Below are 68,952 nucleotides of genomic sequence, written 5' to 3' on the forward strand. Positions count from 1 at the left end.
ATGCCTGTCGGACTAGGGCGAAGGGCTTGGCCTGAAGGGCTAGGGCTGGAAGGCTGAGGCCTATAGGGCTTAGGATCCTCCTTCCCATCTCGACTCTCATCTACTGCACCTGCAAAAACAAACAACAGGTCAGTCACGCTCTACATTAAAAAGGAACACGCACGATAACAACCTGCCAGGCTGCATCAGCAGCACATCCCTCGCAGCAGCTGCCTCTGCAGCCTCAGCACTACTACTCACAGCCCCCGGCACACACTCTGTCTTCCTGCTCTAATGGACAAAGGCCACCGGATTCCCAGATGGCATCTGGGAACGGGGTAACCAAGCGCCTCCAAAACCTCCCTGCTTAGAAAACCCCAGCTCCAGGACGGAGCTCCCTGCAGGCACTGGAGACGATCGACACCTCGCAGAGCAGCCGGGACAGAGGGAAAAACCCAGACGGAGGTTAAAAAAAAAAAATGTCTTTCTTACCTTATTTTTAAATGTTTAAACAATTCTAAATGCTATCTACAACCTAGAAAAGAAAAAAAAATCATTGCACACAAAGTTAGACAAAACAACCTGCAACACCCATCCATCCCCACAGTATCACAACCACCAGCACTCTACCTTCCTGCTCTAGGGGGCAAACACCACCAGATTTGCAGAGAGCACCCAGGAACGGGCTGACCAAGTGCCTCCGAAAATCGCCCTGCCTAGAAAACGCAGATCCAGGACCCAGATCCGTGCAGACACGTTCAGTACCAAAAGCAGCCAAAGAGCAACTGCCCACCAAAGCTCAGCATAACTCCTGCTATTAGATCCACCTGCTTCCAGCATTTGCTACTAAGACTGTGCTGGCATGGTGGGGAACACCCCAAAATCACAACCAAAGATCAGTCAAACAAACAAAATGTTTAACCGCAACCTAAACCCTAACCTAACCCTAGCCCTAAACCCTAATTCTCCAATGGCTTTTGCTCCAAGGCAAAAAGGATAATGATGCTGCTCGGTTCTTCTTGTCTGGGAAGAGGGATCACTCCTCTGCCGACCTGTGGTCCTGCTCGTCACTCTCCAAAAATCCAGAGCACGTTGACTCCTGAAGCACCGAGACTGACGCGCCTGCAAAAAGAACACCACAGTCACAAACCAGCGGCAAGTTAAAGCTCCTGTTTACACCCCATCTTCCTTACAAGGAAAACTTCTTCATCTGCAGCTGGCACAAGACCAAGGAGAAAACTAAAACGTTTCCCGCATGCTCACGCTCACCCAACTGACACAGTCCTACAGAACGGCTGCCCTTACTTAAAACGCCAGCAGGATTTTAAAACCGTCACCGCCGTCCCAATGAGCAGCCTCACGGCACCTCAGCACCCAAAGCTGCTGCTCAGCTCTCGCCGGCAGCGCGAGGGGACCCACGGGGCGACACTTACCCGAGCATGCCCGATTCCCTGGTCTTGATGATGTAGAGGAACAGGAGCAATGCGTGGAGCAGGTTGTTTCTGCCCTGAATGCATGGGAAGAGAGAAGACTTTGGGAGCGACTGCAGGGACAAGCACTCACGCCACTATCTTAGAGAGAATGTCTTATGCAAACCAACAGACACATCCTGCCCCTAACTTAGCCACAGCTGTACAGCTTTTCCTTCAAATCTTTTGGCAAGGTACGTATGCAGCGGGTGTGCACCATAATAGAAAAGGTTTAATAACCTGAGATGAGGAAAGACTATAATAGAAACCTCAAAAAAATGGTACAACAGCCTGGGGGATTCCCTCAATATTTACCTCTCACTTAGACAAACATCAGAAAAAAATTATTTTTGAGGGTTTTTTTTTGATGGAGTACCATCCTCAAATACTCAGGAATTCTTCCAGCATTTTTCTGAAATGGGTGATCAAGTCACAACCCAGGGCTCAAGAGAGAAATAAAACGTGCAGGAAACATCTGGCAGTTTGGCATTGAGATGAGATGGTTCCTTCCACAAACTCCTAGAAGGAAGCCTCCGGCTTGCTGGCATTCAGGAATAACAGCTCACATCAGAGCTTACAGAAATTAGGGTCTTAGAAGAAGTCGTGAGAAAATGCACAGGAAGCTGCTTTCTGCACTGAGCCAGCCTACATTTAAATGTAGATGTGTCTAGTTACAATAAATAAATAAATAAATAGAACAAAAAACAAACCCAAATCAGTTCTGCTGAACATTTCCTGTCAGCAGAACACACCTAACATGCTCCTACCTCCTGCACGTTGTAGATGTGGCCATGGTAGATGACCTGGTAGTGCGGTGGGTTGATGCTGCTCTGGTAGATGCAGAAGAGCTTCTCATCCGTCAGGTCTGGGAATGAAGGTCAGAAAAGAAAAGAGGGATTTTAAGGGTGCCCATGGGATGCAAGGGGCAAACAGCAGCTAAAGCAGCAGCCCAAGAATGCCAGTACCTGGTTCATGGGGTGTCTGGATGAAGTGCTGGGCAGTGAAGGTTTTGCCATCGGGATATTGGATGTTCCATGGCAGCCTGGAGTCCAGGTAGGTGCAGAAGATGTGCATAAGGATCTGTGCAAACAAACCCCCAATTTCACTTGAATGCCATCAGAAAGACCGAGGAACCAAAGGCTACAACGCAGCAGGAACTCTCTTGTCATAATCTTCAGGTATGAGAACAAACACAGGACACAGTCAACCACATGACTGATTTCATGCTAGTTTAATTGATTTAATGCCTTTTTTTTCCTTTTTTTTTTTTCAATGCTGGTTTTCCTTCAAATACAGGCAAAGAGGGACAGTGTAAAGATTGTTTTCCACTCCCTGGCTTATCCTGCAGTCTCTCCTTTAACTATTTCAGATGAATTACCTCAGGCTGCTGCCCTCACAGTTACCTGTGGGACATCTCAGAGGAGACTGAAGAAGAGGCCGCCCCCAGACTAACACATGCAAGGGCATTTTTGTGATCTGTCCCACGTCCAGGCCCCTTTGCATTATTCAAAACTACACTGAGATCCTGGGGATAAGCGAGGCAAAGAGGATTTGGACTTCTTGCAGCCACCCACAAATGCCTCATGCCAGAAGACGAGCAGCTTTAGGGAGTTTTACCAAGGCATCTTTGAAAACTTACAGCGGAGTCGGTGGGCAAGTCAGCTCCCCACTGCCGGCCTCTGAAATCCCCTCCTCTGCCCCAGCGGAAGCTTCCCTGGGACAGCTCTGGAAACAACAACACCTATTCAGGTACTGGCGGTGGAAGGTGCAAGAAAGATCTATTTTGCACTAGCTTTGGGAACCCCACACCTCCGTGTGCATTGCCAGGGCACCACATTCACTGGGAGAGAGAACTGGACTCATTAAATGCTTGCATATATTATATATACTCAAGGCAGTTGAGTTAACAAGGGAAGTTTTATTCCTAATTAACAAAAGGATTGAATAGGACACTTCTTGCCCCGCTGTGAGTGAAATGAGAAATAAAACCTTCTAAAACCAGTCCCGGGCCCACACCACCACATTGCTGCAAGCAGAGAAAGCTGCCAAAACACCCAGCACTGCGCCTTGCAAAGCAGCTCTCTGCCCTGCTGGGACTGCAGCCCGAGCGTCTCCACTGACGGGGCATCTGGCACCACCAGTGCTTGACCCAGCTCAGCGAAACGCTCCCGAGTCTCCAAGGGGAGCACGTACCTTTGATCCGTTGAACCAGGTACTCCTGGTTGGCCGTGACGCCCAGGTATCGCGTGATGGTGAGCAGGCTCTGCTGAATGGCTGTGGCTTCAGCCAGCGCTGCCTGTTTCATGCTGTTTGGGCTGACCCTTGCGCGGAAGAAGAGCCAGCGCGTCACCTGCACCCACGACTCGAACGGGATCAGCCGCCCTGCCAAGGGGTCAACAAACGCACTGTTACAAAGAGGAACTGCCTCCTCTGCTCTAATTGCTTGCTAAGCTCAGAGCTCAAGCTCACACCTTAGGCAGTGCCCCACACGCTCCCTGCCCGGCCCCATGGAGCACTCGCTGCCTCCCTCCCAGCACAGAGCAGAAACCCTGTGCAGGGCTGGGCAGGCACAAAACCCTCCCTTGAAGGCTGCCTGGCGTAAGGAAGGAGAAACAGAGAGGGGCTGGAAAGGGAAGAATCAAAAGGAATTTTTAACAGAGAGCAGCAGGGGAGCAGGGAGGTGCACAAGAGGCCAGCAACGGGGCAGTTCTTCACAGGCATCACAAGGGATGCGGGTCTCGGCAGAGACTACAAACCGGAGCACAAAAAAGCAGCCTGTGTTGAAATGCAGCGAATCGAACCCTGCTCTGGGGGAAGGGGACATCCGTGTGAGCTGCCCATGGAAGGGGCCCCTTCAGACTTGGCCTGGGAAACTGCAGCTGCAATTTCAGCTCAGCGAAATGGAAAAACAAACAAACAAAATACCCCCCAAACCTAAAAACACCCAGAACAAACCCAAAAAAACAAAGCCACCACCAACAAAAAACAAAATTATCCCCAACAAAAACACCATTTCTTCCTACCCCCAACCAAGACCATTTCTTCTAATGCTCAGAGCTCTCTCAAATCCACCTCAGATTGCCCTGCTCAACCCCATCAGCATGACAAAAATCTACTACCAAGACCTTAAAGATGCTACATAACAGACAGGAAGAGCTCAGAGACAGCTCTCCTCATAACACAGAATCATTTTTGGACACTTGAATTTCCACATATCTTAGGAATAACCTTTCCAGGAAAACACAATCCAACCCCATGGCTCCTCCTATCATCCTACCTCCGCTCGGCATTGCGGGGTACCCCATTCTTCTCAGCTGAGCGCTCACAGACTCCATCTCTTGGACAAGGGGCTCTAGAATTGTCTGCAAAATCCACTAGCAAAAAGAAATGGAAACATTAAAAAGGTTAGAAGCAACAAGGTACTCAGGAAGCTACTAAAGGACACCATCTCAGATCTCAAGAATCTTTACTGTTCAACCCCCCCACTCCTTTTAAAACAAGCAAACAAACAAACAAACAAACATGCAATTGTATTTCCTTTGCTACAATGACTCCTGCTCCCAAGACTAAAATGTTCTTTTTTTTGTTTGTTTTCATTTCTTTCTTTATTACGCTCCTTGAGACTGTCAGGAAAAGCCACTGTGCTGGCATTTTCCATGCTTTACTTGAGCCCAGGAGAAGGAGGTTGAAAGTCAGGAGGGAAAAAAGCAGTTTGGAAATCTGGATTTTAGAAAGAAAAAAAAGGAGTCTTATCACATGCAGTGTGCATTAAGATATATTTGTCTCCATTCAAAGGTGGGTGAACTTTACAACTGGAAGGTTTGCAGAATACATAACACCCAGGTCAGCCAGGGCATAAGTTGAGGTGGGAAATTTGTTTTACTCCTCCTTTGGTACTAGCACGCTCTTTGAATCTCCGTGGCCAAGCCCACCCTCATCCCCACCAGTCCCAAAGATCCAAGTCTCTTAGAGATGAGGCCCTTCTCCACCCGGCCGCACCTCTTCGAGCAGCACGAACAGGCCGTCTATGGGCACAGGACTTACCCTTCGGAGCCGATCGGTCCAGAAATCCAGGGCATCCAGCTGCCACCCATGCGCCAGCACCCTTGACCAAACCTACACAAACAACATAGTCATTATCCACCTACAGAGAGAAACCTGAGAGAAAAACAAAGGAGCTTTTAGGGCCTACGATGTTTTCGGAGCTCAACCACAGCCCACAGGGCAAACTGCAGATGTTCCAGAGCCCTCACACATCTCCTGGCTGCAGCATGGGGAGCCCTCAGCACCTGGCCATACTGCACTCCTACTCTCTCCTCACAGGACACCACATGTCACCCGAGGCCACAGTCACTGCCTGGAGCTCCCGGATCTCGCAGAACAAAACTGGGGCAGAGGTGCAGGACACATGAAAGAGGTACTTGAAGAAGAAGCTTTCTTAGATTAAGGGATGAGATCAAGACATGGATCCAATTTAATTAAAGCTCCCTTAACCCTACCCCTTTGAATGAGACTTTGTCCAGACACAAGTGTAAAGGAGTGTGATGGAGATCATGGCCAACCCTTTGGAGGAGCTCTATGCTTCTGGGCTCCTCTGGTGCTGAACTTACCTCTTCGCCAGCCTGTGGCACGTCCAGACGACCTTCCTCCCTGCGGCCCAGGGGACACCATGACACCTGGTACTGGAACTTCCGCAGCACCTTGGCCTGCTCCACCAGCAAACGAGTCAGGTTGCAAAACGCTGGGCAGCCGAATGGGGAGCTGCTGTAAACTGAATTTGCTGAAATGACATTCAAGGCACGCACAATTAGTACAAGCAGGAGGACAAGAATCACGCAATAGGGCAGGCAATAACTGCACAGATTCAACTCTGACTGGAAAGATGAGCTCACGAATTATGGTAAGGGAGGAGAATTTTCTGAAGTCCCTGAGGCACCGAGATGTGGAGAATTTACAAAATTCTGCCTCCTGTCTCAATTACTGCCTAGAAGACTAAAGTGGTCAGCAGCCACCTTGACCACATCTAGGGGGAATACCATAGCAGGGACGTCATTTTATTTACTAGCACTTCAGGAGCTCTCTCCCTTTCCCAAAATCCCTTCCAGCTATTCTCACCCACAACTCTCTCCAATAACGACTAATAAAACCTACATCCTCTCCTCACCCATCCTTTCAGGCCAAGCAAAGGGATTTCTTTACCCATCTGACGGCTGCGCTCTTTCTCCTCTTCCCTTTGCAGGTATCTTTGCAGGGACTTCTGGTCTGTGATCTCCTCCTCTTGGCTCCGGAGGAAACGAGGCCGAACTGGTGAAGGGCAGTGACGGCTCCTGAGCTCACTTCTCACTGCTTCAATACTCATATCATGTGAAGAAGCCGCAGGAGAAGGGCTGAAGCTGGGAAGCTTGGGCAAACAGAAGCAGACACTTGTGTCATATGAGGAAGATAAGACTTACACTTTGATTTTACAAACTGCAGGAGTCAATTGACTCAACAGATGAATTTATGGCTCTGGAGTTTGCTGCTATTAAGCCTAGTCTGAATCAGGGGAATTGGTTTTCTACTCCTCAGCATTTACATTTGCATTCCCCATTCAGGCTTTTTGTCTGAAACCCACCAACTCCTCCAAAACAAATAAATTAACTCTAGGGAAAGGACGAATCCTGGAAGGGCGAATGTGCAAAGGGAGCAGACAGCTGCCGGGCACCTCCAGCAGCTCAGGGCGCAGCACGAGCACACGAGGAGCCAAGCCAAGGCGCTCCCTCGCAGCCAGCGCCGTCCTTACCTGGATGCAGCTGCTGCTGGGCCGGGAGCTCAGAGAACTGCTGGAAGAGGCTCTGCTGGCGGGCAGAGCCGGCAGCTGAGGGTCACAGTCTGGGGCAGGAGCCGAGGCCAAGCTGGGACGGGAGCTCAGAGAACTGCTGGAAGAGGCTCTGCTGGCGGGCAGAGCCGGCAGCTGAGGGTCACAGTCTGGGGCAGGAGCCGAGGCCAAGCTGGGACGGGCCCCGCGGGGGCGGCCTGGGCTGTAGCTCAACACGTTCTGGCCCTGCATCGCAGCCCCACACCAAGGGACTCTCCTCGCTGACGGCTCCTGCACTGGAGCTATCGGCACCGCTGCAAGAAGCACAAAAACACAGTGAGCCCTGCACATGCAGCAGCCTCCAACTCCCCTGCTTCCTCTGAATCCACACTGCAAAACACAGACACGCAGCTTGCCCTGAAGGAAATTCAACGGTGCTAGAAAGCCCTCTTCCCAGCTCCACGGGGAGGCCACAAATTCCTTCTCCAGTTTCACAGAGAGTCTCTCCAGCTGCCCTTTAACAGGCTGCTGTCCCCTCCTTTGTTAGGGCTTCTTCCCTCTTCAGTTCTCCCCTCAATCCTTCACCAATTTTGCACTACTACTTTAAATTTTAACATGCTGCAGGGAATTTGTCTGACTGCTGTGTTCAGACAAAGAAGCTGAGAATTGTACTTGACCAAGACACCAACTGCAAAGAACACAGATAAACACGCGTTTATACTACCTACCTGAGTTCTGCATCCCCAGAAGGACCTGCTGCCTCTGAGTCATAACCAGGTGAGTTGGTGCCCTCGTGTATTTGAAATACAGCCAGAGATCAAACACGGCATTCAGGCTGAACAGAGACACAAGTGCAAGTTCTAGAATAAAGAAAAAAAGGTTTTATCATGCTAGATGGCATGACCATGAGTAATAACTTATTGTTAATATTAAAAACCAGGTTAAAAATGCATAAAAAACCTGCTCCTGTAAGTGCTAGTCTGAGGACAGAGATAAGGCTTCTTCATGGGTTCTTTTTATTCAAGAACCAGTTGAGACAAATCTCCTTTCTACATTAAAATTCATTTATGTGGCTAAAATTCATTTATGGGGCTTTAATGCTTATTTGCAAAAGTGCAAGGTATTTTCCAGGGAGAACACAAATCTCTACAAGGAAGTTTCACGCTCTTTAGCAAGGCTCTTCCATCAAACCTTCTGTCCCTCATATCTGCATTTGCCTCACTCCTCCTCCTTTCCATCCTCCAAGGGGATTTGATACAGCTCCTTTGGAGTCTACTCCATTGAAAGGAACTTTCATTACCTGGAAATGTCACACAGCCCCACAACAGGGCCGCCAAGAGACTCTTCCCTGTCACTGCAGTGAGGAAGTTCCCACAGCTCCAACAGGGGTAAAAGAAAATGAAATCAAGTTGTGCCTTTTTTTTTTTTTTTAAGCTGTCTTTAAAACAACTTATTCAGGAAGAAAACAGAAGTGCGAAATATTCTCTCCTCCCAAAACACATCCACAGGCAGCGACAACTCACCAATGAAGCAGAGTGGCCAGAAGGGGATATTGTAATACGTGCTGAGAAGTTTTCCAGTCCTGGTAAGGAAATACAATAAAACAGGAAAAGTTACCAAGGGGCAGTAATGGGGTTCTGGGAAGCACCGAGGCCTGCACAAGGCAGGATGTTTTCTGTAACGCAGTCACATTCGCAGCCAACATACATGTCCACGCAGATCATGCCGGCAGTGCAGATATTGAGGAGCCCCCAGGCCCAGAGCACCTTCCGCTCTCCAGCCTCTCTCCTCATCCTCATGCTCCTGTCAAGGAGGGCACCTGCCGAAAGCCCTGGGGCTGCCATGGTCTGCGGCAAGAGGGAGACAAACACCCCACAGTTTAGACAGCCACATCCTGGCTCAGCACCACGCTGAGGAGAACAGCAAGAACCAAGAGCAACCTGGACAGAAGGACTTCACCTGAGGAGCTCCCGGTCCCGATTCCCGAGCGGGGAGCAGGGCTTTTGGCCAGCAACACTCTCCTGCAAAGCCTGTGAGCGCCGTCACCCTCTCCAGGGAGAGCACGTCCGTTTTCCCCAACGGGCTGCAGGGCACAGGGCCCCCTTCCCATTCCGAGGGCACTTTTGAAAACCAACATTCCGCAGGGGGCCCAGGCAGCGCTGCCTTCCCCTTTCCTGCTCAACATCCCCCCGCTCCGGGAGGCCCCGCGAGCGACACGTCCCGCCTGCACCGCTGCCTCCTGCCCCCTCTGCACCTCCACGTCCCGCCTCGGCGCCCCACAAATTACACACGACGCCCCCGACGACGGGGACTTTTCCTGAGCCTCCCGGCCCCACGAGGCCCTCCCGAGCCTCCTGCCAAGCCCCGACGGCTTAAAAACGCCTCGAGTTCCCCAATGCCGAAGAGGAACATAAACCTGTAAAAGTGACTTCAGCGAAATAATGGGGCTTTGAGGGGGAAAAAAGGGGAAAAAACAGCTAAGGATGAGGGGGAAATGGAATAAGGAGGCTGAAAAATAGAGGGGGAAGGAAAGAGAAAAGCTGAAAGAGGGAGAAAATGAAGGAAAACGCTAAAACAAGGAAAAAATATAAAAGAGGAAAAAAACGTGAAAAAAGACAAAAGGGAGAGCCAAAGAGAAAACTAAAAGAGAGAGAGAAAGGAAAGAAAAAAAGTTGAAAGGGGGCAAAGAATGAAGGAAAAAATAAGCTAAAAGAGGGAAAAATAATGAAAACAGTTAAAAGGGGTAAAAACAAAGGAAAAAATCTAAAAGCTGAAAAATAAGAAAAAAAGGATAAAATGCATAAAAACAAACGAAAAAGATTAAAGGGGGACAATGAAAGAAGAAAGCTTAAAAAGGAGAAAACAAAAAGATAAAAATGCAAAAAAGAAAAAACGGGGGAAAAGAGAAAAACAAATGAGGGAATGGGATTGGACGGGATAGGATAGGCTGGGACAAGATGGGACGGAACAGGCTGGGCTGGGCTGGACCGGGACAGGACAGGACAGGACAGGACGGGGTCCCCCCGCAGCCGCCGCCCTCACGCAGCCCGTCCCGTCCCGTCCCGTCCCGTCCCGCGGGCAGCGGCGCCCGGGCTCGCGCTGCCCTCGCTGCCCGCGGCACCCGCGCCACGGCCACGGCCACGGCCCTGCCTCCCGCGCCCGCCGCGCGCACGGAAAAGGCCCAGGGCGGCGGGGGACGAGGGGCCGCAGGCAGCGTCCCCAGGAGGGCCGGGACCCGGCCCCAGGACAGGCTCAGGCCAGGTTCACGCTGCGGACGACTCCCAGGAGGGTGTCTGCTCCCGGCAGCGCCAGCGACACGGCTCTGGGATCCCTCCGCAGGGGCTATCGGCTCTCTGGCCAGCCAGGCACCGCTGCCAATTCCAGCGCAGCGAGACCGGCCCTCCCCGCAAGACCTCCCGCTTCCCCGTCTCGGCCTTGGGAGCAGCCCCCAGCGTTTCCGCACGGGCACAGCTGCTGCCAGGGGGCACTTCCAGCTCTTAACTCTTTCCTTCACAGAATCACAGAATCCTTAAGGTTGGAAGGGACCTCCAGGGATCATCTAGTCCATCCCCTGCACACGCAGGGTCACCCAGAGCACGTGGCACAGGGCTGCGTCCAGGCGGCCCTTGGAGATCTCCAGAGACGGAGACTCCACAGCCTCTCCGGGCAGCCTGTTCCCGTGCTCCGTCACCCTCACTGCTAATACGTTTTTCCTTAAGTTCCTGCGGAACTTTCGCTGTTTCAGGTTGCGGCCGTTTCCTCTCGCTCTGTCGGTGCCACCGCTGGGCAGAGGCCGCCCCCTCCCCCCGCCGCCCCCCGCGCCCCAGGAGCGGGGCCGCCACGTGGGGGGGGGTGCGCGCATGCGCAGTGCGCTCTGCCGCGCTCGCTGCTGCCCCCGCGTGTCGGGGCGGAGGCGCTGCAGGAGCGGGGCGCGTGCGCGTGCGCAGTGCGGTCGGCGGCCCCTTGTGGCGCGCGGCGCATGCGCGGCGGGCGGCAGGTGCGCGGCGGCGGCGGGAGCGCGCGGGAAGGGCGCGGGGGGGCGGCGCTCGCGGCCCGTGGGGCGGCCGCGGCCGCGTCCTGCCGGCGGGGGCAGCGCCGCGCGGAGGCGGCGGCGGGGCCGGGGGGCCGGGGCGCGGGGCCGGCCTGCCCGTGTGCGGGGTGTCCCGGGAGGGCTGCGCGCGGGGCCGGGGCGGGGGGAGGCCGGGGAGCAGCGAGAGGGGGGGCGGCGGGGGAGGACGTGGCCCCGGCGCTCGGCGTCCTTGGGCCGGGCGGCTCCTGCCGCTGCAGAGCGCTGGGGGCTGGTGACAGGAACCCGAGCCCTCGTTGGGGTGGGTTTGCAGGGCAGCTCCGCGGAGGGGGCCGCGCTGCAGAGAAGCGGCCGGGGCGTCGCGATGCCGTCGCTGCTGCTGCTGGTGTCGGGATCTGGGAGCTGCTGCCTTTGTAGAGGTGTTGATTGAGCAGACATTGGAAACGGAGCAGTGTATTAGCTGGTAAAGTGTCTTTCGTGGACGTGTTCATGTTCATTTGTGATTCCCAAGTGCAGAGGACGGAAGCGTGTCCGAAGAGGATGTCCTGTGTGCAGCGGGCGGGAGCGTTTCTGCCGTTGCCGTTGCCCTGGGCTCAGTGCGGGCTCAGGGCCGACCTGTGGGCAGCCCCAGTGGAGCGGAGTGAGCTCGGCCGTGGGGCCACAAAAGTGGCCACCAAAGTAAGTTTGCTCCAGCAGAGAACGGGGCTGACACAGATCCGAGCAGCAGCTCCGTGGTCAACAGGGCTGTTTTTTCCTGGTACAAACTGGGAAAATCTGTAACTTCTTTGGTGGTGTAAGACTTTGGGAGGGGAAAAATTCTTTGGAAGGGAAATGATTTTGGCAGAGGGAAAAAAATAAGGGTGGATGGGTGACTTTTTCAGAAGCTAAAAAGATTTGGAGGGAAAAAAATCAGAAGGAAACATTTGGGGGTAAACATTCCTCTTTTTAGAAGGAATATTTTTTGAGGGAATTTTTGAGCTGGGAATAGGAAAATGTTTTGGGGGAAATTTTCTTGGGAGATGTTGAGAGATAATTATTTTATGGGGGGAAGTTATTGGGAAAGAATAACTTTCTAGTTGGATAAGTTGGGGGAAGATAAATAATATAGGCTCTATAAATAATATTTTGAAGCAAACATATTCTTTTAGAGATAGTGGGGTTTTTTTGGCTTTGTTTCGTATTTGCAACATCTAAAGCAGGCTCCACTTAAATGAATGTAGCAAAATAACTTTGGAGAAATATATAACTCTTCTTAAAAGTTATTGGTGTGTACTAGGCAAATATCTGAAGTTGGGATTTTTTTTTTCCCTTTGCTATCACTGTTGTCAAAGAGAAGCCAGTTACTGCTGTTCTTCCTGTGGCCCAAATAAAAATAAAAGTTTTCTCATGGTTCTTTCTTGCAGTAGTAAGGTAGCGTTATGTTCTTGCTGAAATGAGTGGAATTGTTGGAATGAGTGTCCAGGCAGTGACATTAAGGAGGAGACCCAAATGTGTGACCTGCTAAAATGAGGGCTGGGGGGCAGCATTGCTCTGGGGAGTAAGTAGATAGTATTTTCAACCTGTGGAGTTAGTGGAAGAAGTTCCCTGTCCTTGTCCTTGAATTACTAAATCCCGTCTCTCAGAAATTCTAATGAAGAAAAAGGTAATGAAGACCTTTTAAGTTTGGCTATCCTTCAGTGTTCTTTAAGTATTTCCTTTAGTGGGTCCAGATGTTAACTTTGAAAGAAAAAGTAGAAAAAATAGCAATCGTTCCTCTTGCAAAGCTGGCTCAAGCTGCAACGTTTAAATAGCCATGTTGAGGGTGTTAGTAATCTTAGTGCCTTGAGTCACTTTGTTTCTCCTTTACAGAGCTCCTATATCCACCAGTAGATTCTGCTGGGAGGATCCGTCGGGGAGATTTCCTACAGAAGGATGAGGGCAGACGGCTTTGGGAACGGGAGGAATGCGCCGTTGTGGCCTGCTCAGTGCCAGGACGCAGCAGGGTCCTTCGCTAGCGGCGTTTTCATTTTCGCATGTCCCAGTCTGAGCTGCTCCTGCTGATGCCAAAAGCAGTGGTGCAGGTGGAGCGCCGCCAGCTCAGCAGGGCTGGTGAAGCAAAGAGCAGGAGAGAGCAGGTGAGAGCCGGGCCCGGCTCGGTGGGGGTCAGGCCCCAGCCCACGGGGAGGTGGTTCTTCCAGGGCTGCAGTGGGCATGGGAGGCAGGGGCTCCCCTGAGAGTGGGCCAAAGACTGGGATGTGTGAATTTTGGAGAATCTCTTGGTGAAAGTCATCTCTGTTTTCCTGTTAAGGTAGGGTGTAAAATGGGTGCATGCTTTGGGAAGAGCTCCTGTTAGTGTATTTGGTGATGGGGCTTAATTTCCCTGCCTAGCCGAGGCGTCCGGCCTCAGGGAATTCTGTGTGCGTGGGCGAGCTGAGCTCAGCACTTAGTGCCCAGCGTGGCCTGCAGCGGTGCCGGCAGGCTGGAGTTAACGCTCCGCTTCCCGCTGGGAGAGGCTGGTTTCAGAGCAGGGTGTGTGAGCAGGGTGGGCAGAGCAGGGGGTCCGAGCGGTGCCCGCTTGTGGTTCTGGGATTCTTGGTGCCCACTTGTGGTTATGGAGCTGCCCCTGCTGCTGCTTGGTGGGGATGGGCTCTGTTTTTTTCTCCTTGAGTTGGGGGTCATAAGCTCCATGTTTCCAGTGGAACAGCTGGGTTGGTGGCAGAGAAGTGAGGATGTCTCTGCAGACCTGCCTGTTCAAAGCATCACGGCCTCTGGCTTTTCAGAATTTGTCTATGTGCTTTCATTTAGTGCTCCTCCTTTTTGCTAGAGGCTCTCATTGGACCATCAAGTTCCCTGCCAATAGGGTCTCCGTGGTTGTTTACTCCTGTTCTCAGCAGTGTATCCCTCTTTTATTGGGCAGAATAGAGAATCCTGCATGTTCTCCTCTTATTTTCCTGCAATGAACACTGCCTACTCTACCAGCAGAACTCCCTCTACCATCTTGCTTTCTTCCTCTTGCTCTTGTTCTTCTTGCTTGAGCCTGATGTGGGTTAAATGGAAAGTATCAGAGGATGTGAGTGGCAAAAACTTGTGGTTCTTCTCACACAAGCTCCTGAAGGTTCTTATCTACAGGGCAGCTAATAAAATCAAGCATTTCATTTAAAAAATACACTTATATGAAAGAAAAGTAAGTATCTCTAAAATAAATGCTCATAGAGTAGCTGGAATGTAAGAAATACCTCTTTCTTAACACAGCAACTCTGCTTAGAATTAGAAGTTTCAACCAGAAAAGGAAGCTTCATGCAGTGCAACGATGACCCCAGCATAAAAAGCAGGGTTTGGTGGCCTTAGGGCTAGATTTGCTGTAATGCAGGACTCTTCCCTTTTCTTAATGGGCAGTCTTGACCTCAGATCAGCCTGGGAAGCTGAGCCCACACTCGCTTGCCCTGATGTGCGAGTTAACATCCCAAAAATGTAACCTGCAGAGCCCAGCTAGAGGAGAAACACAAGGGCGGGGAAAAAGGAAACGAGGAGGGAAGCAAAAATGGACATTTTTAGTGTGTGCTCTCTTGCACTTCTCAGAAGCTACTTTCAGGCATCATTCCTGTAATTTCCCAGCTTCACTCCTATTGCACAGGGTTGGTTTGTTTGTTTGTTTATTTATTTAAAGTCATCCTATTCTCTAAGATCCCTATAGACTAATCTTGTCGATCTATGGCAGCAGCCAGCTAAGCTAGAGATCAAGCCAAGGCAAGATGAGAACTTCCTGTATTATTACTACACATTTTTCTTGTTTGCTTTAGTTATGTAACTGATAAACCAAGAAGGGGGTAAATTTCACACGACGTACTTAATATACCAGTTAGAAGAAAGATTTTTTAATGCTGAAATTATTCTACAATTAAAACAGACAAGCTGAAATGATGTTTTACTTTTTATTAAAACATATTCGAACAATGCAATTCAAATAATATATATATGCTTTATATACATCCATATGCATAAAACAAATATATCTCGAAGTATATTCTTTATATATGGATGTATATAAATATTTATGTGTATATATTTTATATGTATAACAATATGTGTATACAAACATATATGTTTTACATATATGTTTATATATGTTTACATATATATAATATATGTTTAGAGTACTCTTTACTGAACTATATACATCTAACAGAACAGAATACAATTAAAAATTATTTTTAATAAAGTAGAAATGAAGTATTCTGAAGACCACATTATGAAGCACAGTGGAAGTTTCTAATTATTTTCTTCATTTCCTAATAATAAAAAAACAAATTATCAATAAGCACAAATAAAAGTTTTAGAATCTGATAGTTTATTTCTACACACAAAGTTAAAGAATCTGTAAATGCATCCAACTGTTGGTGATATTCAGCAAAAACATGTGCTAAAAGCATCACAATGCTTCTATATTCTCTGCAGTTTCAAAGACATCCCTATGTGTCCAAAAGAGTAGAGGATACAGAGCCTGGAGCAACAGTTGTTTCAACAGGTAGGAAGAGATCCTCCCTGAGAAACCACAACTAAAAGCTGAGAAAGTTACTTTGTGAATTCTCAGTAATTAATTTACCTTTGCTACTTGCCCAGGGCACTCAGAAGAAGAGAGAATCGTACTTAAAGCCAAAGGAAAAGGGAGAAAACAAAGAGATCCAGGCACATTTCATTTGAGCATTCCAATTTTAAGTTGCAGAAACCCACAAGTCCTGGATAACGTGACTATTTTCGGAGAGAAAGAAAGAGAGAGAGAGAGAGAAAAAAAAAAAAAGAGCAAGAAAAGCTTTCCACAGCCTCCAAGGTTAATTGCTTTGAAGGAGTTGTGCGGGTGGAACCATTGGCTTCAAGTCCAATCTTTTTTTTCTCCTGCTGAAACTCCAAATAATGATGCCAAATTTAACAATGATTTTGCAATATGGATAAATGTCTTCCATACAAAAATGACTAAGTCTTATGACAACTAAGCACTAAATCAATTAATATGAAATAAGCATGATATCCAGAGTGCCTGCGGACTGTGTAACAGTGATAGAATACTATATATAAGCATTAGAAAATATATATAAAATTGACCATAAAGAGTTTAGTTTTGTCATAATTGTTCCAGTGCTGGTAAATGCACTGGCTGAAGAGAGCATATATTTTTTCCAGGTAAAAGATGTGGAAGTTCCTTGCTAGCTTAGTGACACCATCCAGCAGATGCCGAAAACAAAATGGAGACAACACAAGTTTAAAATAGCATAAGACCTTCTGGAAAAGCTCTTTAAGTCTTCAGGAGCTAAACAATCACATCACAGCACAACTGACTGCCAACACTGTTCAGGAGCTGTGCGTGGAGTGAGGCTGTCGGACCCACCGACAGCAACCAGGCAAGTGGAAATAGTGCCCACAACTGCCCATCAACCTCTGCTTCCCTCACAGCAGCGAGGGGAGAGAGACACTGAAACACTGAAGAACACTGAAAACAGACATACCACAAGCTTGCTGTAATCCCTCACAACTGTGGCATCTGGCTCTTCAGGAATTCCCATGGCTTTCTCCCTGTTCATCCGTTGCTGCTGTTCTGCCTGAGAACATCCCGCTGGACTCTCACAACGCATGTAAGTTTCTGGAATGAAAACACTTTCTCAGATGATGATTTCTGTTTGTCTGACACATGGCTATCCATCAGCTATCCCACAAGGGGCATCCAATCTTTCTCTGCAGTTGCCTGTTATTTGTTCACTGAGAAATACTTGGCTTCTACTTTCTCCTCCGTAAAAAATAGGAACCAAGATAAAAAAGCAGTTATGAGTGAAAAGCCCAGGGTTGAGAGGAGAAAAAAAGCAATAGTCATACATTGCCATTACAGCAGGGCGTACTTAAGGAAGTTGAATGTTAAGAAAACGCATCTCCCATTTGAAGCAAGCATTAGGGTGTAAGTCATCTCTGCTACATTATGACTAAATGTACACAGGTTACAGCTTCTTATTCTAAGCTGCTCATTATTGGAAAGATGCACGTGCAATAAAAGAAAGCAAATGGGCATTGGTTTGCAATGAGATCATAGAATCATAGAATCCTTAAGGTTGGAAGGGACCTCCAGGGATCATCTAGTCCAACCCTCCTGCACACACAGGGTCACTAGAGCACGTTGCACAGGGCTGCGTCCAGGCGGCCCCTGGAGATCTCCAGAGAAGGAGACTCCACAACCTCTCTGGGCAGCCTGTTCCCGTGCTCCGTCACCCTCACTGTTAAGAAAATTTTCCTTAAGTTCCTGTGTAATGTTTGATGCTTTAGTTTGTGGCTGTTTCCTCTAGTTCTGTCAGTGGCCACTACTGAAAAGAGGCCGCCACCATCCTCCTCACTGCCTCCCTTGAGGTAGTTTCACACACATACAAATGCAGTGTTAAGAACTCCTATTTTCACTGTGCCAGGTCAAAGCACAATAAATGATCCTCTTGTCTTTTATGCCTAATGCTTTGAGGAGCAAAGGCTTTATCAGCATTTTTAGAACACTCACCTTTTTTAGTCCTCTCTCAGTATAGATTAGCGTAGATCCGCTCATACCCTCTTTGGCAGAGGCAGGATTTCCCAATAGCTGCTCCCATCTTCAACCTTGTAATATTTGAAAAAACAAAAAGCAACAGTAGTGACTCCAACCCTAAGCTGAGATACTGGAACTAATCTTTCTTTTCTTGGCATATGCTGTGAAGCTGGTCTGCGATGTAAGTGAAGGGAAAGATTTTCGTAAGCTTACAGTGCATCTCTCTCATTTCAACTTCAGTCTTCTTGGCTTTGTCGAGTGTGATTTCAGAATAATTTTCCTGAGTTGGCCACTCAATGCTTTGACAATATTTTGGCAGAATTGCACTGAGGGCTGAGAAGAACAGGATTTTTAGGGGTTGGAAAGGTAAGGCATTCTTCAGAAAGGTGACGGCAGATGTAAAAAGCCACTGGCGTGAGGTCTCATAGCCGTAAGCCAGGCCATAGAAGATGATGAAAAATAATGATAGCCCCATGAAAACAATAATGAAAGGAAGAGGGAGAGAAGAGGGAAGAACCTCTCTCCCATTTTAATTTTCACCAAAGGGTTGTGGAAGTGTGCTACTGTCTGTCTTGTCTTTGTGCACTCCCAAAATGACATTTTCTTGAGGTAAGCTAGGGAAGAGTGTTGAAGCAGTTGGAGAGAACAATGCCAAGTTTGGCCAGTGCACAAGGTATTTCTGTTATTTTCATGTTGAACTGGATGAACTGCTGATGTGTTTGGTGTCTAATGTAGCTTCTGGACTCAGCAGTGATAGTTGCATTTAAGAAGTGATTCCTCCCTCCCTTTTCTGGATATGTGGAGAATTGGACTGAATTGCCCTCATCCAAGTGGTATCTTTCTCCAGCAGCTCCCTGGGCGACTGTAGACTACACTTGTATATTTTAGAGACTCTAGATGTATATTTCAGAGGAGACTGACGTGGCTGTCCTTACAGATAGGTCTCTTCTCTCCCTCTCCCCTGAAAACGAAATGACCCAAAAGGATGAAATAATGTGATGCATCGAAATGCAGTCCCTTTCTGGAAAATGATGTGGGGAAAGCATTGTTTTTGAGGAATCTCTTTAAATAGCCACAGAAAGCCAACATATCATGGGAGAAGTTATGGTGGGCACCTGGTGTAAAGTTTTGTCCATTCTCTCTCATGAAGTATTTGCTTTAATTGACTGGAAAAAAGGCTGACTGGATAGATTTTAAAGGGGAAATTATCTTGTAAATATATATATTTTTTTTCCCTCCCAGAACAGTGATGTGCTTCCTTGTTGTAATTACTGGCACTGGGCTTTATAGTTTGTCAAAAAGGTATGAGATGTCTTCGACTATCTGTTTTTTGGTGTCTGAATACATAATTCCTTATTTAAAGGGTGAGGGGGGGTTCTGTAAATACCGGCGGGCTGGATTGAGGACCCTGGGGGGGGCCGTAGTTTGAGGATCCCTGTTCTATACCATTCTCAGCTCATGCATGGAAGAGTCAGGTGCTGGGTCTTCAGTTTCTTGGATTATTTTGCCAGGGTTGAAAAGCCACTGCGATCCTGTCATCTTTGAAAGATCCTGGGGAACGGGGGAGGTGCTAGAGGACTGGAAGAAGGCCAATGTCACACCAGTCTTCAAAAAAGGCAAGAAAATGAGGGTAGAGCGGTGGATGTCGTCCATCTCGACTTTGCCAAGGCTTTTGACACCGTCCCTCACAACATCCTCCTGGACAAGCTCCGGCAGTGTGGGATAGATGAGTGCACAGTGAGCTGGATTAGGAACTGGCTGGATGGCAGAGCTCGGATGGTGGTGATCAGCAGTGCAGAGTCTAGCTGGAGGCCTGTAGCTAGCGGGGTCCCCCAGGGGTCAGTCCTCAGCCCAGTTCTGATCAATTTATTCCTCAATGACCTGGATGAAGGCACAGAGTGCTCCCTCAGCAAGTTTGCTGATGATACCAAACTGGGAGGAGTAGCTGATACCCCCGAGGGCTGCGCTGCCACAAAGAGGGACCTGGACAGACTGGACAACTGGGCCATAAGAAACCTCGTGAAATTCAACAAGGCCAAATGTAAGGTCCCGCACCTGTGGAGGAATAACCCCAGACACCAGTACAAGCTGGGGACCAACCTTCTGGAAAGCAGCTCTGCAGAGATGGACCTGGTCGTCATGGTAGACGAAAAGTTGACCATGAGGCAGCAGTGTGCCCTCATGGCCAAGAAGGCCAATGGGATCCTGGGGTGCATTAAGAAGAGCATCTCCAGCAGGTCGAGGGAGGTGATCCTGCCTCTCTACTCAGCCCTGGTGAGGCCACATCCACAGTATTGTGTCCGGTTCTGGGCCCCACTTTACAAGAGGATGTGCAGCTGCTGGAAAGAGTCCAGCGCAGGGCTACAATGATGATCAGGGGCCTGGAAAATCTGCCCTATGAGGAGAGACTGAGAGAGCTGGGCCTGTTCAGCCTGGAGAGGAGAAGGCTGAGAGGGGATCTAATCAGTGTCTGTGAGTACCTCAAGGGAGCCAGTGAGGAGGATGGTGCTGGCCTCTTTTCCCTGGTGGCCACTGACAGAACTAGAGGTAATGGCCACAAACTGAAACACCGAAAATTCCACAGGAACTTAAGGAAAAAATTGTTGACAGTGAGGGTGACAGAGCACTGGAAGAGGCTGCCCAGAGAGGTTGTGGAGTCTCCTTCTCTGGAGATCTTCAAAACCTGCCTGGATGCAGTCCTGTGCCATGTGCTCTAGGTGACCCTGCGTGTGCAGGGGGTTGGACTAGATGATCCCTGGAGGTCCGTTCCAACCTTCAGCATTCTACGATTCTATGATTCTATACCATTCTTAACTCATGCATGGAAGAGTCAGGCCTTCAGTTTCTCGGATTATTTTGCCACGGTTGAAAATCCACTCCTACCCATTTCTTTTTTTTTGACCTGTCTCTTCAGAAACATTGACATTCAAGCTGGTGAATATCAGGCCCCCAGCAGCCTCCAAGGCCAGCCCAGAGGGGTGGCAAGGGCTGCCGTTGGCGGTGGGAGCTGTGCAAATGGCTACAGCCTGGTGGCAGCCCCACACTCAGCAGCCCATCCTGGCTGCAGGTGCCAAGGCTGGTGCAGCGCGCGTGGAGAAACGTCCGCACTGCCACGGACACGTCTGCGTGGCCGGGCACGGACCTTTCTGCTGCCGAGCAGCATGTGCCCGGGCAAGAAGGTCTCCAGCCTGCTGCAGCCACCCCACAGGTGTGCGCCCCTGAAGGGACACCCGCTGCGGGGTCACAGGTGGCCTCAGGTGACAGCGGGGCCCTTTGTGACTGCGCTGCTGTGACATCCTGGCCCGGCGGGCTCGGCCCGCAGTGTTCGGGACGACAGCAACGGGAGAGGACGGGAGCGAAGGTGCTGGCCAAAAAGCCCCCTGAGCGCACCCAGGAATTTCCCCATTGCCCCCGGGCAGCTCCGCAGAGTTTGGCCACACGGCCAGGATGGCGGAGCGACTCCCCGGCCACCGCTCGGTGGCTGCTGAGGAGGAGGAGGATGGGGCGGTTGCAGCGAGCGTGTGCGACCTGGAGCCCCACTCGAGCCGTGCGCCCGAGGAGGAGCCGTCGGGTGAGTGCGGGGGCAGCGCTGGGCCGTGCCGGGGGCCACGAGCTCTTGCTGTGCGGCCGGCAGCAGCGTGCGCTGGGGTAGAGCGCTCCGCTGCCTCCTGCCCTCTCCACGCCAGCCCTGCAGCTCTGCCCGCTCTCTTTCCCCATCAGCTCCCGGTGCGGATCTGCCCGGAGAGGAGGCAGAGGAAGCCCTGGAGCACGTGCGTGCCTTTCTCAGGCGTGGAGGGAAGGTGAGTGTCGCCATCCCGCTCGGGGCTGCACCGGTGTCTCCTGCAGGCTCCCTCGGGGCGCTCCACGCTCAGATGGCCCCACGTGGCCGCTGGCGCTGGGGGCTGCTCCCTCGCAGGCGCCCACGTGTCGCTGCAGCCCCTGCCATGCGCTGGTGCTGCTGGCCGTGCGCCTGCCCCTCTTACACTCTCTCTTTGTCCCTCTGCTCCTGGCAGCAGGAAGAGGCCGAGAAGCTGCAGTTTCTGGCCTGCATCTGCACCCTCTGCACAGCGTCCTGCTCGCCTAGCCTGCCTGCTCTGCTGCTGCGCCAGGAGCTCTGGCAGTGCAAATCCCAGCTGGCAGAGGCGCTGGAGGTGAGGGCACATGGGACTCCCAGAGGCCTGCTCGGGAGGGCACCGGCCCAGTTCTGCAGGCAGAAGAGTGCGGGGAGGTGTGGGGTGCTGGCTGGTGGGCACAGCCACTTGTGGGGCCCTGGCAGCTCCCCACAACCCTTTCCGCTTGTGCTGTCCAGGTGCTGCTGCAAGAGGAGCCCAGGAACCACCTGGGCACAGCAGTGCGGCAGCAAGTCATGCTCAGCATCAGTGCCATGAGGTAGCTGCCCCAGAGCCTGGCTTGGCCACAGCCTCCCCAGCAGATATCCCAGAGGGCCCCAGTCCTGGCAGGGAGCCTTCCCTCGTCCTGAGGGAGCCTCCCATTGGTATCTGGTGACACCAAGAGGGTTGGAGCCAGGAGAGCAGAGAGGGCCCTGGAGCTCTCCCGTGGGTGCGGGCCTTTCCCCAGGGGTGAGTTGGGAGGTGGGGAGGTCATTGGGCCCTACCTGCCAGCTGTGTCCTCTGTCCCTGGACAGCATGCTGGTGAGAAGAGGTGACTCTCTATGGGGCTCCCTCCCCACCTGACGTGGCTATCACTCCCAAGCCCTGGGTGCATCCCCCTGCCCAGGACAGAAGGGTGTTGCTGGCTGCTTCAGCCCCAGGGACTGAAAGGCCCCTCTCTGTGCTTGCAGCAAAGCTGGGCTGCTTCTGGAGAGCGAGCTGGAGAGCCTGCTGGAAGCCTGCTTCTCCAGCGTCTTCTCCCTGCCTCCAAGGGAGCATCTGGATCCTGCTCTCTACTCCCAGGTGGGTGCTGGCTGCTTAAGTGAGGCTCAGGGCAGGCTCCCAGCTTGCCTCTCCCTCGCCCATGCCCTCTCCCCCTTGCCCTGGACAGGGCCATGGGCAGTGTCACCAGGCTGCGCCCTGTGCAGCAGCAGCTCCCCTGGCTTTAGGGCTCTCCTGCCCTCAGCACTATTCTACATGTGCCCCTGGCACAGGAGGAATTCAAAGCCCTCTCTGACAGCTGTGGGGCAATGGGGAAGAAGTGCCTCAACCCTCTGTCCCCCTTGCAGCTGCTGGATGCCATGGACAGCATGCTGAAGACCTTGATGCTTGGCAGCCCTTCCTCCACCATCATGGACATGAAGACCATCCTGCAGGTCTGCTATTTGCCAGGAGCAGAGTTGTCAGCTCCAGGGCCCTGTGGTGGGACAGGGGGGAGTTGTCCAGCAGCCACTGGAGAGAGCCCAGTGCTGAGAAGGGACAAGCTCCCTCATGGGAATGGGGATCCCCACAGTTCTCCTGTGCGAGCCCAGTGTCCCTTGGCTACAGCCAACATCCCCTCCTCCTCAACCTGCTCCTGCACTCATTACAACCCCCATGGGCTCCTGCTGTCACATCAGGCCCGTCTGGGAGATTTGCCCCACAGTCACATAGGACTCTGGATGCAAGATCCCCTCTCCGGGCTCTGCCGGTGCTCCAAGGCACAAACCTGCCAGGCATTTTCTGGGACACAGGACAGAGCAGCAGCTTTTCTCCTTGCAGCTCCTACTGCCCTACGCTGAGTGCCGGCAAGCAGCTGTGCACGAGAGGGCTGTGGGACGCCTTGTGAAGCTGGGGGATCTCCTGACTAGCTCTTCTTTGGTGTCGGTAAGGAGCCTATGGTGCAGGCAAGCTGCAGCCACTGCCTGTCCCTTGTCAGCATGCAGCCGTGTCCTGTAGCTGCAGGCTGCCTCCAAGGGAAGCCACCAAGGCTCTGGCTCAGCCGGATCCAAGCCTGCAAGGAGCGTGGGCCCAGGGCTTTGATCCTGAGCGCTGCCCCTCCGGCCTCGTGTCAGCACTGCCTCCCTCCCCCAGGTGCGTGAATGCTTCCAAGTTGGCGGTGCCAGCTGTGGCAGCTTCTTGGAGAAGAGTGTGCCAGTCCTGGGGCAGCTGGTGGGACATCTCACCCTGTGCGGTGCCTGCAAGGATGAGGGGAGCAGTGACGAGGCTGCGGAGGCCCTGTGGCACCTCTATGAATTCCTCCTGCAGGGAGAGAGTAAGAATTTCTGTGTGGTTGCAAGCAATTCCCCTTGCCCACCCCTTGCAATAGGCCCAGCACCTCCCTGGGCGTCCTGCTGCCCACTCTTTCCTTCTAGGGCCTTTTTGCCTGCCAGGGGCTATTTGTCACTGATGCCTTCCGTGGGCCGTGTCCAGCTGTGCAACCTTCATGCCGAATGCCCTGTGTTTCCCTTCCTGTGCAGGCAGGGAGCCGTCACAGGAGAGTGCCTGGCAGCAAGAGCTCCGAGAGGAGTGGGAAACTGCAGGCACCTTGAGGCTTTCCCGGTCCAGGGACACCAGGGAAATGAGCAGGGTAAGGAGCACCTCCCTGGCTGGGACTTCCAGCTGTGGGGTCAGCCTGCAACGTGGACGCAGAGAGAGGTGGCTGCCAGGTGGGGCTGAGGAGAGGGCTTGCACTTTCCTTAGGCCAGGACTAGCCAGGGGCTTCCTTCCTGCATCCTGCAAGCCCTGCTTCCCTGCAGGAGCAGTGGGTGGGGACCTTAACCCCAAGCACCCAGGCCCATCCCAGCACCATCACCCAAGCCAGCAGAGCCCCAGCTCCTGGCTTGGAGGGACTCGCTGCCCGATGTCGCTCTTCAGGGCCACGCGCTGCTCAGCCAGGCAACACAGTTGGGAGCCTGGCTGTGACATCTCTCTCGGGGCTGCCTTCTTTTGTGCCCTAGATTTTTGGGAAACACCTCCAGCCAGATGAGAAGGCAGAGGCCATCCTCGTAGCCATCAGGGGCATGAGAGCCTGCAGCAGCTACGACACGCAGGCGGCTGCTCACATGCTGGACGAGCTCGTCACGGATGACGCGTGCCTTTTGGAGCATGTGAGTAGCCTGCGGGTGGCACGGCCGGGGTTCAGGCCCTTTGGGGGCTTGTTTTTCCCCTGAGTGCTCGTGTACCAGGCACCCAACTGCCTCTGTGGCCAGCCCAGAGTGGTGGCAAGGGCAGACCTTCTCCGCGGGAGCTGTGCAAAGGGCTGCAGTGTGGCAGCAGCCTCACACTTTGCCATGTGGTCTGCAGGCACCAAGGCTGGTGAAGAACATGTGGGAAAACATCCTGGCCGTGCGAGATGCATCTGCACGGCTCAGCCTGGACAGAGCTCTTCTCCTGCTGAGCAGCATGTGCCCAGACAAGGTGGTTGCGAGCCTGCTGAGCTGCTGCCCCTCATGTGACAGGTCTGTGCTGGCCAGGGGCAGTGGGCAGGGACAGGGCTGCGGCCTCGCAGGCCACGGGGCTGCAGCCGCGGCAGCCACTGACAAAGCGCTCTGGGCCTGCAGTGCCGCCAGCGCCACGTGGAAGGTGCTGGTGTCCAGACCTGGTGCCGCGGAGCCGGTGCTGCGGGAGCTGCTCATTGCGCTGCAGGACTGGCGGCTGCCCAAGGCAGCGGCCTCGCCTGTCTCTTCCCTGGCCGTGAGTTTGTGGAGGAAGCCCTGCTCTCCCCTCGGGCTGCCCTTGCCCCTGCGTCGAGAGGCAGGGCTCCCGCTGCCCTTCTCCATGCAGCCCCAAGTGGGGGCTCCCCGGGACGCACAGGCCCAGCGCGGGACGGGGGCTGCGGCTGGCAGGGCCTGGCCAGCGCCAGCTTGCTGGGCTGCTGGGCCTGCTTTGGGCCCTCTGCACACCCGGACACACGGAGCTGGCCGGAGCAGGTGCGTGTCCCCCTGCACCCCTGCATCGCCCTGCCGCGTGCGGCACGCGCTCAGCCTGCACTGGGGACAGGACTAGGGGCCAGGGCCACGTGAGGGCTCCAGGCAGCAGAAACGTCACCAGGGCCCAGTCAGGGCAGCCAGGGTGGCCTCCACGCTACGTGTGGCCCTCCAGGGGGATGTTCCCACTGCCCAGGAAGGCTCACGGTGGCTCTGTGGCACCCGAGCCCCAGGAGCTGCCGTGGCTCTGCTCTGGCCAGGCAGCCCCTCCAAGGCGCAGGGTGCTGCGAGGAGCCTCACCCCGAGCTCCAGCAGCACAGGAGGGACATCTCACAGCAAGGGCTGTCTCTGGGCTTTCTCTGCAGGCAACGCATGCACGAGATCCTCCAGCAGCCCCCCTGCCTGCACGAGCTAGGGAAGTTCTTCCCCCAGCTCCTGCTGGCGCTGCTCTTCCAGAGCTCTTTCCTGGCAGCGCTGGAGCAGGAGCAGTCGGACGCGCTGTGGGGGAGATGCCGATGGGAGGAGGCCACGTGCAGGAGACAAATATATCTTAATGCACACTGCATGTGATAAGACTGCTTTTTTTTCTTTCTAAAATGCAGATTTCCAAACTGCTTTTTTTCCTCCTGACTTTCAACCTCCTTCTCCTGGGCTCAAGTAAAGCATGGAAAATGCCAGCACAGTGGCTTTTCCTGACAGTCTCGAGAAGCATAATAAAGAAAGAAATGAAAACAAACAAAAAAAAGAACATTTTAGTCTTGGGAGCAGGAGTCATTGTAGCAAAGGAAATACAATTGCATGTTTGTTTGTTTGTTTGTTTTAAAAGGAGTGGGGGGGTTGAACAGTAAAGATTCTTGAGATCTGAGATGGTGTCCTTTAGCAGCTTCCTGAGCACCTTGTTGCTTCTAACCTTTTCACTGCTTGCATTTCTCTTTGCTAGTGGATTTTGCAGACAATTCTAGAGCCCCTTGTCCAAGAGATGGAGTCTGTGAGCGCTCAGCTGAGAAGAATGGGGTACCCCGCAATGCCAAGCGGAGGTAGGATGATAGGAGGAGCCATGGGGTTGCATTGTGTTTTCCTGGAAGGGTTATTCCTAAGATATGTGGAAGTTCAAGTGTCCAAACACAATTCTGTGTTATGAGGAGAGCTGTCTCTGAGCTCTTCCTGTCTGTTATGTAGCATCTTTAAGATCTTGGTAGTAGATTTTTGTCATGCTGATGGGGTTGGGCAGGGCAATCTGAGGAGGATTTGAGAGAGCTTTGAGCATTAGAAGAAATGGTCTTGGTCGGGGGTAGGAAGAAATGGTGTTTTTGTTGGGGATAATTTTGTTTTTTGTTGGTGGTGGCTTTGTTATTTTGGGTTTGTTCTGGGTGTTTTTATGTTTTGAGGGTATTTTGTTTATTTGTTTTTCCATTTCCCTGAGTTGAAATTGCAGCTGCAGTTTCCCAGGCCAAGTCTGAAGGGGCCCCTTCCATGGGCAGCTCACACGGACATCTCCTTCCCCCAGAGCAGGGTTCGATTGGCTGCATTTCAACATGGGCTGCTTTTTTGTGCTCCGGTTTGTAGTCTCCACTGAGACCCGCATCCCTTGTGATGCCTGTGAAGAACTGCCCCGTTGCTGGCCTCTTGTGCACCTCCCTGTTCCTCTGCTGCTCTCTGTTAAAAATTCCTTTTGATTCTTCCCTTTCCAGCCTCTCTCTGTTTCTCCTTCCTTACGCCAGGCAGCCTTCAAGGGAGGGTTTTGTGCCTGCCCAGCCCTGCACAGGGTTTCTGCTCTGTGCTGGGAGGGAGGCAGCGAGTGCTCCATGGGGCCGGGTAGGGAGCGTGTGGGGCACTGCCTAAGGTGTGAGCTTGAGCTCTGAGCTTAGCAAGTAGTTAGAGCAGAGGAGGCAGTTCCTCTTTGTAACAGTGCGTTTGTTGACCCCTTGGCAGGGCGGCTGATCCCGTTCGAGTCGTGGGTGCAGGTGACGCGCTGGCTCTTCTTCCGCGCACAAGTCAGCACGAGCAGCATGAAACAGGCAGCGCTGGCTGAAGCCACAGCCATTCGGCAGAGCCTGCTCACCATCACGCGGTACCTGGGCGTCACGGCCAACCAGGAGTACCTGGTTCAATGGATCAAAGGTACGTGCTCCCCTTGGAGACTCGGGAGCGTTTCGCTGAGCTGGGTCAAGCACTGGTGGTGCCAGATGCCCCGTCAGTGGAGACGCTCGGGCTGCAGTCCCAGCAGGGCAGAGAGCTGCTTTGCAAGGAGCAGCGCTGGGTGTTTTGACAGCTTTCTCTGCTCGTAGCAATGTGGTGGTGTGGGCCCGGGACTGGTTTTAGAAGGTTTTATTTCTCATTTCAATCGGAGCCGGGCAAGAAGTGTCCTATTCAATCTCTTTGTTAATTAGGAATAAAACTTCCCTTGTAAACTCAACTGCCTTGAGTATATATAATATATGCAAGCATTTAATGAGTTCAGTTATTCCTCCCAGTGAATGTGGTGCCCTGGCAATGCACACGGAGGTGTGGGGTTCCCAAAGCTAGTGCAAAATAGGTCTTCCTTGCACCTTCCACCGCCAGTACCTGAATAGTTGTTGTTGTTTCCAGAGCTGTCCCAGGGAAGCTTCCGCTGGGGCAGAGGAGGTGATTTCAGAGGCCGGCAGTGGGGAGCTGACTTGCCCACCGACTCCGCTGTAAGTTTTCAAAGATGCCTTGGTAAAACTTCCTAAAGCTGCTCGTCTTTCAGGATGAGGCATTTGTGGGTGGCTGCAAGAAGTCCAAATCCTCTTTGCCTCGCTTATCCTCAGAATCGCAGTTTTGAATAATGCAAAGGGGCCTGGACGTGGTGCAGATCACAAAAATGCACTTGTGTGTGTTAGTCTGGGGGCGGCCTCTTCTTTAGACTCCTGTGGGATGTCCCACAGGTAACTGTGAGGGCAGCAGCCTGAGATAATTCACCTGAAATAGTTAAAAGAGAGACTGCAGAATAAGCCAGGGAGTGGAAAACAATCGTTACACTGTCCCTCTTAGCCTGTATTTGAAGGAAAACCAGCACTGAAAAAAAAAAAAAGAAAGAAAAAAGGCATTAAACCAATTAAACTAGCATGAAATCAGTCATGTGATTGACTGTGTCCTGTATTTGTTCTCATGCCTGAGATTATGGCAAGAGAGTTGCTGCTGCATTGTAGCCTTTGGTTCCTCGGTCTTTCTGACGGCATTCAAGTGAATTTTGGGTTTTTTTGCACAGATCCTTATGCACATCTTCTGCACCTATCTGGACTCCAGGCTGCCATGGAACATCCAATATCCCGATGGCAAAACCTTCACTGCCCAGCACTTCATCCAGACACCCCATGAACCAGGTACTGGCATTCTTGGGCTGCTGCTTTAGCTGCTGTTTGCCCCTTGCATCCCATGGGCACCCTTAAAATCCCTCTTTTCTTTTCTGACCTTCATTCCCAGACCTGACGGATGAGAAGCTCTTCTGCATCTACCAGAGCAGCATCAACCCACCACACTACCAGGTCATCTACCACGGCCACGTCTACAACGTGCAGGAGGTAGGAGCATGTTAGGTGTGTTCTGCTGACAGGAAATGTTCAGCAGAACTGATTTGGGTTTTTTTTTTGTTCTATTTATTTATTTATTTATTGTAACTAGCCACATCTACATTTAGATGTGGGCTGGCTCAGTGCAGAAAGCAGCTTCCTGTGCATTTTCTCATGACTTCTTCTAAGACCCTAATTTCTGTAAGCTCTGATGTGAGCTGTTATTCCTGAATGCCAACAAGCCGGAAGCTTCCTTCTAGGAGTTTGTGGAGGGAACCATCTCGTCTCAATGCCAAGCTACCAGATTTTTCCTGCACATTTTCATACTCTCTTGAGCCCTGGGTTGTGACTTGGTCGCCAATTTCAGAAAAATGCCATAAGAACTCCTGAGTATTTGAGGATGGTTGCCATCAAAAAAACTCCTCAAAAATCATTTTTTTCTGATGTTTGTCTAAGTGAGAGGTAAATATTGAGGCAATCCCCCAGGCTGTTGTACCATGTTTTTGAGGTTTCTATTATAGTCTTTCCTCATCTCAGGTTATTAAACCTTTTCTATTATGGTGCACACCCCCTGCATACGTACCTTGCCAAAAGATTTGAAGGAAAAGCTGTACAGCTGTGGCTAAGCTAAGGGCAGGATGTGCCCGTTCGTTTGCATAAGACATTCTCTCTAAGATAGTGGTGTGAGTGCTTGTCCCTGCAGTCGCTCCCAAAGTCTTCTCTCTTCCCGCGCATTCAGGGCAGAAACAACCTGCTCCATGCGTTGCTCCTGTTCCTCTACATCATCAAGACCAGGGAATCGGGCATGCTCGGGTAAGTGTCGCCCCGTGGGTCCCCTCGCGCTGCCGGCGAGAGCTGAGCAGCAGCTTTGGGTGCTGAGGTGCCATGAGGCTGCTCCGTGGGACGGCGGTGACGGGATTAAAATCCTGCTGGCGTTTTAAGTAAGGGCAGCCGTTCTGTAGGACTGTGTCAGTTGGGTGAGCGTGAGCATGCGGGAAACGTTTTAGGTTTCTCCTTGGTCTTGTGCCAGCTGCAGATGAAGAAGTTTTCCTTGTAAGGAAGATGGGGTGTAAACAGGAGCTTTAACTTGCCGCTGGTTTGTGACTGTGATGTTCTTTTTGCAGGCGCGTCAGTCTCGGTGCTTCAGGAGTCAACGTGCTGTGGATTTTTGGAGAGTGACGAGCGGGACCACAGGTCGGCAGAGGAGTGATCCCTCTTCCCAGACAAGAAGAACCGAGCAGCATCATTATCCTTTTTGCCTTGGAGCAAAAACCATTGGAGAATTAGGGTTTAGGGTTAGGGTTTAGGTTGGGGTTAAAGATTTTGTTTGCTTGTTTGACTGATTGATCTTTGGTTGTCATTTTGGGGTGTTCCCCACCATGCCAATACACTCTTATGTAGCAAATGCTGGAAGCAGGTGGATCTAATAGCAGGAGTTATGCTGAGCTTTGGTGGGCAGTTGCGCTTTGGCTGCTTTTGCTATTGAATGTGTCTGCACGGAGCTGGGTCCTGGAGCTGGGTTTCCTAGGCAGGGCGGTTTTCGGAGGCGCTTGGTCAGCCCATTCCCGGGTGCCCTCTGCAAATCTGGTGGTGTTTGCCCCTTAGAGCAGGAAGGTAGAGTGCTGCTGGCTGTGATGCTGTGGGGATGGACGGGTGTTGCAGGTTGTTTGGTCTAACTTTGTGTGCAATGATTTTTTTTTTCTTTTCCAGGTTGTAGATAGCATTTAGAATTGTTTAAGCATTAGAAATAAGGTAAGGAATAGATCTATTTTTTTTAACCTCAGTCGGGGCTTTTCCCTCTGTCCTGGCTGCTCTGCGAGGTGTCGATCGTCTCCAGCGCCTGCAGGGAGCTCCGTCCTGGAGCTGGGGTTTTCTAAGCAGGGAGGTTTTGGAGGCACTCGGTTACCCCGTTCCCAGGTGCCCTCTGGGAATCCGGTGGCCTTTGCCCATTAGAGCAGGAAGGCAGAGTGTGTGCCGGGGGCTGTGAGTAGTAGTGGTGAGGCTGCAGAGGTGGCTGTTGAGGGGGATGTCCCGCTGATGCACCCTGGGGGGTTGTTAGGCTTTACATTAAAAAGGAACACGCATGCTAACTGACCTGTTTTTTGGTTTTGCAGGTGCAGAAGATGGGGGCCCAAATGGAAAGGAAGATCCTAAGCCCTATAGGCCTCAGCCTTCCAGCCCTAGCCCTTCAGGCCAAGTCCTTCGCCCTAGCCCTGTTGGCGTCAGCCCTTTAGCCCGTTAGGCTCAGAGCCCTAAGCCCTATAGCATCCCTATAGGATCCTCCTAAGTCTATAGGGTAAGTTTAGATTTGCGAAATAGGTTGCGATAATGGCACGGTTGTACGTTCTTTTGAGCAATAAAGATGCAGAAGGTGCTGGAGTGCGTGTCTCATTTCAAATAAAGATGTTTGTGTGGTGTCTCATTTCAAATAAAGATGTTTGTGTGGTGTCTCATTTCAAATAAAGATAGAGGTGTTGTTTTGTTGCCTTCATTGAAGTAGAGGCTGCCCTAAAGGGATAGGGCCAAAGGGCTAGAGCTCAGGGCCAAAGGGGTGGGGATAAAGGGCTTGGGCTAAAGGGCTTGGGCTAAAGCGCCAAACAGCTGAAGGACTTGGGTTAAAGAGCCAGGATTCAAGGGCTAGTCTTAAAGGGCTGGGATTAACAGGTTTATGGCTACAGGACTAGGGCTAAGGAGATAGGGCTGAAGAGGTTTGGGCTAAAGCGCTAGTGGTGAGGATTAACGGGCAACAGTTAAAGGGCCAAGAGCTAAAGGGCTAGAGTGAAAGTGCTTAAAGGGGTAGAGCTGGATGGCTAGGGCTTCGGGTTAGAGGGCTAGCGATAACAAGCTATAGGGCTAAAGGGCAAAGATTAAAGGGTTAGGACTAGAGGACTGAAACTAAAGGGAAAAAGCTAAATGCTCCAGGTATAAAAAGCTAGGGCTTAGTGCTAAACAGTTAGCACTAAATGCCTAAAAAGCTATAGAGTTAGACTTAAAAGGGTACCATTCAACGCTAGCTTTAAATGGCTGGGATTAGAGGGCTAGCAGTTGGGACTAAATGGGTTTAGGGCTAAGGGGCTTAGGGCCAGCGCTGAAGGGCTAGGACTCAGGGTTAAAGGGCTAGGCTTAAAGGGCTAAGGGAGTTAGCGGTAAAAGCCTTAGGACTAAAGAGCTTATGGTTACAGGGGAAAGGGCTTAGGGCTAAAGGCCTTAGGACTGCAAGGATAGTGCTTAGGGAGAAAGACCTAGTGGTAAAGGGCTATAGGTAATGGCTAAAGGGCTAAGGTTAACAAGATCTTAGGGCCAAAGGCTCAGGGCTAAAGGGCTTAGGGCACTAGATCTGTGACTAAAAGTCCAGCGCAAAAAGGCTGGTGGTAAAAAGCTCTAGTACTAGGGCTAAAGGGCTAGGGCTTAGGCCTAAAGGGCTAGGACAGGAATGAAGGGCAAAAAGGTGGGTATAGGAATATATAGATTAAAGGTTGTTATGGCCAAGGATGAAAACAATTATCTGCTTGCTTGGTGGATAAAGGATTTTCTGAGGCCAATAATTATGGGAATAGCTAGGAGGAAAGGTTAATAAGGATCACCTGGTGGAGGTAAAGAGATGTGGGGATATAGAGGTCACCTGTAGAAGATTAGGGAGTGCCCTTCTCTGGGATTGGTCACTGGGTTATTGGCACCCCAGGTAAGAAGGTTGTATAAATACCCAAACCCTGAAGTTAGAATGGGCTGTTGAGCTGTTCCTGCTCCTCTGTGATTTCCCATGGGTTAGGATGGGAGAAGCAGTGGGAAAGGGCTAGGATGAAAGGGCTAGGGCTACAGCTTGGGGCTAAAGAGATAGGAAGAAAGAGTTAGAAATTTAGGCTAAAGGGATAAGACTAAAGGCTCAGGATAAAGCCCTAGGGCAATAGGGCCAAAGGGCCTTGGTATGATGAGGTTACTTGTACTTCCCCATGTTGAATGCCATTCTCTAATCAGAGTGATGACACTGTGCATAGATGCAGGACACTCCTGTTTGGTGGTTAGCTGGGGGTGATGGGAGCCAGTGCTGCTCTGTTTGCTTTCCTTTGGGGGGTGTGTGTGTGTCTTGTTTTGCTTGGATTTCATTATCACAGTATTCATAGACAGTTCCAATGCTGTTCCTGCCATACATCACGCAGCCTCAGCGACCTCCGGCAAACTCTCTTTTTCTTCCCTTTCTAGGAAGTTCGTTATGTTTTCTAAATAAAATGACTGGCGTTTTTAAGTTACACTCTCGTGTGTGCTCCTTCTTGGCTATCGGATACAAAAAATCCCTTTTGCTCCTCTGTGTCGAATGAGTGCAGAAAAAGAGCAAAGGGAAGATAGGTGGCCCTGCAAACCTTGCCTCACTTTAATCCCGCCAGATCAGTAACCACAGCCATAACCCTGGTGAGTAACCGATGGAGTGATGAGAGCAGTGGGAACATTTCTGGAGCATTTCTAGAAAGGCCCAAGGGTAGTTCAATGGCATCTTCCTACCTCTTGAGTCCTGTGTTAGGGAGAGCACAGCTAAAGGGCATGTGCTTTCTTGTGCTTCAATCCTCCTCTCCTTCCCCTGCACACACTGAGGGATGAGGGTGGCTTTAAGGCAGACGCAGTCCCTGTTTTCCTTGCAGTGCATTTCATACCTAGGGTGGCTTCTCTCTAGCTGAAAGCTAGATAGGTTTCATACAGAATTGTTTTAAGTCAATGAAATATGGAAGCACTGAAGCTAAAGGTTAAGCTACCCTTAGACAAGTCCCTTAGACATGGTCAGGCGTAACTTTCAGTCCTGCAGTGGGGAGCTGGACTGGCCTTTTGAAACAAAACACAGCAGAGAGCTGTTGTTACAGAATTGACAGAGGCGCCTTTGGTGGCAAAGCACTTGCTATGGCTGGGAGCAGCCTCCATCCTACTGGAGAGGCCGTTGCTCAGGGATGGCACGTCGCAAAGGCACCACACCGATGGCTCTGTGTTTGTGATATCCAAGGCTCAAAGGGCTGCTTGGCCCCCGCAGCTGGTTGCCAGCGGCTCTGGCGGAATGTTTGCTCTGGAACCTGCAGTCTCCCTGGACAGCGCTTGTGCTTTGACACCGTTTCCTCCCTAAGCTGGAGCATCGCTACTTTGCCCTGCCTTCTTTAAAGGACAACTGCTCCTTTTTCCTCCCATCTCAAGCCAGCAAGAGCCTTCCAAGGGACAAGCGGCCTGGCTAAAGCAAGGGCTGAGCAAACGGAGCGCAGCGGCCGAGGTGCAGCAGGCGCCAGCATGCGTGCCTGCCCTGGAGAGCAGGAGCAGGAGCCGGGCGAGAGCTCCTCTGCTCCTCCGTTGACAGCCAGCCAGGCAGCCAGCGGCACCTCCACGCAAGAGCTGCAGCCAGCACCCGCGCCTGCACCTCTCTGTGCTGCCCATGAGGGGCAGCAGCCCAGCTGCAGCTCCACCACAAGGGCTGACCACTGCCTCCAGGTGCCAGCTCCGCAAGAGCCCTGGCATCTGGCGCCCACAGCTTTGCCAGGAGCACCGGGCTCTGCCAAGCACACACATGGCACATTGCCTCCCGAGATGCATCCCGATCCCAAAGGCAATGCCCCCATGAACATTGTCTTCAACCGCATTGAGGATTTGGAGGAAATTTCTGAAGAAGAATTAGAAGAGCCCTGGGATCTGACACCCCCATCTCTTTCAGAATCACCGGGCTCTCCCAAACATACAGATGGCACATCGGCTCACCAGACCGACCCCTTTCCAACAGGCGACAAGCCACTAAACATCCCTTCCTGCAAAGAGGATTTGCAAGACATCTCCAAGGAAGAATTCAAAGATCCCTTGGAAAAGGAGGAGCTTGTCCAAATCTGCATTACAGATTTGATGCTTTCAACCTCCACCAAGAAGAGACCAAGGCTGTTACCCCACAACAGGAAGATGTATATTGAGGTGCGTCGTGACAAAGAAAGGGCCGCAGAGGTGAAAAACAGCACTCCACTCCCACCAGAGCACTGCTGTCGTGTTGAGGCTGCAGCACACCCAGTACTGCTGCTCAGCCACACAACGTGCTATGGACTGTGGCCAGCAAAGACACCGACCACCCTCAGCCGGAGCTGGGAGCAGCATCAGGCAGCAGCCACAAGCAGAATCCAAGAGGGAATCGCAAGAGGAGCCTCGCTTCCCCCTCCTCCCCTCCCACACCTACGGAGCAGTCTCCAGAGGAAAGGTGTCCTGAACAGCTCCCGCCGAAGAAGCGCTATCGCTCCTGCTGCTAGGAGGGAAGCAAGGGTTTCCCTCTGCTACGGCGAGCTGCCACTCTCTGCAGCGTGCCAGCCTCTGAGCATCTGCACCCAACCTGCCCTTCCCAGCACTACCGCCTCAACCACCTCCAGAAACTCTCATTTTTTTTTTATTTTTCCCCTTCCTTTCTAGGTAGTCCCTTTCATTTTCCAAATAAAATGACTGGTTATGTTATCAACTTACCCTCTCGTGTGTGTTCCTTTGTCTGTCGACTATCGGCTATGTAAAAACTGCTCCTAAGCAAGCTCTTGGGGGAGGAGGAGGAGGGTACAGGGACATTCTGCCACACCTAGAAGAATGGCATTCCAGTCAAATAATTAAGCCTTTCTTTAAATTAGGCTCAAATGACTCTGAGGATTAGAGTGAATGATATGAGAGCATGAATGAGAAGAGAATGACATGAAAAGCATTACACAAAATACTAGTTACAAGTGGAGCAGCTAGATTTAATGGAGCTTCATTCATCGCTACTCCATCTCCAACTCTGGCAAGGACAAAAATGTGCTCTTCGTCAAAGGGGTAGAATTGTAATATCAAAATTGTTTTCTAAGTGCCAGGATTAAATTAATTAAAATTACGTTAGTTTTAAAAACAAAGGTTAGAATTTTCAAATAAAAGCCTTGTTAGATGAGAAGAACACTGTGCAATGATGCTTGCATATAGGTGGGATTCCTCAAGCTGATGTCAGAAGAGGATCCGTCAATTCCAGTCCCAAAAAAAAGCTCGTAGAGCTGCCATGAGTCAAGGCACTGGGAATACCATCCAAACGAGAGCTCTAAAATGGTGAAAGGACCTAAATGAGAGGCCTCTCCATTCTGCAGCCTTGCCAAGCTTGCGCAGGTCGGGTCGCCTCTTCCTCGTCCCCCTGCCACCACCCACTTCTCTGTTGAGAGCAGGAAAGCTGCCTCCAGCGCAGCACGGAGACGGCACCAAGAGAGGCACCGTTCTGCCCTCCCACGCCTAAATCTCTCACTCCCATGGGCAGCACAAGGACAGCGTGCTCTCTATCTGCTTTCCTTTGCTCTGCACTGCTTTGGATAAAGGCTTTGCAGACAGGCAGACTCCCGACTGTTAACCATGTCCATGACCAGCAGGAGATGGGAAAGGGCGATGAAATGCTATCCATTCTGGCTAGGCAAGAAAGTGGCTCCAAATGCTCACTATCAAGTAGGTGACTCTCAGGTGCCTCTGAAATCCAGGAGCATTAGGCACTTGATTGTGGGGAGCCAGAGGAGCAGGACTGACACTGAGGCTCCCTCTAGACCCAGGATCCAGGGTATTTCAACAACCTTCCCAGGTGACCTTTATATCCTCACAGCTCTTTCTCTCTCATCCTATATGTTCCCATATTGGTTGGCCTCAGAAAATCCTTTATCCATCAAGTAATTAGGCCACTGTTTTCATCCCTGGCTACACCTACCTTTCTTCCTACATATTCCTATACTTGATGGACCATATGGATCTGCCCACGGAACTTCCTCAGACTGCCAAGAGAAGCTGCAGAGGCTCTCAGTTCAGGAGTGCTACACGACAAGCAACTGCCCTTACCCTCTTTCTTTACAATTTCCTATCTCACAACACAAAGTAAAGCCTAGAAGTGTTCCATGTCCTCAGCAGTGCTCCACCTCCCTGAGGAAGGAAGGAGAATATCCCACAGGAATGAGAGCAGCTCCGTAGTTGTCACGTTCCCCTCATGTTTGTTCTTCCTCCTCACTCCTCAGCCCCAGTGACTGGTGCTATTTCCTGCATTTACAGAGCTCAATGGGACTTCAGCACCAGCCTCTCCAGTATTTTTCTTCACGCAGCATCACTGCCATAGCAGTGTTTCTTGCAAGAGAAAGTCTTTCCACATGCAGAGTGGAACTAAGTGCCCCCCACACACACTACAGAAGTCTACAGAAAAGTCCCTCCCAATTCTTGCAAACCCAAGCTGCCCCACATCCAGAGGGACTGCTGGTGAAAGAGGCAAGCACAATGCAGAAGAAACACTGAGAGTGCTTGACCCCACTGAAGGAAAACGAAAGGCTCAAAGGGCTTTTACACCCGCTTGGACTAAGAAAAGCAAGTAGATTTAGGCTTGTCAAGGAAGGGCTTTCGTGGCCAAAATACAGCATTCCTGTGGTAGCCAGGCACAGGCATTGCCCTCACCGCTTCTTTGGCTTCTCTTTTGTTTCTTCTCTCTCAGACATCTCACCTACCTTTCTTCTCAGAGTGTCTAGGCACCCCACACACACTGTACACACCAACAGATACAGAAACCAAGAGTTTTTTTCTAGTTGAGGGACATCTGCACCCTATTCCAATGCAATGGAAACAGGTTGCTTTGATGGAGATGCTCCTCTGTCTTTACTACTCCTTTCACTTTACTCTTTTGACTTTACTCGATAATTTAGAAAGGTTTAGACTGATAAATAAATAATTCCAAGGGAGAATGTTCTCTTTAGCCCCACTTCATGTTAACGGCCCCTAAGGCCAGGAGTTCCTCCCTTAGCCCAGGTTCTCTAACAGTCCTCCCAGGTTCCCCAGTGACCTCCCAATTTTTTGTTGCCACAGACTGGGCGTTCCAGTGAGCAGCACCAAGGCCCTTCAGCTGGAAAGCTCTCTAACCCGTCTCTTGAGCAAGCAGGAAACACTTCAGTGGAAAAGGACAGAGGAGAACATACTGTTTGTTTGAAGATTGCTTCTATTTAACATTGCTCTGCGCCCCTCCTGCCATCTTCTTCTTTCTTCCCTTTCCTTCCTTTTTATATCTTTGGCCACTGAAGCCCAGGAGATCTTTTTCTCCTCCTTCAGGCAGTGGGCGCACATTTCCTGCAGGCCACAGAAAGGCAATATCACAGAATATGAGTCTCAGATTTTATCTTTTTTTTTTTTTTTTTTTTTTTTTTTCAGAGGGGTAGCTTGTGTTCTTCTGTGCCTTCTCTTTGTGCCTTTCTGTCAGCAGTGTTTTGCTCACAAGGCACAGTGCAGGGCCCCGTTCTGCATTGAATAGAGATCTAAATGATCACTGATCTACAAGGAAACTGTATATTTTCTATCACATAAAGGTTCACGATTAATATTGCTGGGAGAAATATTGCCCAAAGAAAATGCTCTGAAGTTGTTCCTGAGAATATCTGTAGGAAGAATACCCCGTGAAAATTTGGAACAAGTGGCATCTTGAAAATCAGAGTCTGAAGAAGGTACTGCTTATTGCAGTGGCCTCAAAGCAAGTGCTCACTCCTCAGCAGCCAGTCAAGTGTGTGCACAGAGCTGTCTCCAGGCTGACACAAACATCCTACCCATCCATTCAACCGATCTACCTGTCCTGTGGTTGGACGTCCTTCACAACGAGGCGCTGCTGCCTGGTCTTGGGTTGCAGGGCTTGTCTGCCCTCAGGAATTGCTGGGACAGCGTGGCAATCTGAAAACATATGAGGAGAGGAGGACATGAGCGTGTGGGATGAGTTTCTTCTCCTTGCGCTCCCGGACAGCACACCTGCTTCTGCAACAGGAGGTGCTTCCGCACCACTGTTATCCTGAGCATGAAACACTGTACGGAAACACAGGGCTCCTCATAACCATTTTTCCAAGACTCTCACCTGGGAAAAAACACTAGTGTTTTGGCTGCCTCCCTTGCTTCCTCCTGGATGGTGGGCAGCACATGAACTTGTGCCCACTTTTGAGCACGAAGTCTCCTCAGGGTAATGACGCACTTTGCTGGACTCCCTGAAAGGATGGATCAGGAGAAAGGGCCCATTGGGTAGCTGAAGACAGTCATACAATGCTTCCCCCTCTGCCAAGGCCCTCAGCTCCTGTCCCCTCGGGACCTTAATGGCAGTGCTTCCTTCATCTGGCAGCTTACTACCTTGGGCAGGTGAAGCATAGGCGACGGTGTATTTACAGCCTGCTCTTTCTGGTAACCTCTCAAGCTCGCACCTGGAAAGAGGAAGCATATAACGATGCATCAGATAGGACAGTCTCTGGGAAAGAGGATCTGCAGCACTCGCCTGCTGCTCTGCACTTGCCTGCCTGGCACCAGGAAAAGCCAGGTCATGGTGACAGGAAGGCAATAGCCTTCCAGAGCGTAGGGAGACTTTGTGTCCCAGGGAAACTTCATGACAGTTTCATTAGATGCTGCTAGATGTTTGCCATGCAGCAAGAAAGCAGAGGGCATGGTGGCAGCACGTAACAGCATTTCCGAGTCAAGAAGGGCTTTACACCCCAGTCACACATCTCCCATCCACAAGGATCAGAGCACAGCAGCAGCCCTCTTGCCTTCTCCAAGGCTCTCACCTCCTGGGACACTTGCTCTTCTCTCTCCCTTCTGCTGTCACCATGAGCCCACTACGTCTCTGGAAGAATGGCTCTGATGGGAAAAGAGGGTCTTCCCAGAAAGATTCCCTGAAAGGGCATAGGAGAGAGAACATCAGCCATACTCTACCATTTCTGTCCTGGCTTGAATACTCTGCAAAGAGGACTAAAAAATCTTGTCAGGTGTTACATTCCCTTTGCTGGAACTGTCCTTACCAGCCGCTACTTCCACCTTCCTTTGGGTGCTGGGAATAACAGGAGCACGGGCCACTGCTGCTACTGCTGCTGGAGGTCTTGGGAAGAGCTTGTATTTGGACCTGGAAGCCAGAAGAGAAAAAGCAGCCTAAGAGGAGAGACTCACTGTTTCCAGGTACGTGCTCATCCTGCAGCAAGAAAGCACAGGGCATGGTGGGAGGGGGTAACCACCCTTCTTAATTCAGAAGGACAATGTGTGCAGGAAACACATCCCCGTGCCACAAGTACCAGCGCACAGTATTAGGTCAAGGGCCCTCTCCCAGGTTCTCACCTCACGGGAGCCTTGCTCTTCCCTTCTCTTTCAGCTGGTGCTGTGACCCCACTCAGACTCCCTGAACAGTGGCTCTGCTGGGGAAGCAGGCTCTACCCAAGAGAGCTTCCTGAAAGTGGGGATAAGAGAGAGCTGAACGCCTGTGCTAGTCCATGCATGACTTTAGTGCCTTGACTAGAATTTCCTAGCAAGGGGAGCAAACCTCTGAACAAGTTCCTACCAGGTCTTACATTACCTTTGCTGATGTTGTCATCACCAGCCTCTTCTTGCCCACTCTTCTTTGGGTTCAGTCTTCCATGTGAACTGACTGCTCTCAGGGGTGGAGGTCTTGGCAAGAGCTTGCATGCGCCCCTGGAATGAAGAAGAAGAGAGAGAGATGATCCTGACACTGCTACCTGCTGGTTGTGCAGCAAGAAAGCCCAGCGTGTGGTGGGACGGAGCAACCACTCCGAGAGACGCATCTGCCTCCCACAAGTACCAGAACACAGGATTTGCTCCATTGCCTCCTCCCAGGCTCTCACCTCGCAGGAGGATTGCTCTTGCCCACTCCTTCTGCCGGCACTGTGATCCCCTTTATGCCGCATGTAGAACTGCTCAGCTGGGGGACGAGGCACTTGCCAGGAAGCTCCCCTGAAATGGATGATGGGAGGAGAGCTCCTTAGAACTGGAGCTGTGGGGGAATTTGAACAAAAGGACCATTCTGGTCTCCTGCAGTCCAGAAGTATTAAGAGAAAAGATCTGGTTCTCAGAAGTGTTCAGTTATATGAAGACAAGCACAAGTTTTGCCAACTGCAACTGCAATGACAAGAGCCTGGAGCAGTCCACCTCCCCATCCGGTGCTTAGCCTTCCCTTTGAATCCTGGTGCCTTAGAAGATGGTGCTGTTGGTTGGTACCTAAGAGAATGGTCCCCCTGACAGCAGTCATGTAAGTTGTTTGAAATTAGAGAAAAAGAACTGTTTATTGCAGTCATCTATCTGTTAGGCACAAGAAACAGCTTGTCACCCTAATCAGGAATAAAACTATTAACACCAGGGTAGATTTAGGAAGCATTCTCTTTATTACGGTTCCGGATGTCCTTTTCATGAACTTTTTGCTGCTTATTTCCATGTATGGTTTTGTTTTGCTCAGGCTGCTCTATTCAGCTTCCTTTTTCAGTTTTGATGAGTTTTCAGTTAATTCATCCAGGCCATAGTTTCCCTTGTAAGAGCACTTTCAACCACCAGGTGTTCTGCTAACACATTTCTACCATTGTTCCAAATGGTGACAATGGGTCTTTGTGGACATACCTGCAGTGGCAAAGGCTTTTGTGCTAGAGCTCACTTGGAATCAACACACAACACTGCAAGATTATATCTTTAATAAATATGTAACTAATAGATATTTTAGAAACATCAAAAAAATCATCAACTAAACAACATCCATAGTAACAACAACAAAAACACTCTCAAGCAGTGTGGCATGGCCGAGATCATGCTCGGCTGCATCAGCCTCCCTCCCTCCCTGACATGGACAGCCCCTTTTGCAGGAAGGGAACGAGGTAAAGTGGAGGAGAGAAAAGGGAAATGTCAGTGGTCTGAGGGCCATGAGACCCACGGTGGATTTGGGTCCTACCTTGTGAGCCATCGTGCAGCTGCCCTGTAGCCCCGCAGCTCCCTGCATCTCCTGGGCACCGCTGGTGGCCCCTGGTGCTGTGTGGCCCTGCTCCACATGTGGCCTTGCTGCTGCCTGGGCAGCCCCGGGGCAGAGCGGGACGGAGCCCTGGGAAGCATCCGTGTTCCCATGGCGATAACTGCCCCTCTGGGATGTTCCAGCATCGAGGTGGGGAGGGAAGAGGGCAGCGGCAGGGGACAGGGGGATGCAGCGAGGAAGGGTGTTTGTGTGCTGGACTCACCCCACACTGATGAGCACGGCGGCAGAGAGTAATGCGTGGCCTTGGGCTTGCCGGGTGGCCATGGGGTCTCCTCACGCAGTCCCATGATGGTGTTGGTGGGTGCCTGCCTCCGAGACTGAGCTCCACTTGGCGTGCTGCTTCGGCCTCCACAAGCATTCTTCATCTTTTTGCTCCTTCGTCCCTGTTCCAGTATGGCCCTTCCCATGTGATTCCTCCAGAAAGGTTTGTGTTCCATGGTGGAGACATGTTCCCTGGTAGCCCAATGAGCCCAAAGGGCAACTGTGGCCAGCTGGGAGGTGTGCATGTCCTCAGCAGAGCCCTTGTGGGTTGGTGGCCTGGGAGCCCTGATCTAAAACTGGTCTCCTTCTCTTCAGCTGCCGGGCACCTTGCAGGCACCGTGGCCTGTGGCTGAGCCCAGCCTTGGTCTGGTCCTGCCCTCCTGCCCATGGCCTGGCTTGGTGGGGCTGCAGAGGGGAGGGCAGGCACATACATGCCCCAAGCAGCAGGGACCTGCAGCTGCTGCAGCTCTGCTGAGCACTGTGCTGAAAGGTTGGCTTTCCAAGGGAGCGCAATTCCCAGCCTTGAGGTAACGATGCGAAAGCCGAGGGCAGATGGGGAAGGAGATCTCCCCGGGGCCAGAGATCTCCCCATGTGTGGAGGCCCACCTCAAGAACAGCAGTACAGGATGCCTTGTTAGCAGATAACCAACCTCAAGGGTGGCAGTCCAGGTGTCTTGTTAATTCACCTCAGGGACGACAGTACAGAACATCTTATCAACAGATAAGGAACAAAGCAAAAAAAAGAGGAAAACTGCAACCGCACACATGGCATGTGATTAAGAAGCTTATTAGATAATTTTGATGGATTCTTTATACTATTGGCTTATTTAGTAACTGCACTTCGCATGCTTTTTGCAAATAAGGAATTATATTTGGTTTAGTATGGTATATAAGTTGTATCTGATGCTTGATAAAACATCTTTGGTTCATTATACCGGAGTCCATGCACATCATACGCTGCAGGACTGTGCCCTTTTTCCTGCTTCTTGGCCATCCTTCTTTAGCATCCTTCTTTAGCATAGAAAGCTAGCGGCTTCTCCACTTCACAGCTAGTTTACATGGAGTACAACACATAGGATTGCGCCCACACTTGGAAGGCTTCCCTGTTTCTTCTTGGAGCAGCCTTCCTCTACCTGGGAGCAGTTTATTACAGATTTCTTGCCCAAAAGAAAGTCTGAAAAAGCCAGCTCTCCAGGGTGCCACCTTGAAGTCAACTGTCCCAGACAGTAGCCTCGTGCTTAGAGTACAAAACCGCACGGCTGCAGGCTATTTGGAGCCTTCCATGGGGGCCTTCTGTGCAATGATGTATGGATGTCTTTGATGTGTGAGCATCCACACCACACAGACAGGCAGCCCTCAGAGCCCACCTGCTTTGTGGTGCCTTTTTCCCAATGGACAGAGGCAGTGACGGGGGAGACAATACTTTGAACTGCTTTACAGCCGTTCTTGGATCTCTTAAAGACTCCAAGATTCAGTGACAGCTTCCCCACAGTCTAGCTTTCTCCATAAACCACCCAGGCCCCAGACACTCCTTGCACGCCTTCAGCGTCCTCTTTCAGTGTTCTGCCTGGATCCACAGACCACAGAGAGAACGGCATGGTTTAATTATTTAATTCCTCAGAACGCATCCTCATGCTGCAGTGTGGGCAGCTTCAGCAGGTACCTGCAGCTGCACTCTTCTGGCTCTGCTTCAAACAGATGTGGAAAATGGGGTGCTGTCTTCAGCCACAGATCTTCCACAGGGCCCCGTTCACTGAACCACAACTCCTAAGGAAAAATAAAAAAAAAAAGTGATAGCTGAGAAGAACAGGAGAGCCCCGGAGCTGTAACTGCTGTCTGGAAAACGAAGCACAGCCTCTCGTGGGAGCTTGTTCCTTCCCCCAACCCTCTTGCCATACTGCAAAAGCCCATGAGGGAGGGCAAGGAGAGGGAAAGCAAGTGACGACTGCTGGGCTCCCACAGCTGCCTTAAGGGAGAGGCAAAGATTCAGCTTCACCTCTCCTCAGCGCAGCAGAGATGCCGCAGAGGAGCAGCTGCAGTGCCTGCTGCTTCCTCAGGTGCCCTTCCAGCCCTGCCTGCGTGAGACACAGCGCAGCTGCCACTGCCCTCCTGCTGAGGGGCTCCCCAAGGGCTGTCAGAGCCTGCTCTTGAGGCTCTCTTGGGTGCCGGCCCTACATCCACCTGCTGCAGTGCTCTTGGTGCCACCTTCTCCTAGGGCATGCTGCTCCTCTGCCCAGGAAGCAACTCAGAGACAAGGAACATCAACTTACGGTGCTCATCTCCAGCCATGTCTTCTCCAGAAGGTTGCCATGCACCTTAGAGGCTTGGAGGGCCTGGTTGAGGCATGCAAGGCTCTCTGCTTTGTTCCCCAGCACATGGAAAAGGTAGGCTCTCAGGTGTTGGACTCTGGGGTAGAAGACGGGGCATGCAGAGCAGCGACAGAGAACCTCTTCTGCAAGCTACCGAGAGAACAAGGGAGAGGAACGTCAGGATAAGGCATGGAGCTCCACTGCAGCACCTGTTCCCCAAGGAGAAAAGCAGCCACAAAGCAACCAGGAGTGCACAGCTGGCAAGGCAGGCAAAGTGCACAAAGCTCTGCGGAGCCACAAGCCCTCCTTTAGAGCAGGCATTACAGCAGGAGGCTTTTGCCATGGTCTTCTCTTAAGCCACTCTGTTCTGCCTGTGCCCTGGCTCCATCCCATCACAGCTGCTTCCACCCGGCCTTGTTAGGCCACGGCAGCTTTCCCTGCACCCCCTCACAGCACATGCCCTTCCTCCTGGTCCCTCACCCTTAGAGCCCCTCGGCTGCTCTCACGGGCCCTCGACGAGCTGTGCTCCAGATCATTCTTCAGCACCAGGGTGTAGCACTCCAGCATCCGCGTGCGGGCTTGGGTAGCCAAAAAGGAGCTGTCGGCTCTCTTCAGCAGCCATTTGGCCTTTTCAAAGGGCTGCTGGAAGCTGTCCCACTGCCCAAGCCTCGCAAACCTACAGAGAAACAGGCACACATTGTGTAGAGACGAGCAGGAATTGGGCTCTCTTCTGGGCTCTCTCCCGGCCATCTTGCTCCCAGTGCAAAGCCTCTCCCCACTAGTCCTTTTCATCTCCAGGGACAGCCGCCTTGTTGGACACAGGACGAGTGACATGAAAAACCCACAGCTCCCACCTCCCCCATGAGAATCACTCACTGCTGGGGGCCTCTTGCCACTCTACTCAGAGCAAGTGTGTAACGTACCAAAGAGCCAGGGACGAATACAGCCGCAGCAGGATGCTATTCTGAGACTTGAGGGTGCAGTTGTCTTTATTCTTCTCTATGAATCTCCAGCACTCCTCAAATGACTTGTACTCCCAGCCTGTGTAATACAAACATATCTCAGAGAAGCAGCACTGCCCTCCGCTGCCTTGCTTTTCCTCAGGCCCTCATAGTAGGAGAAAGCTCAAGCACAGCTGGCCCATTTTAGGATTGGGAAGCACTCAGAGGGCAAGCAAAAACTAAGAGGAGCGATGCAAGGCCTGGAGCTCTCCCCCAGCTCCTCAGGGCTATTCAATCTTCACATCAGTGTCCTTTTAAGGAGCAGCTTGCTAGCACCAACCGAGAGCTGCTGCCATTGATCAGCAAATGAGAGTGACTGCAGCGCATGGGCTCCAAGGGACCTCCTGGTCAGGCACACACGAGCACAACTGTGCCCGCTTCCCCAGGAGCCAGAGCAGAGGGAGCCTGAGAAGAATTTTCAGAAGGGAGAACCTCCCGAAACACACCAAGCAAAGATGGGAATTGCAAGCATTTTGAGCTTACTCTGGGATCATCTGTAGACAATGCAGAAAAAGAGAGAGGAAGCGGGAGAGGGAAGGAAAGAGAGACACCCACAGAGCCAAATGGGCAAGCACACTGCTGAAGGAGCCAAAGGATTGCTTGGAGCCCAGTGTTGTATCAGGAGAAAAGCCATTTCTGCAAGCCTCCTGCCTCTCTGCAGACCTCCTCACTGAGCACCTACCAGCATAAAGCAGGAGGTCGAGGCAGCAGGAGAAGAAGCAGGCCTGCCCAGCGATCCTGTGCTCTCCAGCCACCTGCTTCTCTAGCCTGGAGAGCACTTCTGCACACTCTGGGTACCTGCGGAGGAACACAACGAGCCTCCATGGAGCACCTCCTTGGTGTGGCATCCAAGCCAGCACCTCCAAATGCTTCCCATTCCCCTCCCATCTTCCCGCCCTTTCCCTCCTTTGCTCTTTCTGCCAACTCCATTGGCCTTTGCAGTGACACCCTGACAGCGCGCAAGGGCAGGGTGTGCAGCAGCAGGATTACCTCATCTGCAGAAAGAGCGCGGTGAAGAGCGGGTTGAGGACCTTGGAGTCCAGGTCGGGCTTCTCCAGCTCCATGCTCAGGCTCATGGCGCGATAGCCTGGCGAGACAGAAGCAGACTCGCACAGGCTCTCTCTGCAGAGAGCTCTTCTCACAGGGAGTGCGGGCACTACCTACCGACGGTGACAGAGAGGGGCAGATTTCCCAGGCTGAGGTTCAGATGGGACAGGGCCTGGGCCCTTTCCGCAGCACTGAGCACCCCTCCTTCAAAAGGCTCCACGTCAGCGCTGAGCCGCACGGCCGCCCACCCATACTGCAGCCACTCATCCAGGCTGCCCAGCTCCTGGCAGTGCTGCGCGTGCTCCATGTAGGACCGCAGGATCTGAAATGGTCCAAAGAGGTGAGTGTGCAAAACACTAAATCTCCCCAAGGGGATTCTCTGGCCTAGGGGACACAGGCCATGAACCCAATGGGCGCTTTCCCTCTTCTCTTTTACTCACAAGCCTCTCACCCAAGAGTTGGTCTCAGATGACCAACTCTTCTTATGCTCTTCTGATTATGGCCATGTCACGACAAGGGCCACAGGGTGCTTCTAAACACTAGGTTTATATAAATGGTCACAAGGAAATCCCACAGTACAGAAACTGGTCACAATCAGGAAACCAGTCCCATGGGAGGAGCAACCCAAACCAACAACACCCATGCCTCCTAGAGGCTTGCAAAAAAAAAACCTCAACCATGTGGCCATCCCCGTGGCATTTGGCCTCTTCTTGCCAGCAGGGCAAAGGAGCTCTGTCAGAAACACGTCTGCTATTGCTGCAGAGAGACAGCACTCACGTGACTCGCGTGCGCAGACTCCACGTCCGTGCGGAGCTTCATGCGCGCTGCCAGGCGCGAGAGCCTCTGCCCGCTGGACGTGTTCCGCTGGCTGAAGAGCTGCCGCAGGAGGGCAAGGCAGCGGCTCTGCCGGAACAGCCAGGGGAGCCTCTCCCTCCTGCCGCACAAGAGAAGCTGCTGGGCCCAGCTACGAGCTACAGGGGGCTGAGTGAGGGGGCCAGGGGCAGCCGGGGAGCACAGGAGGCTGCTCAGGCAGGCAGGGCTTGTGGGAGGGGGGGCAATAAGCAGCACCGGGGAAAGATGACTGCTCACAAGGACGTGCTGGCACCACGGCGCAGGGAGCAAAAGGGCTGCTGCATGGCAGCCTGGTTACTGGCTACTGCCTTTGCAGCCTCTACCCCGGCTAACAGCTCCCTGCTCTCACCCACACCATCCCGAACACCCAGCACAGGCCACCCCATCATCCATCAGCCTCCAGGGCCTTCTGCACCTTTCCCCATGCTAAGAGCTACGCTCTGCAGTGAAGCTGAGGCAGTTGTGGGTCAAGGGCCTCAGGCCAGCACGGAAATGGCTCGTTCTTGCCTTCCCTTTCCCGTCAGGGTCTTACCCTGCTTCTTGAGGGGTGGAGGAGTCTCTGCTCTTCCTATAAGAGCCATGGGGCGACTTCTCCAGCAGAGACTTGAAGAAGACACCCGCCGAGGTGACTGGGAATTTCCTCTTCAGCAGGCTCAGTGCCTTTCTGATGGTCTTCTCTGCCAAGTCCATGCACCCCATATTGTAGCAGACCTGCATGGGAGAAGGGCTGTAAGGACAGTCCCAAGGGGCTCCCACTGAGGACACACCAACTTTCAAGGCTGTGGCTGATTCAGGGCCAAGGGCCTTGACTGCCTTTGGCTGGAGGGCGAAGGGCTCACAGAAGACACTGTGCAGAGCAGCCGCCTGTGCCTCCAAATGCCAGGAATGTCACCACAACCGCCCCAGGGCCCCCAGGAGGCTGTGCAAGTCCTCCCGCCAGCAGAGCCCTCAGGTCCTCCCTGTCACTTTACCTCCCCTTTCAGGCTGAGGAAGGCGGCTTCTTCAAAGCTGGCCAGCCCCTTGCCTTCCTTACTCAAGGAGCTCCTCAGGGCCTCGGCTTTCTTCAGGCTGGTGAAGGCCTTTGGACAAGCACACGGAGAGCAGGTGAGCGTCGGTGCAGATCCTGCATGAAGCCCCACCACTGCCACCTGCTTGCCTCCCGCATCTCTCTGAGGACGGGTCACCTCTGCCCCAGCAATGCCCACCCTCACACACAGCACAGCACTCCTTGCAGGTGCACCTCGTGCCAAGGTCGTGCTCCTCTTCCCACAGGAGAGGCAAGCAGGAGGAAGAGCCTGGGTCTGAGCACAGTCATTCATGCCCAGGTGCCACAGAGGCCTGTCCTTTCTCAAGGGGCAAATGGGCTTTCCCAGGGCAAGGCAACTGGGAGGACTCCATGTGCATGGGGCTCTGGCAAGCAGGCCGGCTCACCAGGTAGTTGTTGGAGACGTGCAAGTAGGCAGCAGCACTCTCCAGCAGGTAATAAATTGCCCTGGCATCGTTGCCCATTTCCAGGTGGTGGTGAGCCAAGGGCACGAGCACCAAGTCCACAGTGGCCTTGCATTCACAGGAGCAGGTGGCACCAGGCATCTCTTTGGTCTTGTTGGGCACCGTCGGCTCTGTCCTGGCCACAAACTGTTCCGTGGTTCTGTTTGGAGACAAGGTCACAGAGAAAGAGGAGACACGCTAGCATCACCTGCCCTGCTCTGCCTGCCTCGAGGAAGAGCACGTCCTAGCGCACCTGACACTCGCATTCTAGCACTGCAATGCCCAGCTTGCAGCAGGGCTCTCTTACAGCCAGAAAACCCTAGGATGCCAGGGCTGCTGCACCACAATGGGACGGTCCTCACTGTGATCCCCCCGGCTTCCTCAAGCCATCACATCCCAGCTCCCACCCAGCAGGCCGGCCTTTTCCTCGGCTGCGGTCACAGCCAGTAGGCAAAGCTGGGAACTCCAATGCCCCGCTGGAGACCCTGAGGCCACTGACTTCCACTAATAATCAAATGCTGCTCTCCTCACCGTAAGGTCTCATCCCAGAAGCTCATTTTATTCTGCTGGGATCCTGCAGGATCTGCAAACAAAGCATGAGTTAAATATTCCCTCAGTTCTCAAGGGGCACAAGTTGCATCTTGCATAATCTGTCAGCAAGAAAGGAGAGCCACGGCATGGACGGCACCTCTTTTCCTGGCCACTTTTCCCCAAGATCTCCCTTCTTTGCAGGTGTGTTATGTTTTGGGCAAGGGTAGCACGCCCACCAGGAAATGCACCTTGACCTGCTGGGCTGCAGCATGCACCCCAAGGCTCTTGTCACTGCCGGGAGAGGGGCTGCTCTCTGGTGATTCGAGGGAAAGGCACGAGGGTGCCCAAGGGGACAGATGCTCTCTGCTCTGTGCACAGCATGCCTTGAGCTGTGCAGCTGTGCTCAGGGGAGGACTCAGCTAGTCTTGGGAAAGCAACTGCACTGCACTGAAAGCACCCGTGGGTTTTCGGGGAACTGCTTCTGCAGACACGGCTGGAGACAGAGGAGCACCCCCAGGAATAGTGCAAGCACCGTGGGAAGGCCCAGGCTGCAGAGCACGGCAGGCAGCATACCCGTAGTGGCAGGGAGCTCATCCCCCACGGTCTCCACGTTTGTCCAGCTGGCAGGACAGCCTTTGCCAGCATCGTTGTCCCAGCTCTCTCCCTCCTGGGTGCTGCTGACGGCCAAGCGGTGGAAGGCCACAAAGTCCCCTCCGCCGCAGCACTGGCACTTGTGCGCCTGCTCCTCCAGGAAGGCTGCGCACTTGCGGTGCATGGCCGCCCTCTGCGCCTTGGGCCACAGCTCGTAGGCGGCCTCCCGCAGCAGCGGCGCGCGGAAGGCCAGGACGTCGGCCTGCAGCTCCTCGCTCTGCTGCTCCTCTGAAAGGCAACGGGGTGCTGCAACAGCCAGAGCTGGGGCCACGGCTCAGGGCCGTCACAGCCAGCGCATGAAGGACGGGGAGCCCTCGGCGGGGATCCTTGGCAGGAAAGCAGCGCTCCTGCACTCAGTGTCCGCCGCACTCGAGCAAAAGGGTCCCCTTGCCTCGCTGAGACTAGCATGGCCCATGCAACAGGCTGCTGCTCTGCTCTGCGTCCCAACAGACAGCAGTCAGCTGCACTGCAACCATCAGCACAAGGAAGCCTCAGACAGCTCCTGCTTTGCAATCTCTGAAGAGCAGTCCCTCCCTGCTATGCTCCCCATCCCAACCCAACCCCAACAGTGAGGCTGCCCTGGCCATTACACACGGCCAGAGGGGCAGTGTGCCGTGCCCTGCGGAGCCCCAGCAGGAGCAGTGCCAGGAGCAGCAGAAGCCCATGGTGCTCCTGGCTCCTCTTATCACCACTTACCTTTCTGTTCCTCCTGAGTTGTGGCAGACCACTTGAGGGAAACACTGCTGTCTTCTGCCACCGTTTTGGCATTCTGCCACCTCAAGATGTTGCTTTTCACCAACATGGCCAGGATCTGATTCATCTTGGCCCTGGTCCACTTGGGAAGGATGTGGAACAGCAGCTCCGTGGTGAACATCGGCCCAATGACAGCTGCACACTTCAGAACCATCCGTTCTGAGAAATTCATGCTGTCCAGCTCAGTCAGCGCAATCCCTGACAAAAACAGGACACACATCTGTCTCCTGCCCTCTCCCAAGGCTGAGCCCAGCGAGGCTGCATTCTCTTCAATGCAGGAAGCACTGGCATTTAGCCTTGCTTCCTTGGGACCAAACCCACCGGGCAAGGGCAATGCAAGGCACACATCTTGAACACGGCGCAGCTCCCCTGCAATCACAGGGAGCAGGGACCGGGGAAAGGAGAAACCCCCGAGCGAATGCTGCAGGTACAGCAGGGCTCAGCCCCTCACCTTTCAGGGTGGGTGGAAGCACGGTGTGCTGCAGGTTCACATCAGCTTTGATGGTGCACACCCTGCAGTCCTGGCGCATGCTGGACCTTCTGGATAGGCCGACACGAGGAGCCTCCATCACAGAAGCTGAGCGGAGCAAGAGAGCAGGATAAAGCGGTTATCACGAGCGAGACCCTTCGTCCCGCAGCTTGAGCTTGCAAGGATTACGGATCTTCCCTCCCTCCATCCTCCTCTCTTTCGCATTTACCCCCAGCAGGGCTTAGAGCAGCCGAGGCCTGGCAGCAGCAGGATGAATCCTGCCATGTTTGGCTGCAGGGCTGCAGACAAGGGAAACTGCAGCCACGGGACTCGCAGCACTGCTCCAGGTATGAACCACCTCAGCTCATGCTTGTTCCTGACCACAGCAGGGCTTAGCTTAGTGCCAGGGAGCACCTCTTCTCGCCATTTGACATTTTCTGCCACATTGGCATTGCTGTTGACCCTCGCAAAGCCACCCCAGTCCCCAGCATGTGCTTGGCCTATTGCAGCAGCAAGGCACACAGGAACCCACACCTGATGGAGACCAGGCTCTGGACTCCTGCCCCATCTGGCCGTGCCAAACTCACAGGGGAACACGACAAGAAGGGGCGGTGGAAGATGGACCACACCAACTAGGCAAGTCAGACACAAAGGTGCTTACTGAAGAGGGTCTCCCACTTGGCCTCCGTTCCATCATCCTTCCGTAGGGGACGGAGCAAGAGCATGTTGTGCTCGTGGAGGTAGCGCAGCAGTTCCTCACAGTAGTAGGGCATCCCACTGCTTCTCTGCATCAGGAACCTGGAAAGGAGCAGATGCAGCTGGGAGTGACACAGGCAAAGGAAGGCAGGACCCTCCTCAGAGCAGCCTCTTCACCAGCCGCGACTTCCCCTGTCTTTGGCACATGAGCTGTCCTGAAGACACAGCGCTTGCTGAAAGCCACAGAAAAAACAGAGCTCAGCGGCCCTGCCTGCCACTTACGTCTCTAGGTCATGGGGCACACTGACCACTCCGAGGTACTGGCAGGCTTTCTGCACGACTGCTGCAGGGTTCAGCTCCTCCAGATGAATACAGGTTGTTTGCTGCAACTTCATGATGTCTGCTGCAGCTTTGCAGAGCCTCTGTCCTCTGCAGGGATCAGGAGCAAAGCCCATGACCATAAAACTTGGGACGTCTCTGAGCACGTGTGACATAACAGCCCAGGAGGAAGAGTCGATGTGGTGCGCGTTGTCAATGAGAAAGAGGATGTTGTCTTCAAAAGTCTGAAACAAACAGGTTATTCAAGCTGGATTCTGAGCAATTCTCATGCATCTTCACTGGGAGGGACTTTGGCCAGCCCCTCTCCAGACAGAGAACGCTCTGCAGCCTCTTTCCTCTCCCTAGCTACTTAGCAGTTCAGTATCTCCCCAACTCTTTCTTTCTCTGAGACTTGAAGGTCTCTCGGACAAAGGGGTGCAGAAAGACTCCATTCCTCCTCCTGACTACGAGTCCTCTGTCTTGACAGGAGGAAAGTTACCCGGGGGTTGGCACGGAACGTTTAGCCTCTGATGAGCAATGACTCCAGTACATCATCCTCCTGCCACCTCCCAGCACTCTGCTGCAGAACCCTCAAACTGTTGGCTTGCTTTCCTTCTCTGGTCTGTGAGGGAGAGAATTGCTCACCTTCTGCAGCACTTTCTTAAAAGCCAGCTCCTCTTCCAGTGCCCTTTGAGCTCCACTCATCCGTGAAATCTTCTCTGAGACAGGAAACTGCCCAAAAAGCACAGGCACAGAGAAACAGCCTTTCAGGGCATTTCAGCAAGACAACCCAGCACACAAGCCCAACCAAGCAAAACTCCGCTGCCCTCAGCATCTTAGCTTTCCTCCACACAATGGGGAGGAGACAGTGGGGACGCCAGCTTGAGCCTAGAGAAGAGCTCCTGCTGAGGCTCTCTGGCAGAGGGCTTCTAGCCAGTGTGTTGGAGGTGAGGGAGGAAGGCAGAGGGTGGCAAGAGGAGAAGAGCTTGTTTCCTCACAGTGGGTATTCTGGGAGGGGGCAGAGTGCTCAGGCAGTGGCGAGCTCAGCACCAGCTCATCAGCCCCTTCTCAAAGCCTCTCTGCAATGGCCTTGCCAGGCCGCTGAACTGTCGGCAGCAGCCTGGTGCTTGAACTCACTCCAAACAGGGAGCTGCACGCTGGGACCACACACAAGTCTGTGCTATCCCCAGCTCTTTCCACCAGAAGCTAAGGCCACTGCCCAGGAGAGCAGCCAAATGACCACTGCCACAGGACGTCTCACAAGCAGACCTTGGCCCCGGCCAGAGAGGGCTCTCGCTCTCACCTTCACCAGGAAACGGGCATTGAGGAGGCCGTAGCTGCTCTCTTCCAGGACTCCTTGGAGTTTCTCCTGCAGCACGAGTTGCCTGGCGCTGCAGGATTTGCAGGCCTGCAGACCCATTGCCATGGCTATCATCACTCGCACAACAGAGTAGTCCTGCTTCAGGCTGAGCTCCGTCAGCTCCACAGCCACTACCCTGCCATGCAAAAGCAAAAGGCACCAAGCTTCAGAGAGGGCCCCAAAGAGCCCCAGACCTCCAAAGCACCGCTCTTAGGGAGAGGCACAATCTGGGGCTGAGAGCAAGGGTACTCTGGACATAACAGCCCCAGGCCAGCCCCTCAATGCCAGCAGCATTTGTCAGGCAGGCCACTTGGGCTTATTCCCTTCAGTCTGCAGCTGCAGGAAATGCCATGGGCTCAGGCTCTACTTTGCTTTGTGCCTGGCCCAAAGCTCAACAGCAGGGGCTGCAGAAGACCCTTCTAGCTCCCTCAAGAGCTAGGAGGGGAGCACGCGGCTGCTCTGCTCCCAGGTGCATGGAGACGTTGCCTTACGAGGGCTGCTACAGCCCAAGGGCCAGGCACACTGGCAGGGGACCTTGAAGATCCTGTGAGTATCAGTAGGAGGGCAGGGGAGGCAATGCACCCACACTGCTCAACTGCACTCACCTGTGCCCAGCAGCCCGGCCTAAATTGGCAAGCTCGGCGAGTAAATGGCTCTTTCCAGAGCCTTTCATGCCCTCAAGTGCCAGGATGTGGCTTTCCTTCCTAGCCACGTAGCCTTGCACATAGCTTTGAAAGAGGGCAATCTCCTTCTCCCGGCCTGCAAAGGCAAGCAAGAGAGCAGGCAGTTGCAGCAAGCTCAAAAGCAAAGAACCATTGGCACCCTTCCCTCTTGCCATCATGGCACCTGCCCTCCCTCCCTGCCTCCCCATTTCCCTCCGTGGGACTAGCTGGTCTCAAGGGCAGGAGATGGGCGTTCAGGAGACCCAGGTGTTCTCCACCTACCGAGCAAGGGGGAATTCTTGGGCCTCTCCTTTTTGAGCTCCATGCCAAATATGCTAGCAGGAGAAAGAGAAAAAATAAAGTCAATTCAGTAGGCAGAAGCTGGAGGGTGTAGTGTCACGCATGGAGCTGTGGGTGTGCTCTTGGGTGCCCACTCTTCTTTGCAGTGACCTCATGTGCTGCCCACACTCCATCCATTGTTCCTGCCAACTGCTTCCCTGGACTTTGCTCACAAGGAACAACTTGGAGAAGCAGGGCCTTACAGCAGATGCTGAGAAGGTGAAGATGAGCAAGAAAAAAAACTATCTGTTCAAGCCAGGATAACATTCAAATGCAGCAAGCACAACAAGCAGAAAGCCCCTGCTACCTGGAGAGGGGCTGCAAGGCCCCCTGTGCCTACAGACACCCAGCAGCCTTCTCTCTCCCTACGGCATCACTCCTAGTCTCCTAAGAGCAGGAGTCCCATGGCTAGGCAGGCCAAAAGCAGAGCCATGCCCCGGCTTTCCATGTTCTCAGACCCAGGGACGGAGGCCCAGGCAGGGCCCAGCTTGCTCTCTTTCTGCCCAGCTGTTCTGTGCTGACCAAGAGTTGACCCGCGGCTCCACGTGCTCCCAAGCAGCCTGCTCAACAAGGACACTCACAGCTCTTCCGAGATGCCCAGGTATTGATGGATGGTGCCAGGATCAACAACCCCCTTCATCTTCACCTCGGGCAGCTCCTTGAAGCAGCTATGGGGCAGCTGAGAGGCAGCGTAGGTCGCTGTGTCGCATGACACTACCCCAGGATAGCACTCCATCAGCCGGGCTGCCAAGTTCACCTTCTGGCCGATGACTGCCACAGAGAGAGAGCGCACATCGACATGCTTAGGAGACCAACCCACTGCAGCCTCCAGGGCCAACGGCTGCCTGGCCTGCAGCACAGGCAAGCCCCCGACCCCTGGGAGCACAGCCCAAAGGGCAGCAAGGCCCCATTCCCCCCACCACAGTGCCCCCGCTCTGCTCTGCCATCCCCGCTAGACCACAGGCCCAGCCCTAGGCCCGGCCCAGCAGACACGGGCCACGGGCTGCTCCCTGCCGCTCCGCCGCTTCCTTTGGCGCGCGGCTCTGCCTGCACAGAGCCCCCAGGCGCTCCTCGGGTGACCCAGTCCTACCTGTGTACTCGTGCCTCACGCGGTGGCCGACGACTCCACAGAACACCGTCCCGGTCGTGACCCCAACGGACACCGCCCTGGCACACACAGAGAGGGACAGGGATTCAGCAGGGTCCGGGCACAGCCCTGCCTGCCCACCTCCCTTCACACCTGTCCACCTCCCTTCACGCCTGCCCACTCACTCAATCTTCGTGAACCTCGAGACGCACGCCTTGGAGATTCGGAGAGCACTTTCCAAGGCGTGGATGCTCTCGCTGGGCACCTTGTCTCCAGGGAGTCCAAACACACACAGCAGCGTGCAGCCCTGCCAAGGATGGAGGCAGCGCACCTTGAGACAAGGGCGACAGCAATCGGCTCTTTCCAAGCGATTCCAGGCTCCGTGGAGCCCAGTAGAGCTTCAGGGCAGCGTCAAGTGCGAGGCTGCTGATCCCAGCACCAAGGCAGAGCTGCTTTGCTTTTGCCCACTGCTCAAGACACAGAGCCACTTCCCTTTGCTTTGCTGCCCACACTTTTGTGGGGTGCACAGCTGCCCCACACTCACTTTGTCAAACAGGCAGATTTTGTTGATCTGGCCCTTGTAAGGACAGATGATACGCGATATAATGACGCTGCTGTCCTGGATCCCCTTGCACATGTGCTGTAAGCTGACGTCCCTTGCAAAGTGCAGCTTGACAAAGAGGCAGCTGACTGGACGCAGCTCAGATAAGCAGTCCAGCGTCTGTCCGTCATTGATCTGGAGGACAAGAGCAGGAGAGTTTCAGCAGCCACCTCTGCCTGAGCCCCTGCTGCCTGCAGCAGTGCCTAGAGGAGAGCACACAGCTGGGCAGGAGCAGGTGCTATCAGAGCAAGGAATAAATCCTCCCCTCTGGGCAAAGCCAGCATCAGCACAAGCAACACAATCCTGCAATGAATCACTAAGTAGAGAAATGACTGCCAGGAACACACCACCTTGCTACAGGTATGGAAACAACAGGCCACCCTCAGTGATGCTCTTAGGACTCCAGGGGAAGCTCCCTGTTACCCTACAGGCATGTCCAGAGCCGTAGCACTGGAAAACGCAGAGGGAAATCCACCTCCCACCACCTACCTCTCTCAGCAGGAGCATTGGGCGGGCAGGCTTCTGGCACGGGCCACTCAGTGCCCAGTAGCACCAGGGTCTCCCTAAGCCAGCCTTTTCTTTGCCTGCTTTCTCGAGAACTCCCTCTGTGCAGTGCACAAGCCCTCCTCCCCTCCCAAAATGCATCTCCCAGCAGCTCAGGCTTACCTTCCGCACAACAGTTGCTGGGATGTACTTGTGCAGCTGCTTCCCCAGAATGTTATAAGGGGGCAGGGTTACAGCAGGCCTCAGGATGCCTAAGGGAGGAAGAGCCACATGGTCACTGGTGCCATGGTGCCATGAGCCTGCCTAGGAGGGTGCTGGGAAGCAGGGGCTGGCACGGGAACGCAGGGAAAACAATTCTTCTCCACTGGCATCTCTGTTCCTCTTGCAGGTGCTCAGCCAGAGCAGCCCCCTTCTAGGAGGAGGGAGCAGCCAGCCCCTGGATGAAGCTCACAGGCATGAGCATTAAGCGCAAGCGAGAGAGGGCACAGGGCATTCCTCGCTGGCCCCTGAAGAAGCCCATCCCTATCTTTCTGGGTGGCCCCAGAAGAGCACGGAGTTGACCCTTACCTGTTTGTTGAGGCACAGAGCAGTTCAGCCGGCCTCGCTTCACGTGATGCAAGATGTCTTCATATTCACTCTCAGACATCTGGTCCATGCCTGTAACCTAAAGGCACAGAGAACAAGAAGGGGTCAAGAACATCTCCATGACCCACAGTGGACGAAGGCCAAAGCCTTCCAGGTGCCCCGACCCCCTCCTCAGACCCAGTAAGCAGAGTCCCGTGTTATCCCTGAGACAGAAGGGCAATAGCTACAGCTCCCCATCTACATCAACACCTGCAACTCCATCCACCTTCACCTCCTCAGCCTTCTCACACCTTCCAAACTCAGGCCCATGTCTAGGGCCTCCAAATGGCTCTAGAGGCCATCCCACCCACCTTCACTGTACAACCATCAAGTCTCCTTGTCCTGATCCTGCTCTGGTCACAGAGCTCCCAGCAGTGGGCTGACAGGATAACGTCGCTCGCATTGGCAGCATGTTGGGCCTGCCAAACGTCATCCACAGCCTGGCCAAGGATCAGGAAGCGCCTCTCCTTTTCATCTCCTACAGTCACATAGGACATGTGCCCTGCGGAGATCCCTGTTGGGGAGAGACAGGCAGAGCTGAGGCACACTGCCTTTGCACCTCCCCAGCCCCCCACAGTTGGACTCTTCCCAGGCTCCATTGGAAACTCCACCATGGGCTCAGCACACTGGCACTTGTGCTCACTCTCTGCATGGTTTGCATGCAGGCAGCTCCTAAACGGCTGCCTGAGAACACACAGGGGCCTCCCACAGCAAAGACCTGCAGCCGCCCGAGCAGGGAGGGATCAGCACCTCTCCCCGACGCTGCAAAGTGCCCTGCGGCTCTGCACAGCCCCACGCACGCCTCTGCGCCTACTGCAGCCAGCCCAGCACTCCCCATACCTATCTTGAGGCGCAGCTTCAGGCCCACATCCGTCTTCCGCACCCTGTACATCTGCTGGATCCGCTGGCTACAGTGCAGCACCAAGCTGATGGTGTTGCTCAGCTGGGCTTCATTTACTCGCCACAGCACTAGCACAGCATCCCCTAGGGAAAGCAAGGGCACAGGGAAGGCTCCCATCAGACACAGTCCTCCCGCAGCTGCCGCGACAGCAGAAGCCAGCAGGCACGCGGAGGAAACAGTGTTTGGGTGAAGACCTGCTCCCAAACTGCAGCACCCTGTGCACGGGGACACCCTCCCCGCGTCCTGGCCAGCTGCAGCAGCAGCCACATGGGCAGAGGAAGAGGGTGCCCCGGGCGGCTGGATGAACATGGGCCTCCCTCCTAGCCGGTGCCATGCAGCACAGACACAAGGGCTCTCCCCACCCCTCCTCTCCCATGGGCTGCCCCGACGCCCAGGCTCCCAGGGTGCCCTGACAGCCGCTGCCGTCATTGCTGTCCCACTGCAGCTCCAGCCTGGGTCCCCATGTAGAGCTCCCCCGAGCACCACGAAGCCAAGAGAGCCACCCCTGCGGGCCCTGCCACCCCGCGCCTCCGGCCTCCTTTCCCCCAGCGCTCCTCTGCAGCTGCAGCACACCGCGCTGAGTCTCTTTTACCAGCAAACTTCAGGATGTCCCCTCCAAAAGCCAACATCTCTGCACACAAAAGAAAGCAGGAGAAGCATTGCCCAGCTGTCCTCACTGGCCCTCAGGGCCACAGAAAGGCCCAGCCCGCTCAAGGAGGCAGCAGCAGCTGCCCAGCACCATCATCTCCTCATGGCCCAATCCCACACACGCCTGCAGAGCAGCACTTACCTTCCAAGATGTCACCCATATAGAGGTTGAGGGTCTGCGTCACCTCCTCCGCACCCCGGTCGAGGCTGGTGCTCTGACTGAACTTCTCTGTCAGAGCAGTGAAGCCTGAAACAAGGACACAGCGGCACAGAGAAATCAGCAAGTGTCTCCATGGACCAAGGACACGGCACTTCCCACATCACTTGCACCCACTCAAGAGAGAGACACAAGCCAGGAGAACAGGCAGGGGCCCCTGGCAGCGGGCACAGCCGCCTCATTCCACCCGCACTCATGAGCGCATGGCTTGCCCCTTCTCACCCCTAGACATTATAAGCAAGCGCCAGCCCTTGGCTGGGGCTCTCTAGCATGTCCCACCAGCCACCTCACCTCATGCCTATGGCCATGCAATATCCAAGTGGTACTTCTCCCAAAGGGAAGACCTCAGCAGCAAAGAGATCACCTTTGAGCCATTCACTACGATGCTCCAAAAGGCCCACTAAATCCCAGTGGCACGGGCCGCTGACTTCTCCTCAATGCCTACCCATCGTAACACTTGCACCCACCTGAGACATCCGCAAAGAGCAGGACTCCATGGAAGCCCTGAGCAAGGCGGATCTCATGCTTCAAGTCCTCAGCCAACACCAAGTCGGGGACGAAAGCAACTACTTCCCCCAGCAGCGAGCAGCGCTTTGAGCGTTGCTTCCAAGCACAAGCCATCGTCAGCGCCCTGTGGTACCTGCGGTACCTCAGAAGAAGACGACCGTGCCCAGCAGGAAGGACAACCAGACAGCGCTGTGCAGACTCGCGCACTGAGCCCGGGCCCTTGTGAGGCACGGCCAGCCCTCTGCCACCAACGCAGGGTCACAAGCGGCTCACAGTGACATCGGCCACGTGTCAGCAGTTACCCATAAGCTGACACCACGCTACAGGTCTGGCTAACAGAGATCACCTGTGCAAGGCATTGCTTCACCAGCCCGTGTTGCAGAGCTGCCCAACTTCCTCCTTACTCCAGCGCAATGCTGGCGTCTCCCGTATGGAGCTGGAGGGAGGCTCACGTGCTCACTGATGTCTGCCTGTGCCTGAAGCAGCTGCTTCCTGCATTCCCCAAGCACAAACACTGGCCTAGTCAGCATCCTAAGAGCGGGCACTCCAGGCGTCCCCTTGAGAAGGGAGCACAGGGCATCGCATACGCTCAGCTCCGCACTGGCCACAGGGCCAAGAGCACAAGGAGCAAGGCTCCTTCCCAGAATCCCAGAATCATGGAATGGTTGAGGTCAGAAAGGACCACTACAGATCACCTAGTCCAACACCCCTTGCTCTAGCAGGGACACCACAGAGCACGTGGCGCAGGGTTGCATCCACACAGTTTTTGAATATCTCCAGAGAAGGAGAATCCACAACCTGCCTGGGCAGCGTGTTCCAGAGCTTTGTCACCCTCACGGTAGTAGAAGTTCTTCCTCACATAGAGATGAAACTTCCTGTGTTTCAGTTTGTACCCATTACCCCTTGTTCTGGCACTGGTCGTCACCAAAAACAGTTTGGCCCCATCCTCTCTACATCTTCCTTTCAGATGCCTGTACATGTTGAGAAGGTCTCAGTCTTCTCCTAAACAGGCTAAACAGGCCAAGCTCGCTTAGTCTTTCCTTGTAAGATAGACGCTCGAGTCCCTTGATCCTTTTGGTTGCTCTAATGCAGGCCTCAATCCCATTGGCATTCTTGGCCACAAGGGCACACTGCTAGCTCATGGTGAATTTGTTGCCCACCAAAACTCCCAATCCCTATCCCCAGAGCTGCTTTCCAGCAGGTCAGCCCCTAACCTGCACTGCTGCCTGGGGTTAATCCTCCCTAGGTGCAGGAGCTGCACTTGTCCTTGTTGAACCTCATGAGCTTCCTCTTTGAACAACTCTCCAACATGTCGAGGTCCCTCTGAAGGGCAGCACAGCTTCCTGGAGTGTTAACCACTCCATCCAGTTTGGTATCATCTGCAAACTTGCTGAGGGGCCACTCTGTCCACACCTCCAAGTCATTGATGAATAAATTGCACAGCACTGATGAATATATTGAACAGCACTGGGCCCAGTACTGACCCCTCAGGGACGCCACTGGCCACAGGCCTCCAACTAGACTAGGCACCGTTTATCACAACCCTCTGAGTGCTGCCGTCCAGCCAGTTCTCCGTCCACCTCACCGTGCACTCGTCTAACCCGCACTTCCTGAGCTTGCCCACATGGATGTTGTGCGAGACAATGTCGAAAGCCTTGCTGAAGTCAAAGCAGACAACATCCACCGCTCTCCTCTCATCCAACCAGCCAGTCATGACTCCCTTTTGGGGAATCCACACTGACTACTCCTGAGCCCCCTCTTTTCCTTCATGTGCCTAGAGATGGTCTCTAGGACGAGCTGTTTGTCATCTTCTCTTGCATTCTACATTTCCATATTGCTAACAGCAATAGGAAGGTCAAGAAGTCCTAAATGGTACAGCCACCATGTTGAGACAAACACACTCCAAAACAGTCCCTTACACCTTATTCACATGCACACGCACCACTGGCTCATATGGCCTTGCTCCTAACACCCAGGCTCTTCTCCTCAGGCCAGTCCCCACTTCCTCACATTCCAGTCTGTCCTGATAGACAAGGTTATATTGTTCCCAACACTGTGGGACGGCCAAGAGATTTCCTTGATAGTGGGAAGCAGATTGGAAAATGTCTGGAGAAAAAAACAATAATAAAACAGCTTGGAAAGTTCAGACTGAACATTATGATGAAGAAATGTCACTTGAAGGCTAGTGCTGTGGTGCAACTGGCCGCCCTGGAGGAGTCAACGCCTGACTTTGAATTCTTGAATGTTTTGTTCATTGTCCCCTCACCAAGAGAGGTTCATGAACTCAGCATAAAATATGCCATAGGGCTCACTGAAAAGCAAAAAGCTCTGGCCAACTGTTTCCTCCTGTAATGTTCTCCAAGTCTTGTACAGCTAATTGGAAAGGTTTAGGGAGGGTAGATGAAAGGTGATGTTAGAATTTGTCAGCTTAAGCAGGACATATGGGACTGGGAGAGCCACCAGCTCCTGGGAGTCCTGGGCCCTGATGTGGGCAAATGCTCTTCATGGGGATCCTGGAGTCGCCTGCGCTTCTGTGCAAAAGTAGGGAGAAACCTCTGATGCAGGACCCTAGAGAAGAGAGATTTCCTTGGCTGCTCAGAGGAACCCATGCAGGACTTGGGGATGTCAAAGGAAGCCCAAGCCACCAACACCAAAAGCTCTGCTCTTCCTGGAGACCTTCTGAAGCCCTCAGGCTGGGAGCAGGAGGGAGCATGGGGAAACAGCCATGTGCCAGAATTCCCTCCATGAGGCCTTCAGCTCCACAACTTGTCACAGCTTCAAGGAAACTCGCCCAAACCAGTATTTCCCATGATCCTGGTGCATAGAGGAAGCTGAGCACACACACAGGAGAAAGGGGAGAGAAAGGGGAGAGGCCCCAGGTGTAAAGTGCAGCCCCCTGTGACATAGACAGGGTGCTAGAGGCCAAATAAGCAACCCAAAGAAATGAGTAAAGGTCCTGCTGTCCTTTGCAGTGGCTTGCAAAGCTGCAGCTCTGACAGCATTCAAGGGGGATGGGGTTTCTCTTCTGCAAGATTGGCCCCAGGACTGTGCAAGGACATGGAGGAGAGGGATGTTGCTTGTGGGGATGCTCACAAGCTTCAGCAGTTGGGGAGCTGGGAGACAGTCATCTCCCCAACTTGTGACCAAGCTGAAATGCAGGCCCAAGATGAGAAATGGCTTTCCTAGGCATCAGACAAAGGAAAGCTGGGAAATATTCATGAGATACAAAAATCCTGGCATGAGTCATAGTTTTGGAGCATGGCAGGAACCAGCCTCCCAGCTAAAGCCCTCCGGAAGGAAGGAAGGAAGGAATGAGTTAAGGGCACGTCTGCTCTTTCCTGACAGAGCATCTCTAGCTCAGGTAGCACAAACCAAGGAACCTTGCTGAGCACGGTTAAAAGCACAGGGCCTGTGGAGCCTGTCTCAGGAGAGCAGATTCCTTGTGTCCAGTTCTGGGATCCACAGTACAAGAGGGATGTGGAGCTGCTGGAGAGAGCCCAGCGCAGGGCTACAAGGATGATCAGGGGCCTGGAAAATCTGCCCTATGAGGAGAGACTGAGAGAGCTGGGCCTGTTCAGCCTGGAGAGGAGAAGGCTGAGAGGGGATCTAATCAGTGTCTGTAAGTATCTCAAGGGAGCCAGTGAGGAAGATGGTGCTGGCCTCTTTTCCCTGGTGGCCACTGACAGAACTAGAGGTAATGGCCACAAACTGAAACACCGAAAATTCCACAGGAACTTAAGGAAAAAATTGTTGATAGTGAGGGTGACAGAGCACTGGAACAGGCTGCCCAGAGAGGTTGTGGAGTCTCCTTCTCTGGAGATCTTTAAAACCCGCCTGGATGAAGTCCTGTGCCATGTGCTCTAGGTGACCCTGCGAGTGCAGGGGGGTTGGACTAGATGATCCCTGGAGGTCCCTTCCAACCTTCAGCATTCTACGATTCTATGATTCTATACCATTCTTAACTCATGCATGGAAGAGTCAGCTCTTCAGTTTCTTGGATTATTTTGCCACAGTTGAAAATGCACTCCTACCCGCCCCCCCCCCCCTTTTTTTTTTTTTTGACCTGTCTTTTCAGAAACTTTGACATTCAAGCTGGTGTCCAGAATATCAGGCCCCCAGCAGCCTCTGAGGCCAGCCCAGAGGGGTGGCAAGGGCTGCCGTTGGTGGTCGGAGCTGTGCAAATGGCTGCAGCCTGGTGGCAGCCCCACACTCAGCGGCCCATCCTGGCTGCAGGTGCCAAGGCTGGTGCAGCGCGCGTGGAGAAATGTCCGCACTGCCACGGACACGTCTGCGTGGCTGGGCACGGACCTTTCTGCTGCCGAGCAGCATGTGCCCCGGCAAGAAGGTCTCCAGCCTGCTGCAGCCACCCCACAGGTGTGTTGCTGGCTGCTTCAGCCCCAGGGACTGAAAGGCCCCTCTCTGTGCTTGCAGCAAAGCCGGGCTGCTTCTGGACAACGAGCTGGAGAGCCTGCTGGAAGCCTGCTTCTCCAGCGTCTTCTCCCTGCCTCCAAGGGAGCATCTGGATGCTGTTCTCTACTCCCAGGTGGGTGCTGGCTGCTAAAGTGAGGCTCAGGGCAGGCTCCCAGCTTGCCTCTTCCTCGCCCATGCCCTCTCCCCCTGGCCCTGGACAGGGCCATGGGCAGTGTCACCAGGCTGCGCCCTGTGCAGCAGCAGCAGCAGCAGCAGCTCCCCTGGCCTGAGGGCTCTCCTGCCCTCAGCACTACTCTACATGTCCCCTTAGCACAGGAGGAATTCCAAGCCCTCTCTGACAGCTGTGGGGCAATAGGGAAGAAGCGCCTCAACCCTCTGTCCCCCTTGCAGATGCTGGACACCATGGACAGCATGCTGAAGGCCTTGATGCTTGGCAGCCCTTCCTCCAGCGTTGTGGACATGAAGACCATCCTGCAGGTCTGCTATTTGCCAGGAGCAGAGTTGCCAGCTCCAGGCCCTGTGGTGGGACAGGGGGGAGTTGTCCAGTAGTGGCTGGAGAGAGCCCAGTGTGGAGAGGGGACAAGCTCCCTCATGGGAATGGGGATCCCCACAGTTCTCCTGTGCGAGCCCAGTGTCCCTTGGCTACAGCCAACATCCCCTCCTCCTCAACCCACTCCTGCACTCATTACAACCCCCATGGGCTCCTGCTGTCACATCAGGCCTGTCTGGGAGATTTGCCCCACAGTCACAAAGGACTCTGGATGCAAGATCTCTCTCTCTGGGCTCTGCAGGTGTTCCAAGGCACAAACCTGGCCAGGCATTTTGTGGGACACAGGACAGAGCAGCAGCTTTTCTCCTTGCAGCTCCTACTGCCCTACGCTGAGTGCCGGCAAGCAGCTGTGCATGAGAGGGCTGTGGGACGCCTTGCAAAACTGGGGGATCTCCTGACCAGCTCTTCTTTGGTGTTGGTAAGGAGCCTATGGTGCAGGCAAGCTGCAGCCACTGCCTGTCCCTTGTCAGCATGCAGCCATGTCCTGTAGCTCCAGGCTGCCTCCAAGGGAAGCCACCAAGGCTCTGGCTCAGCTGGGATCCAAGCCTGCTAGGAGCGTGGGCCCAGGGCTTTGATCCTGAGCGCTGCTCTTCCGGCCTCGTGTCAGCACTGCTTCCCTCCCCCAGGTGCGCGAATGCTTCCAAGTTGGCGGTGCCAGCTGTGGCAGCTTCTTGGAGAAGAGCGTGCCAGTCCTGGGGCAGCTGGTGGGACATCTCACCCTGTGTGGTGCCTGCAAGGATGAGGGGCGCAGTGACGAGGCCGCGGAGGCCCTGTGGCACCTCTATGAGTTCCTGCTGCAGGGAGAGAGTAAGAATTTCTGTGTGGTTGCAAGCAATTCCCCTTGCCCACCCCTTGCAATAGGTCCAGCGCCTCCCTGGGCGTCCTGCTGCGTTCTCTGTCCTGCTGGGGCCTTTTCCCCTGCCAGGGGAGGTGTGTCACTGATGCCTTCCGTGGGCCGTGTCCAGCTGTGCAGCCTTCATGCCGAGTGCCCTGTGTTTCCCCTCCCGTGCAGGCAGGGAGCCGTCGCAGGAGAGTGCCTGGCAGCAGGAGCTCCGAGAGGACTGGGAAACCGCAGGCACCTTGAGGCTTTCCCGGTCCAGGGACACCAGGGAAATGAGCAGGGTAAGGAGGGCCTCCCTGGCTGGGACCTCCAGCTGTGGGGTCAGCCTGCAACGTGGACGCGGAGAGGTGCGGCTGCCAGGTGGGGCTGAGGAGAGGGCTTGCACTTAGGCCAGTACTAGCCCTGGGCTTCCTTCCTGCATCCCGCAAGCTCTGCTTCCCTGCAGGAGCAGCGGGTGGGGACCTTAACCCCAGGCACCAGCCCCATCCCAGCGCCGTCACCCCAGCCAGCAGAGCCCCGGCTCCTGGCTCGGAGGGACTCGCTGTGCCAGCGCTGCCCCGTGTCGCTCTCAGGGCCACGTGCTGCTCAGCCAGGCCATGGAGTCGGGAGCCTGGCTGTGACGTCTCTCGGGGCTGCCTTATTCTCTTCCCTAGATGTTTGGGAAGCACCTGTGGCCGGACGAGAAGGCAGAGGCCATCCTTGTAGCCATCCGGGGCATGAGAGCCTGCAGCAGCTATGACACGCAGGCGGCTGCTCACATGCTGGATGAGCTCGTCATGGACGACGCGTGCCTTTTGGAGCATGTGAGTAGCCTGCGGGTGGCACGGCCGGGGTTCAGGCCCTTTGGGGGCTTGTTTTTCCCCTGAGTGCCCGTGTACCAGGCACCCAACTGCCTCTGTGGCCAGCCCAGAGCGATGGCAAGGGCAGACCTTCTCTGTGGGAGCTGGGCAAAGGGCTGCAGTGCGGCACAGCCTCACACTCTGCCATGTGGGCTGCAGGCGCCCAGGCTGGTGCAGACAATGTGGGAAACCATCCTGGCCGTGCGAGATGCATCTGCACGGCTCAGCCTGGACAGAGCTCTTCTCCTGCTGAGCAGCACATGCCCAGACAAGGTGGTCGCCAGCCTGCTGAGCTGCTGCCCCTCATGTGACAGGTCTGTGCTGGCCAGGGGCAGTGGGCAGGGACAGGGCTGCGGCCTCGCAGGCCACGGGGCTGCAGCCGCGGCAGCCACTGACAAAGCGCTCTGGGCCTGCAGTGCCGCCAGCGCCACGTGGAAGGTGCTGGTGTCCAGACCTGGCGCCGCGGAGCCGGTGCTGCGGGAGCTGCTCATTGCGCTGCAGGACTGGCGGCTGCCCAAGGCAGCGGCCTCGCCTGTCTCTTCCCTGGCCGTGAGTTTGTGGAGGAAGCCCCGCTCTCCCCTCGGGCTGCCCTTGCCCCTGCGTCGAGAGGCAGGGCTCCCGCTGCCCTTCTCCATGTAGCCCCAAGTGGGGGCTCCCCGGGACGCACAGGCCCAGCGCGGGACGGGGGCTGCGGCTGGCAGGGCCTGGCCAGCGCCAGCTTGCTGGGCTGCTGGGCCTGCTTTGGGCCCTCTGCACACCCGGACACACGGAGCTGGCCGGAGCAGGTGCGTGTCCCCCTGCACCCCTGCATCGCCCTGCCGCGTGCGGCACGCGCTCAGCCTGCACTGGGGACAGGACTAGGGGCCAGGGCCACGTGAGGGCTCCAGGCAGCAGAAACGTCACCAGGGCCCAGTCAGGGCAGCCAGGGTGGCCTCCACGCTACGTGTGGCCCTCCAGGGGGATGTTCCCACTGCCCAGGAAGGCTCACGGTGGCTCTGTGGCACCCGAGCCCCAGGAGCTGCCGTGGCTCTGCTCTGGCCAGGCAGCCCCTCCAAGGCGCAGGGTGCTGCGAGGAGCCTCACCCCGAGCTCCAGCAGCACGGGAGGGACATGTCAGCAGCAAGGGCTGTCTCTGGGCTTTCTCTGCAGGCAACGCGTGCACGAGATCCTCCAGCAGCCCCCCTGCCTGCACGAGCTAGGGAAGTTCTTCCCCCAGCTCCTGCTGGCGCTGCTCTTCCAGAGCTCTTTCCTGGCAGCGCTGGAGCAGGAGCAGTCGGACGCGCTGTGGGGGAGATGCCGATGGGAGGAGGCCACGTGCAGGAGACAAATATATCTTAATGCACACTGCATGTGATAAGACTGCTTTTTTTTCTTTCTAAAATGCAGATTTCCAAACTGCTTTTTTTCCTCCTGACTTTCAACCTCCTTCTCCTGGGCTCAAGTAAAGCATGGAAAATGCCAGCACAGTGGCTTTTCCTGACAGTCTCGAGGAGCATAATAAAGAAAGAAATGAAAACAAACAAAAAAAAGAACATTTTAGTCTTGGGAGCAGGAGTCATTGTAGCAAAGGAAATACAATTGCATGTTTGTTTGTTTGTTTGTTTTAAAAGGAGTGGGGGGGTTGAACAGTAAAGATTCTTGAGATCTGAGATGGTGTCCTTTAGCAGCTTCCTGAGCACCTTGTTGCTTCTAACCTTTTCACTGCTTGCATTTCTCTTTGCTAGTGGATTTTGCAGACAATTCTAGAGCCCCTTGTCCAAGAGATGGAGTCTGTGAGCGCTCAGCTGAGAAGAATGGGGTACCCCGCAATGCCAAGCGGAGGTAGGATGATAGGAGGAGCCATGGGGTTGCATTGTGTTTTCCTGGAAGGGTTATTCCTAAGATATGTGGAAGTTCAAGTGTCCAAACACAATTCTGTGTTATGAGGAGAGCTGTCTCTGAGCTCTTCCTGTCTGTTATGTAGCATCTTTAAGATCTTGGTAGTAGATTTTTGTCATGCTGATGGGGTTGGGCAGGGCAATCTGAGGTGGATTTGAGAGAGCTCTGAGCATTAGAAGAAATGGTCTTGGTCGGGGGTAGGAAGAAATGGTGTTTTTGTTGGGGATAATTTTGTTTTTTGTTGGTGGTGGCTTTGTTATTTTGGGTTTGTTCTGGGTGTTTTTATGTTTTGAGGGTATTTTGTTTATTTGTTTTTCCATTTCCCTGAGTTGAAATTGCAGCTGCAGTTTCCCAGGCCAAGTCTGAAGGGGCCCCTTCCATGGGCAGCTCACACGGACATCTCCTTCCCCCAGAGCAGGGTTCGATTGGCTGCATTTCAACATGGGCTGCTTTTTTGTGCTCCGGTTTGTAGTCTCCACTGAGACCCGCATCCCTTGTGATGCCTGTGAAGAACTGCCCCGTTGCTGGCCTCTTGTGCACCTCCCTGTTCCTCTGCTGCTCTCTGTTAAAAATTCCTTTTGATTCTTCCCTTTCCAGCCTCTCTCTGTTTCTCCTTCCTTACGCCAGGCAGCCTTCAAGGGAGGGTTTTGTGCCTGCCCAGCCCTGCAC

General features: G+C 53.5%; 2 protein-coding genes and 1 pseudogene across 2 annotated transcripts; all 3 read right to left on the reverse strand.

The window, feature by feature from the left end:
* Nucleotides 1–1,046: 1,046 nt before the first annotated feature.
* Nucleotides 1,047–9,089, reverse strand: LOC148596101 (transmembrane protein 209-like). The gene is made up of 14 exons (XM_088530829.1): nt 8,953–9,089; nt 8,769–8,827; nt 7,974–8,105; nt 7,464–7,559; nt 6,648–6,752; nt 6,059–6,228; nt 5,493–5,564; nt 4,726–4,822; nt 3,642–3,830; nt 3,088–3,173; nt 2,414–2,528; nt 2,216–2,313; nt 1,413–1,486; nt 1,047–1,101 (listed from the first exon to the last, which is right to left on the reverse strand). Exons 1-14 carry the CDS (start codon nt 9,087–9,089, stop codon nt 1,047–1,049), a joined length of 1,485 nt encoding a protein of 494 aa, XP_088386955.1.
* Nucleotides 9,090–43,797: 34,708 nt separating this feature from the next.
* LOC148596102 (adenylate cyclase type 10-like) lies at nt 43,798–54,337 on the reverse strand. The gene is made up of 20 exons (XM_088530838.1): nt 54,261–54,337; nt 53,599–53,791; nt 52,941–53,027; nt 52,260–52,540; nt 51,943–52,079; nt 51,264–51,389; nt 50,756–51,010; nt 49,982–50,320; nt 49,409–49,460; nt 48,821–49,037; nt 48,361–48,468; nt 47,922–48,100; nt 47,315–47,471; nt 46,655–46,859; nt 46,481–46,577; nt 46,173–46,288; nt 45,413–45,530; nt 44,970–45,165; nt 44,451–44,639; nt 43,798–43,947 (listed from the first exon to the last, which is right to left on the reverse strand). Exons 1-20 carry the CDS (start codon nt 54,326–54,328, stop codon nt 43,798–43,800), a joined length of 3,270 nt encoding a protein of 1,089 aa, XP_088386964.1. The 5' UTR covers nt 54,329–54,337.
* An 896-nt stretch (nt 54,338–55,233) lies between these two features.
* On the reverse strand, nt 55,234–60,642 carry LOC148596103 (adenylate cyclase type 10-like; annotated as a pseudogene).
* Nucleotides 60,643–68,952: the final 8,310 nt, after the last annotated feature.

Source organism: Tinamus guttatus, unplaced genomic scaffold (assembly GCF_059628265.1).
Source record: "Tinamus guttatus ecotype Peru unplaced genomic scaffold, ASM5962826v1 Tinamus_guttatus_pri_ptg000031l, whole genome shotgun sequence".
NCBI classification, from domain to species: Eukaryota; Metazoa; Chordata; class Aves; order Tinamiformes; family Tinamidae; genus Tinamus; species Tinamus guttatus.

Excerpts from the sequence above, each read along its gene's own strand:
- LOC148596101 (XM_088530829.1), bottom strand. The coding sequence starts at position 9,089 with ATGGCAGCCCCAGGGCTTTCGGCAGGTGCCCTCCTTGACAGGAGCATG. Across the intron at positions 8,828-8,952 it reads GGCATGATCTGCGTGGACAT|GACTGGAAAACTTCTCAGCA; the intron begins GTATGTTGGCTG and ends TTTCCTTACCAG. Across the intron at positions 2,314-2,413 it reads CCAGACACCCCATGAACCAG|ACCTGACGGATGAGAAGCTC; the intron begins GTACTGGCATTC and ends CTTCATTCCCAG.
- LOC148596102 (XM_088530838.1), bottom strand. The coding sequence starts at position 54,328 with ATGAAAGGCTCTGGAAAGAGCCATTTACTCGCCGAGCTTGCCAATTTA. Across the intron at positions 48,469-48,820 it reads ACGTCTCCAACAACTACCTG|GCCTTCACCAGCCTGAAGAA; the intron begins GTGAGCCGGCCT and ends GCTTGTCCAAAG. Across the intron at positions 46,860-47,314 it reads AGTCTGCGCACGCGAGTCAC|ATCCTGCGGTCCTACATGGA; the intron begins GTGAGTGCTGTC and ends GGACCATTTCAG.